General features: G+C 45.9%; 1 protein-coding gene and 2 long non-coding RNA genes across 7 annotated transcripts; 2 read left to right on the forward strand and 1 right to left on the reverse strand.

Moving 5' to 3' along the window:
- Positions 1-3,117: 3,117 nt before the first annotated feature.
- Positions 3,118-6,571, forward strand: LOC121683434. The gene is made up of 2 exons (XR_006022788.1): positions 3,118-3,241; positions 5,736-6,571. It is a non-coding gene; the product is annotated as an uncharacterized LOC121683434 (long non-coding RNA).
- LOC121683435 lies at positions 4,705-5,783 on the reverse strand. Its single transcript, XR_006022790.1, has 3 exons — positions 5,688-5,783; positions 5,530-5,554; positions 4,705-5,060 (listed from the first exon to the last, which is right to left on the reverse strand). It is a non-coding gene; the product is annotated as an uncharacterized LOC121683435 (long non-coding RNA).
- An 11,478-nt stretch (positions 6,572-18,049) lies between the features above and the next one.
- LOC121684091 lies at positions 18,050-26,520 on the forward strand. Of its 5 annotated transcripts, none has more exons than XM_042064023.1 (5): positions 18,050-18,344; positions 21,597-21,673; positions 21,746-21,845; positions 22,031-22,115; positions 22,403-26,520. In XM_042064023.1, the coding sequence occupies exon 5, from the start codon at positions 22,464-22,466 to the stop codon at positions 26,298-26,300; it is 3,837 nt and encodes a 1,278-aa protein (XP_041919957.1). In that variant the 5' UTR covers positions 18,050-18,344; positions 21,597-21,673; positions 21,746-21,845; positions 22,031-22,115; positions 22,403-22,463; the 3' UTR covers positions 26,301-26,520. The 5 variants fall into 5 exon arrangements, with proteins under 5 accessions (XP_041919957.1, XP_041919959.1, XP_041919955.1 ...); XM_042064025.1 differs by lacking the exon at positions 21,746-21,845 and having other exon boundaries at positions 22,403-22,554; positions 22,651-26,520; XM_042064022.1 differs by lacking the exons at positions 18,050-18,344; positions 21,746-21,845 and adding exons at positions 18,923-19,205; positions 19,338-19,401.
- Positions 26,521-72,089: the final 45,569 nt, after the last annotated feature.

A 72,089-nucleotide genomic window follows, 5' to 3' on the forward strand; every position in this document is an offset into this window, starting at 1 on the left:
CTAATGTAAAACGGAGTTATTTCTGCAGCTTGGTATTCTGCTGAGGAAACTGCACATTGTGAATTGAGCGGATGAGAAGAGGTGGCATGTTAAGTGGAGTGACCTGTCAGATGGAAGGCTAACGCTAGATCCCGTATCTCTTATATCTCTGGCAAGCACAGCTTTTGGTCTAACTGTGTGTACACACCGGCAGAGGCGCCTAAATCCAACCTGACTGCCCTGCAGGTTTGGCTTGAGATGGTAGTCCTCTATGTTCAGTTGTATCAGGCTCGGACTGGTAACAACCGGGCAAATGCCAGGGGCGATTCTAGACCTACAGCTTTGCTGGGGCACAGGCCCCCAACTCCCAATACATTAAAAAAAAAAAATTAATTAACTGTGCGCGCAATATAAAATAAATCGCTAGCCTGATTTGGACCATCACATATCTCCCCTAGGTCACAGACGTCCTCCTCCATACTCTGAATAGTTTTACGTCTAGCCCCCATCATGTCCTCATCTGTTTCTTGCCTGTCTCTCTCCTCCTCCTCCTCCCCCTGCCTGGTACTGGACTGCCCAGCCTGTGCTCTTTCTCCCCTCTCTTCTCCCTCTCTTCGACCTTCTCCTCCTCCTCCTCCTCCTCCAGCACTCTCTCCCTCAATTGTTGTAGCAGCCACTATCCAGCAACATCCAAACACATAGGCATAAGTAGGCCTATACTCACTGCATGAATTTAATAGGCTTTCCTACTAACACAAGGGAAGCTTATTTTTAGTCAAAATTGAGATATACTTCCCTCCCAGGCAAGGGTCCTATAGACATCCTGGCAATACTGCAGTTCTTTGGGAGCAAGATCACCCATATGGCCAACGCCTCCGAGATGCCCATCCGAGTGTACTACAGCGAGGGTAGTATGGAAGATATTGTGATCCAGAGCTCTGACCACGAGAAGCTGATTTTCAATGCCAATGCTCAGGCTGACCACATACCCATCCGGCCAAAAAAATACTTCAGACTCGGGGAAAAAAAGGGCCCTTTTATGTCAGCATCTTTGTGGAGACCTGCAGCAGAGATGGTGAATGTGCAAAGAAAATCATAGAAAATTTGACAATCCCTAACAACAGATCCTTTATTGTGACGAAACACCATGACTTCAAGTGGCAGAAATATGGGGGAAACATTTGGGAGGACGAGAAAGGCTTCAGACATGACTAGAGTCTCAGCACAAAAAGTACAAGGGACCAAATTTGGACTTGATAGGAAATGCTAAATGTATTTTAACTTTAAAATGTAAAAGAAAGAGTACAGCATGAATAATAAACTACAAATGACTGAATGAATAACACTGATGGATTATTAAAGTAGGACGCAATACATTGGACTCCTGTTTTCATTCATTTTCATGTTTGAAAAATTCCTAAAATGTTGAGAGAAACATATTAATGTATATATTTATATACATTATATACGTATATATCTTTATATACTAAATATTATTTGTTTTACTATAAATAGGCTTGGTTTTTGGCTGTGTGAAATCCCCAACCCATATTAGGAATTACAATATTTCCTGCATATATTTAAAATTATATATCAAGAGCCATACAAGACTTTTAGCACTTTTACATCCCTCTCCCTAATATGCTACAGACCTTTTATTTATTTTCTTATTTCATCACACATCAAAACACACACACACACAAATCTGACTTTCTCCAACTTTTGCACATCTCCATAGATCTTTTTATTTATTTTCTTTTTATTCTCCATAGATCTTTTGATTTCTCCTCCATCTACCCATGTCCTTAATTGCCTTTCTGCACATTATTTCATCAGGAAGCTTCTCCAACACACATCCCCAACATACAGCACACTGCCCCTCCCCCCCAATACACAGCACATTGTCTCATGAGGAAGCTTCTCCAACACACATATTGCACACTGCCCTCTCCCCACATACACAGCACACTATCCCCCTGTCTCCCCTGTCATCCCCCCAACACACACACCAAGACCCACCAAGACCCCTGGCAGTTGGGTTAGCCCCTTGAGCCGTGGATCTGCCCAAGGTTTCTTCCTTGGTAAGGGAGTTTTTCCTTGCCCCTGTTGCTCTTGGGTGCTCCTTGTTGGTGCCCCCCCCCCAATCCCAATCCTCCCCCACCTTTCTTATGCAGCCCTTGCCACTTAATCTACTAAACCCCTCTTCTACTGCACTTTGTACCCCCCCCCCCCATAAATGCACAAATAGGCTGACACCAGACATAATTTCACTGCATTTCTTACTTCCAGTAACTATATGCATGTGACAATAAACTTCCTTGTATCCCTGTATCCTTGTATCCATGTCTTCATATCATGTGAATCATACAATACTGTGAGAAGCTTTCCCCTTTACACAGCAGCCACATTGTGTTCTTATGCAGAATATATTTCATTGGGAAAACACGTACACACTCTGCATGCAGACTGTGTGTAGTACCACTGTTAAAAGTGTGACAGTGAGTGATGATATGCAGCAGAGTTGCTGTTGAGTAGTCTAGTGTGGCTGGACATTTGCTTGTTTGTCTTTTGTGGGTGTAGGGGACTGAGGGCAGCATCCTGAGGGGCTCCAGTGTTGGTGATGATGACTGGTGTTAACAGAGCTATTTCTGCAGCCTGGTCTTCTGTTGAGGAAACTGCACATTGTGAATTGAGCGGATGAGAAGGTGGCATGTTAAGTGGAGTGTCCTGTCAGTAAATTAATGTTATAGACTTTATTTTCAAGAGATTATCAAATGTATTCATTATATATTTCCTGTTACATGGCTAAATGTAAATGTTAAATCTATGAAGTTGAGGATACGCTTTTATAGATTTAAGCATTCTTCCTAGAGATTATGTTGAGAAATATGTAACTTGGGCAGTAGGAAACCAGGTAGGCCCGATATGGACATGCTCAGCGTGAGAAGACGTGCTGAAGGTGGGCTGAGCTCAACGTTGCACTCCGCCCCACATTGATCTGCAAGCTGCAGCCAGGGGTACTTGAAGCCAGGGGCTTCTCCAAAACGTGACGCCGATGTCACAACACTGCTTGCCACCGGGAGGCGCTGGCTCTCGATATGAATGATGACTTCCGTTCGTCAGGAGTTCACGTTCACGTTTAGATTAAACATAGCTCGGTTTCGGTTTGCGAGCTGAACTTGTTGCTCCTTTAGCTTTTTTAGCTCAGCAAGTTGCCTACTCTTCATCTGAAATATTTTGAAAAGTTTGCCTTTTGTCTTTGGTAAGTAATTCATTCAACATTTCTTTGAAAACATTTTTGTCTTGAAGTTAACGGTTCAAGTTGTAAGTTAACGGTGTTACCAAAACAGCTTTAACACAAATCGTTTTTAACGAAGACTTTGGCTTCTCTAATTCCAAATGTTATGTTAGATTTGTAATTGAAGTTTCATTAGCCTGGGAATACCCATACAAAAAAAGTGGTTTCATTGCTGCCCTAATGAATCTGAATCTGACCATGGCTCATCGAAATATTTTAAGATAACGTTAAGATGTGTTTCAGAGATAAGATGAATATGCAACATGTTTCAAGATTCTCAAAGGGCCTAAAGGGGAAAAGCTTTGTTTTTTGCATAGAAGGATTTACAAAATAGACAGCCCTTTTTCAAAAGATGCAATAGGCCTAGTGGTTATGTGAACCTAAGCTATGACCCCTACAATTGGAGGAAATATTTCCAGTTTTTATTCAGGAAATGTAGTAGTTTGGACACAAAAAAACGGCATTGTATGGCATAGCACAGCGTACTGTACTTTACTGCAGAAATGCAGCATTTTGGACATGCAATTACTACTGTAGTATAACTACAGTACAACTGCGGTTATTTTTTGTAAATCAGTGGTGTAAGTCCCAGAGGTGAGACATTTTAAAATGGGTGGTCTTTTGTGAAGTAGTGTAGGCTACATTAATATATCAAGCAACTATAAATATTCATACACTCATAGGCCCTAGATATCTACCACACAGAAGAAATTGCACTGTCACACAATTAGTCTTTTAATTTGTGTGTGTGAGTGTGTGTGGGGGGGGGGGGGGGGGGGGGGGGGGGGATGGGAGAGAGCTTGATGTTACGCCCTAAACACACTCATGACTGATTAAGAATGATAAGAACAACCCTTTTGAACAATGCTCCTGCTGTTTTTATTACACCGTCAAGATAGTGAGTTTGGACTCACTCCTCCCTAAACATATTTAAACTATCTTGTTTCAGAGTGTGTGTTTCAGATCACTAATAGAGCCCTAAGACTGGGTTTTGGCTACATATTGAGGTATGCCATTTAATCAGTGCTATGTTTGGTATGGAAACCTGTGAGAAAGTTATCAAATAAACCATTTGTTGGTAAGAAGATGGTTAGTTGATTAAAGACTCATTTGTGACCCTGCAAGGAGAAATCGCTTTGGTAAAATGTACGTTATTGTGCTCACATGAACGGCCATAAACTGCAAGGCCATAAACTGCAAGGCCATAAACTGCAAGGCGAAACCAGTCGTTGGGTCACATTTTGCCAAGAAATGGTAGAATGGATATGGACATGTAGTTGTAGTTTCAAACATATTTGAAAAAGTTGGTTGGCAGAAAAAAGCTGTCGAAGTAGTCCAATGTGAAAGAGTAGATAGAAATGTTTTTGAAGATTTTCATTGTCAAGGTAACATCTGACCATGTTGAGTTTGCAATCTGGTCGCCACTAGCCCACCTTGACCCTTCCCCACTGGCCCACCTTGACCCCTATGTAGCCCCCTTGGACCCTTCCCCACTGGCCCACCTTGACCCCTATGTAGCCTGGTCACTGGCCCACCTTGACCCCTATGCAGCCTGGCCACTGGCCCACCTTGACCCCTATGTAGCCTGGCCACTGGCCCACCTTGACCCCTATGTAGCCTTGACCCCTATGCAGCCTGGCCACTGGCCCACCTTGACCCCTATGCAGCCTGGCCACTGGCCCACCTTGACCCCTATGTAGCCTGGCCACTGGGCCACCTTGACCCCTATGCAGCCTGGCCACTGGCCCACCTCGACCCCTATGTAGCCTGGCCACTGGGCCACCTTGACCCCTATGTAGCCTGGCCACTGGCCCACCCTGACCCCTATGCGGCCTGGCCACTGGCCCACCTTGACCCCTATGCAGCCTGGCCACTGGCCCACCTTGACCCCTATGTAGCCTGGCCACTGGGCCACCTTGACCCCTATGTAGCCTGGCCACTGGTCCACCCTGACCCCTATGTAGCCTGGCCACTGGGCAACTGATAAGACCCCTATGCAGCCTGGCCACTGGGCAACTGATAAGACCCCTATGTAGCCTGGCCACTGGGCCACTGATAAGACCCCTATGTAGCCTGGCCACTGGGCAACTGATAAGACCCCTATGTAGCCTGGCCACTGATAAGACCCCTATGTAGCCTGGCCACTGGGCCACTGATAAGACCCCTATGCAGCCTGGCCACTGATAAGACCCCTATGCAGCCTGGCCACTGGCCACTGGGCCACTGATAAGACCCCTATGCGGCCTGGCCACTGATAAGACCCCTTCCCTACGCCGTCTTTGTCATTCCCATAGCATTGCTATTGTTTGTTTGACATTTTATTGATTCAATATGAAAACAAATTGATTCAATTTAATTCACAAAAAAAGGTGCCCTTTTTGGCAATTCATTGTAAGTTCTGCAGTTGTACATTGGGAATTTGCACATCATCACTGCCTCTTTCACATTTGCCCCACAGGTCTTTCACTCTGAAATCAACAATGTGGAGCAAATTGGGGAAGACCATCCTTCACGGAAGCACCATCACCCACGTGGCCAACGCCTCCGGTGCTCCCATCCGGTTGTACTACAGCACGGATAACATGAGGCTGACTGAAGCGGTGGTGACGCTTTCAAACAGGGGGGATGGCAGTGCTAAGTTGAAGTTTGAACCCGATTCCCGTGTCGGCTATGAATGGATTCCTAAAGACAATTTCGCAAAACTTGACATGGTTGGGCCAATTTACGTCAGCGTCTATGTGGAGAACGACAGCTCCAGGGATGAATATGTGAAGAAAATAGTTGAAAATAAAGAAATCCAAACCAACAGGTCCTTTATTGTGACCAGAGACTACACCTTTAAGTGGCAGAAATATGGGGCAAACATTTGGGTGGATGAGCAGGGCAACAATCACAGGCCACGCTGAAAAGAAAAGAGTGCAGTCAGTGTTCAGCGTTCTTTTGAGCGCACACACTGAATGGACTGGTGGATGCGCATGAGGTCAGAGAGTCTGGCGCTGAGTGGAGATACGGTGAACTCAGAGACTTCACAAATCATTGTAGACAATGGCGTGTCGATTTATATATTTTATAATATGTTTGTTTTTATTAAGGATTTTGAACTTAAAATCAAGTGAACAATCACCAAGTCCTCCGACTATAAACACACATTTAAAATGTATAAACTCATTTAATCTATGTAAAAACGAGTTTAAAATGTATAAACTCATGGAATCTATGTTAACCCTGTTGTGCTACAGTGCCCTCCTAATATACATACCGGTATTAAGCAAATAAAGATACTGGCAGGTGAAATACAGGATACGTGTGCTGGTAAGAAATAAAATTGTAGTGTAAATCTGATGATATAACCCAAAGAAAGCCAAAGAGTGATGCATGCTGGGAAGGAGAGAGGGAGCGCTGAACTCCAGCCAGGTAAGCCTTAGCTCCACCCTACAAAACAGAGAGAGACTGACAAACACGGAAAGGCAGGCAAACACTAGGGCTGTAACAGGTGCAGAGGCGGACAGAGTACACAGCTTCATTACTTGAGTAAAAGTACAGATACGCTTTGCTAAATTTTACTCAAGTACAAGTAAAAGTACAACAGTCAGATGTCTACTTAAGTAAAAGTACTGAAGTACTTGCTTTTAAAACGTTAATACCTTGGAGAATGTAAAAGGAATTGAAAGTAAAATCAGGTCATTTTCATCTTTTTACCATGTTGCCAGGAATGGGTAGTATTTCTAATACATGTATTTAAAATACGTATTTCAAATACAAAACACTATTTTGTAATTGAAACACTTGAAGCGAAAACTATCATTAACTTGAAATAGTCTTGCCAGACTATTGAAATAATCTGGCGAGGTGGGGCCACGGGTTGGCACAATTCCCGGGATGGACCTGCTGCGTCTTCATCCATTGTTTCGTCCATGGCTTCCTCTCTTATCTAAATCTGACCATGGAGTTGACTTTGGCGGAAAATCAGTGGCGGCTGCACAATCCAATCACGTTTGAGAGGGAAACAACAAATTGAGGGTTTCCGAGATTTTTCTTTTTTCTTTTTTTTTAGAAGAAGTAACGGGTACTCACGGTTATGGATAGAAATGTAGTGGAGTAAAGAGTACAATATTTGCCCCTCAAATGTACTTGAGTAAAGTCATGAGTACTCCCCAAAAATGATACTCAAGTAAAGTACAGATCCCTCAAAACTGTACTCAAGTACTGTACTCAAGTAAATGTTCTCCGTTACTGTCCGGCTCTGAACAGGTGTATTAAATTAGTTTGGCGGTTGGGAGGGAGGGATGGTTGGCAATATCAACAACGTCTTTCTCCCTCACCAGGACTGAGGACAACTTTAACATTTATTTAAAGATGGCCCCAGCTGTGGCGTAACTGGCTGGGGCACCTGCACTATACGCCGGCGACCAGGGTTCGATTCCCGCCCCGTGGTCCTTTCCGGATCCCACCCCTGCTCTCTCTCCCATTCACTTTCTGTCATTCTCCATTATCCTATCTGATTAAAGGCATAAAAAGGCCAAACATATACTTAAAAAAAAAACATTGAGGTAACTGTACAAAATGCACCACTGCTACCATTTTTTTTATTGTAAACTCGAATACAACTATACAGGCACAGTCAGTCATAGTACATACTAAACACAAGCAAACCAAATGTTACAGCACCTGTACCACCCCCAGATGAGTCCGACCCAGGGATCATTTCCCAATTCCAGTCTCTCCTCTCTCCCAACATGCTTCCTGTCACTCTCTCGACTGTCCTGTCAGATCAAAGCCCCCCCCCCCCCCCCCCAATGTAATAACAATATTTAATGACTAAATTATTAATTTTTTGTTAAACCTTCCTCCTATCTCACTCATGTTATCACAACGTACAAACGAGCCTAGTGTGCTTAACACAGCTCTCCCTTCAGCACTCTTGATAGTGCAGTTGTTCAGCCTTCACATTGCCCTTTGCACTATTATTAAAGTGGATTTTACGGCTGTGCCACAGTGGATGGTTACATCAGGTTGTTGCAGCAGGTTGTTGTCTTGGCACCAGGTTGCCACCTCTGCTCTGTAAGCAGACTCATCATCACTCGTGATACAGCTGATTATGGTGGTTTCATCAGCAAACTTAATGATGGTGTCTGAGGTGTGAGTTGCCATACAGTCATGAGTGTACAACGAGTACAGCAGGGTATGGCATGTCCAAAATTATTCATCCTTTTTAAGTAATCAATGGAAACATCTTTATTTGCATTCACAGCTCTCAAAAGGATTCGTATAATACCTACCAAGCCTCTCATGTCTCCATGATTCTAGAATGCACCTTTTTAACAGCAATCAGGGTTCTGAGTCAGGAACGATTATTTGCCATCACTCTGGCCTTGTGCTCACTTTATTTACAGATTGAGGTCTGGACTCTGGCTGGGCTACTCTAAAATGTTGATATTGTTCTTGGTTAACCATTTATTGCCTTGTTTGGCTGTATGTTTTGGATCATTGTGTGGTTTAATGACATCGTACTAGTGGAAAGAAAAACATTCAATACAAAACATAAAGTCCTCTCTCATTGCCAGCACACAGCGTTATCAAAAACTGGGTACACCTTCATGGAGAGGCTTGGTAGGTATTACCATTTTAAAGCTTTGATGGCAAATAAACATGTTTCCATTGATTATTTAAAGGGACCCCAGGCAACGTTTTTGTGTTAATTAGGCTACTCATCTTCGTAAGTCGGTATATGGTTAAATGACTCATTACAGGGCAAATGAAGACTCTCTCGCCCGCCCCTACTGCCTGTAGGAAGAATAGCTCTGTCCTGTTCATCCTCTCCTGCTTCTCACGCTCTGTCCTGTTCATCCTGTCCTGCTTGTCACGCTCTGTCCTGTTCATCCTGTCCTGCTTGTCACGCTCTGTCCTGTTCATCCTCTCCTGCTCGTCACACTCTGTCCTGTTCATCCTCTCCTGCTTGTAATTTCAGCTAAGCATTCAATAATGAACATTGAATATTATATTATAATACATTAGCCTTTAATAAATGTGCAGTGAGCAGAATTTAGGCATGGCTGCATGTGACATATTTTACAGATCAAAATGATAAGCCTAACAGCAATTTTGAGTTAAGGCTATATGTTTGTTGTTAAGCCTATTGAATAACTTTATGATACAGAAGACAAACCATTTTGTGGAATGATGCATCATCATGAAGTTTGCAACGATGTGCCTTCAAAACAGTCTCTGGTAGGCAGCATAAGTGACATCTCGCTCTGCCTGTCACTTCTTGTCTGTAGCTGTGTGCCATTCTGAAACGTCCTTAAATTCAGGACCATTTATCGCTCGTTTTAATTTGGGACCTTGCAGTCGGAATTTGTTTATTCAAAGTCTCAAGTCCAAAATGGCCTAGGCTATTCCAATTGTCAGTTTATTGCACATCATTTTTCTGTTGTTTTGAATAGACACTGCATACCCGTCCTTGTTGGCGTGTTGTTGCAAAATCTGCGGAATCATTTTATGCAAGCAAACTGCATACAGGGAGCCTTAAAGTGGCAGGCAGCTTAAAGCAGACCCAATGGGGCATCAAAACGGAAACTGAAAGTAACTCCCCACTGCCCCATGGGTCTGCTTTAAGCTGCCTGTCCATAACTTGGCCCATGGGTCTGCTTTAAGCTGCCTGTCCATAACTTGCCCCATGGGTCTGCTTTAAGCTGCCTGTCCATAACTTGGCCCATGGGTCTGCTTTAAGCTGCCTGTCCATAACTTGGCCCATGGGTCTGCTTTAAGCTGCCTGTCCATAACTTGGCCCATGGGTCTGCTTTAAGCTGCCTGTCCATAACTTGGCCCATGGGTCTGCTTTAAGCTGCCTGTCCATAACTTGGCCCATGGGTCTGCTTTAAGCTGCCTGTCCATAACTTGGCCCATGGGTCTGCTTTAAGCTGCCTGTCCATAACTTGGCCCATGGGTCTGCTTTAAGCTGCCTGTTCATAACTTGGCCCATGGATCTGCTTTAAGCTGCCTGTCCATAACTTGGCCCATGGGTCTGCTTTAAGCTGCCTGTCCATAACTTGGCCCATGGGTCTGCTTTAAGCTGCCTGTCCATAACTTGGCCCATGGGTCTGCTTTAAGCTGCCTGTCCATAACTTGGCCCATGGGTCTGCTTTAAGCTGCCTGTCCATAACTTGGCCCATGGGTCTGCTTTAAGCTGCCTGTCCATAACTTGGCCCATGGGTCTGCTTTAAGCTGCCTGTCCATAACTTGGCCCATGGATCTGCTTTAAGCTGCCTGTCCATAACTTGGCCCATGTTGTCCCAAATTGCCTCATTCTTTTTCCTATGGGCTGCATGTGATCAGCTTGAGCAACAGGACTATGAGTCAATTTACACTGAACTTACACTTTAATTGTTGATGTCGGACATGATAATAAATCATCCAAATATGTAGCATTTTTCAATACTACGGCTGCCAAAACTCTGCTACCCCCTCAGTCTCTGGTCCCACACACTGGGGGTAGTAGAGCGGAGAGAGCCAATTTGTGTTGCTTTTACTGATATATTTAACGATACATGTATTAGGCCTAGGCCTACTAATCCAAACAACGTCAAACTTGGCACTGCACATAGTCTAGTGAGTGTTTGGGAATGAAAGTTTAAGTTGCTCACATTTATTTCGTTTAGACTTTTTATGGTCTTAATGTAACATTTTACAAAGCAGTTAACATTATTTTACCTATGGATATAACATCAAGCTGGTGAAAGATTAGTACCTGCAGTAAAAAGCATGTCTGATAAACATTCTCAGGTTTATTTCGGCTTAAGAAGAAATAGGAATCACATTTCACCTGAAAATCATCCTACCATGAATACACAAGCCACAATGCTGTGAAACCATAAGCTATCTATTGTGGTTTTCAGAAGTGGAGTAATGAATGTGCCTTGCAACAGAGATTGCTGCGCCATCTGGTGGACAAACTACGTAATGCCAATACTGGAAATCAGAATGTGAGTGTGTGCGTGTGTGTATATGCGTGCATGCGTGTGCGCATGTGTGTGTGTGTGTGAGATAGAGAGTGTGTGTAAGACTCCTCTCTTCACCCTCTACCAATAACCCTTCGCTCAACACCACCATCTACAGGCCGATAAGTGTACAGTCACTAAGTGTACACATAAATTCATTTATTTTACTCCATCTTTACGCTTCTCTCATCCTCTCAAAGGAACTCTGGATCTCATTCATAGTGACCATTGGGTCCTTGGTTACCTGTCTGACCAAGGCCATCTGTCTCGGATTACTCAGTTTGGCTGAGCGGCCAGATCTAGGAAGACTGTTTGTTGTTCCAATCTTTTCCGTTTGAGAATGACAGAGGCTACCGTGCTCTTGGGCACTTACAATGCTGCAGAAAATGTTCTTGTATCCTTCCCCAGATCTGTGCCCTAACACAACCCTGTCTCGCAGGTCTACGGACAATTCTCTCGACCCTTGTGGCTTGGTTTTAACTCTGACATACACCATCAACTGTGAGCCCTTATATAAAGGGATGTGTGCCTCTCCTATAAATTCCAGTGAATTAATTTAGGCACAGGTGGACTCCAATCAAGTTGTAGAAGCATTTCAAGGACCATTGATAGAAGTAGGAGGCACCAGAGCTCAATTGCAAGCGTCATAACAAAGGGTCTGAATACTTATGTAAATGGAATATATTTCAGTCTTTAATTTTTTGTAAATGTACGAAACACTCCAAACACCTGCTTTTTTGTGGAGTGTTGGAGTGTTGTGTGTAGATTGATGAGAGAAAAATATATGATTTAATCCATTTGAAGATGAATCTGAAAAATAACAAAATGTGGAAAACTTGAAAGGGTCTGAAAACTTTCCGGTTGCACTGTATGCAGTGTATTAACAGAATAAGAAATTATTATAAGAAAACCATATCAGATATGTACAGTATGTACAGCTATGTGCAGGAGGTTTGGACTTCACTATGTCAAACAAAAACTTAATGTTCAAATTGTGGATTGATCATGTCTTACATTTCTCCAGTCTGCTATTTGACTGGTTATACAGATATCCAGCAGATATTCCATCAGTATGAGGTTATTGGAAATTGAGCAAGGCTCTATTAAAGGACGGAAACTGATTTCCGATCCTGTTTTCTGATCTAAATGAGGGATGTAAACAAAAATGTGGGGGTTCTCAAAGTATAAAACAAGATACATTGTCTGTAGAATGGCTCAGACGGAGTTTTATTTAACATTGCACAACATCGCTAGCCAACTAACCAACAGGGGTTTCATGCTCACGTGACTATGTGGCTAATTGGGCCAATCAAAGCTCATCAATGCAATGCAGATACAACATCCTACATTGTCATTAACGGCTTCTACACACAGTTGTGTTCCGTCAACGCATGCCAGTGGGTGTTCCCGACGGTATCTATGCAAATGACTAAGTATAACCGTAATTTGATTGGTTGGTGCCGTCCGTCAATTGGCCTGATTGGCCGGTGCCGTCTGTCGGTGCAGCAACAGCTGAACTTCTTAACGCAAGCGACAGGAGAAACGTGACGCAACTGACTCCAAAATTCAGTTCGGCAACGGATGACGTGAGCCCATGTAAAGTGAATGGGATGAGTCTCCAGCACTGCAACGCACGCAACTGTGTGTAGAAGCCGTTACGGTACTGATCCACTAGCACGACACGACATACGCATGGTGTCTCAAGTGTTTTTCCACAAATGGACCACAATTTTAGGCATGTACTTAACAGTATACAACACGTTAATAGCATATACAAGCTATGCAAGCCATTTCGAAATCTTGTTTTATTTAAAACGGAATGGAGTGGAGTGCGACACGACAGAATGTCGTGAAGTGCTAGTGGATCAGCACTGTATGAGATGTAAAATGATTAAAACCTTCAGAAACCAAAGAGACAAAGCTAGAAACACAGGGGTAAGATTTCTGACATCTCAGTCATTTAAGGTTACAACATGACCCCAAGAAGTCTGTGAGCACCTCAGCCATGGTCTTACTTTTTCAGCAGCCTCCAATACCTGTTTCACAGCTTCTGTCTACGTTGACCGACAGGTGCAAACGGACCACATGTTAACTCATTGAGTGCCAAAAACGTAATATTACGTTTTTAGCTTTTTTTTTAAATTACGAAACTAGACACTCTAAACACACCTTATATGTGATTTTGGGAACTCTGTGATGAATGGAAATGAAATATATGACGATGGAAAACTCATGAAAACGCACAATCTGGACATTTTATCTGGACATTTTATCATAACTCGGTTGCCGCTTTGGGTCGAATCAGTGACGCATGCACCAGGCCATTTTCGTGGGTCTATCACTAGGTGGCAGTCTCGCCAGGTCTCGCTGATCACTTCCCGGAAAGTTTACACAAGTAAGTAACAGGCAACACTTCATATTTCATGAAAGACATTATATCTCCATTTCTAGAATAAAACAGCGATTTTGATGAAAACTAGCCACTGTTTAGCTTGGGATTTCTCAGGAACAGAGGCGTGTAGAAATACACGGTTTGCACCCACCGAGAGCTTAAAGTCTCACCTTTTAAACGAGCCATTGTATGTGTTTATAGCTATAACACAGAATATGCTGTGGCCAACAATGGTCTAGATTGCTGGCACTCTAGGACAAAACTCCCGAAAACAGCTTGGCATTCAATGAGTTAAAGGATAATTCTGGTACAGTATTTAGCACTTTGAGTTCCTTTTCTGGTTTGTTTTGGATTAACTAGAGTGGTAGACACCGAAATTTTGACAATTGGTCCTGTCTCGACTTTTCTGACAAACATGTCCTTAAAACAACCCTTAACGTTCGTTTTCAAAACTGTGCAACTCGTTGATTATTAAAATGGAATGTGTATTTACACCCCTGGTACAAATAGCCTTGGCCATACAGCTGAGCTATTCATACCCTGTGACATAACAACAAAAAGACGTTGCTCACGTGCACAAAAATCATGGCGGACATTCGTTTTTCGTCAGCAGAAAGTGAAGAATTCTGAAAGGTTTCGGCACTATATCTGTTCAGATTAAGTTTTAGATTGAAAAGTTGTGTTTTATTTTTATAATCTTGGTTCAGTGAACACATACAACCGTCAGTTTGTTAGCTAACTGAAATTTCGTGAATATGACGTTCAGGACTATAAACTATAAGTTTACCTGCAAACACCTGCAAACACCATTTGGCAGAGTGAGTGTGCATGTGTACCAATGTCTCTGGAGAGAAGGCGCGCAATTTGAACAAGAAATCGGTTCTCAAACGGAAGTTTTGATTGCAACAATTAGCTAGTTCATGCACCAGGGTGTAAATAGCTTGCAGTACTATAAACACCAGGGTACGAATAGCATCGACTTCTAACTGTACATTGATGAAAACAGCATACCTTATTCAGAGTGTCTATTACACAGCTGAGCTATTTACACCCTGTTACGCAACAACAAAAAAACATGTTGCTTGTTTAAAAAAAAAAACAAAAAAAAAAAAAAATATTACATTGTGTGATCAATATGCCAGAATAAATGCACAGGGGTGCAAATAGCATACACTGATATTTGTACCAGAACGGATACTAATAGAACACATTGCTGTGTGCACTGGGGTACGAATAGCATACATTGATATTTGTACCAGACAGGGTACTGATGGGACACATTGTTGTGTGCACCGGGGTACGAGTAGCATACATTGATATTTGTACCAGACGGGGTACTAATAGGACACATTGCTGTGTGCACCGGGGTACGAACAGAATTCACTTCTTATTGCACCAGGGTACGAATAGCATACACTGCTAATTGTACCAGGCGTGCAAATAGCCTTACCCTTATTAAAAACAAATATATTGGCGCAATGTATGATTTCCAGTGTTATTTGCTATAGTGGAAATATTTTTTCAGATATCAAACAACCGCGTATGAACTTCCGCTCAATATTTGAGCCTGAAGCATAGACAGTAAAAGAAGGTCTTGCGAAAAGACTACAACCAAATGTAAATAGCCCTGTTTTCATTTCTCGTGGCGCAGTACGCAATATCAACGTGCAATGAGTCTTCCAACAGAAATCAATGGGATTTTACGAAATGCCAAATAAAACATGACAAAAACTGTATTTCGCTACGCTAATTGTTTTGGAACGTCAACGAACACCACTAACCACTCAGTGAGTTGCACAGTATTGAAAACGAACGTTAAGGGAGAATTATAGAATATGATTAACCTAAAGTGTGTCGAAACATGATACCGAGTGTGAACGTATCTCATAGCTTGTCTCGGCTTGTCCCCTGCACTCAGAAATCTGGCGCTAGTTAGCCGATGCTACCAACAGTTTTTCGATGCATCTTCCTAGCCATGCAAATAAATCACTGTTTTACACCATTTACGAGGCTCAAAGTAGCTCCACACTTCATTAGTAGACTTCCGAGGGCCTTGACATTTAAAACGAGACATTGAGAACTTCGAAAAACCACTGGTAGTTTATTTACAAGACGATTTATACAGATAGTACCTTGAGGAAGTTTACCGGTCACGGAATGACCAGGCCGGCCGCAAATGCAGGACTTGACTTTTAATCAAGAAACAAAACTTGCACAAGGGCAATAACAAACACACAGAAGATAATCCAAAAAAAAGAAGCTACTTGAAGCTACATCTATCAAGTGTGAACATGCTTAACAAAATATGGGAACAAAACATGGCAACTAAACGTGCATTACGAATATAATCAGTGGGAGCCCTGTGCTTGTTTCCCTGCAACAACAAGGTTCCATCTGGGGGTGATGGAAGACAGTGACACCCTCAATGTGTTTGAAATGTTTGTGTTTGAAAACGATTGCGCAATTTGGTCTTAGTTGCAGTCATTGCCGAAAACCCGGCCTCGCATAGATACGTGGTGGGAAATGGTAGCAACGTTTTCAGCGCTTTTACGGCTATCTCAGGATATTCTGTTTTGGTTTTGATCCAACAACCCGCCAGTGAGGTTTCCTCATACACACTCTTAAGGCCATCATTTGCAATTTTGATCAACTGCTCTTTCTCCTGCGCTGACAAGTTAGGACTATTCGGGATATTGACAAATGGGTTGCGGACCCACTCATTGGTTTGGCGTGGATCTTTGGAGGATGGGAATTAACGCTCAAACTCATTTGAAAGCGCAACAAGGTGATCGCGCACCAGCTGCGAGAGAAAGGGCCCTGCCTCAGTCTCTCCCAAAACCCCCACTACTGTTTGGAACATATATGGTCCACTCGTCGTCCCCACAAATCAAGCTTGGCTTTAAATGCAGCGACTTTATCTGCCAGTTTAAAGACAGTCGTCATTCTCCCCTGGAGTGACAGGTTGAGGTCATTAAGCAACCCGAATATGTCACACAGGTAAGTGAGTTTTGACACCCAGTCCTCATCACTAAAATGTGCAGCTAACGGTGACTTTTTTTCTGTAAGAAATCTCTGCAGCGGCTCTCGCAACTCAAATACTCTGGCCAGTGACCTGCTAAAGATACTTGTTTTTTGTTGCTCATTCTAGCAGTTTAGCTAACTTCGTGTGACACTACCGTTCGCCAAAAACTGATCAAGTGAAGTGAGCTGACTTGAGGCTGCGCAGCGCTGAAGGCAATATGTAAAGTGTTGAAGGCGGGACAGACAGACGTAAGAAAATAGACCTTGCAAAACTACTGGTTATGTTAAGATAAAAAATCTGTTAAGGATGCCTCTAAAGGTGTCATCCATGATGCTGGAAAAAAAATCTGTGATCTGTTGAGAGAAACATGATAACAATTTCAGAGAGAGAGGGAGAAAGAGAGACTAGTCAGACCCCACAATTTTACAGCTTTTAAAGGTTGTATCAGCGATTTCAGGCCCAAAAAAGGCCCAAACATAAATGATCACATTCATCCAATCTTTCCTAACGATCCGCTAGCTGCTACCAACAAGGGTTGGCAACCCCTCAAAAGTAAAACAAAGTGTTTCAGCTAATAACCGATGAGATGCGCATTTAGGAGCGTTTTAATTGCACGGGAGGGGGAGGGAGTAGCGAGATAGCTCTCTGTTTTGTTTGAACATCAACAGAAGTGACGTATCCCCGCTATGGCTGATACAACCTTTAAATTATATGATTTATAATTGTATTACCTACCCATTGGCATTGAGATGAGTAAAACTGAGCACTCAATGTAGTGCACTGAAATAAAAAGAATAAGAGAATAAATGTGTGTTTTTGCAGGACAAACAGCACCTGTTACTTTCCAACAGGTTCAAGATATGGCCAATAGGTGGCGGTGGCACACTTTTTACAGTTGTCTCTTTGACTACTAGACGTTAACGACTCATAGCATGGATTCCAGACTCCCTACTTCGTCAGTAAATTCTAGTGAAAAGTTGTTGATGTTTGTGTTCAACAAAGCTATCAAATACACCCTGACCTCCCATACTGAAGCAGCATTGTAGATTGACTGGAACTGTTTATGCATGGCTCACTTGGCCACTCTTCTTCTCATCCACAGAGCCAGGACTATGTTCTTGCTTTCTTGAAGAAGTTGCCTTCAAGGATGGATTGTTTTCATTGTGAGATTACGATAAATCATAAAAAGATTAATTGTGTCTGTATACTTTTTTTAGTCAACTTTACCAGGGGTGCCCATAATTGTGGAGGGCACCGTATACTTACCCCTCCAACAGAGATGATGCAGATGCAGCAAGGAGGCTAAGAACCTGCTAGATAAAAATAAAGGAGAATGTAGTATGTATAAGTATGTGTGTGTATATGTGAAATGGCGGCATCTATGGACATCACAGGCATGGCCTCTGACAGCAGGCTACAATTATGATCAGGAAGCATCTAGAAACATGAGTCATTTGGGTGGTGTTCAAATCCTAAAGGATCTTCTGTGTCTCAGTCTCAACCAGGAAAGGACAAATGCAGCTAGAACCTCACGTTCTTACTTTCTGTATATCTTAAAATCTTTATTGATTTTATTGTTTTTTATACAGGAAGTACAGGAAAGAAGACAAGATTTTAAACTTAAATACTTTGAAAAGTGTGCCTTTGTCTCTGTTGGTAAGTATAATTTTACATCTCTTAGTCTGTTAAAAGTGAGTGTTTCTGTCCTGAATATGCAGTGTTACTGAAACAGCTTAAAACCATTATCAAAGTTTTCAAAGTAACCTTTGGCTTAACTGAACAAATTTCACAATTTTTCATGTCAGATTTTTCAGTGGATGGTTTTATTGTTGGCCTGTTGTTCTTAACATGAATCTGAAAGGTCTTGGCTCATTATGACCACAGAAACAAACAGACATATCCATAAATAAACATAACAACTTAAAGATGTCAGATATTAGGTGAAATATTAAGACTGTGGAAGGACAAGTGACAAGTGTGCCAATTGTTAAACCAGAAAACCCGGAATGCTTTCTATCCACATTTCTCTCTCTACTCTCCAAACCAAGCCGTACAGTATTATTGCTAGCTAGTGTGATCAGGTCAGGATCACGACTAATTGCAATCACCTGGGCGTGCGGGCTGGGGGTCATGGGTACGTAACTTCCTTCCCGACAAACACAAAAGAAGCTCTCCCAAATTGTTTGGTACGCAAGTTGCTTGTCGCTGGTTGGTATAAACCGCGCACTTCATGCTGGGTTTTGGTTGCGAACAACTCCCTCGCTGTGGTCTGGGTAGTTGGAATGTTTCATGTACTCCTTACACTTTTAATGTGAGTTGTTGCCACTGCCGTAGACCACGAACGTTTGTCTGACATGTAGGTAATAGCATAAAGTGAGAGTTTGTGTTTAGCCACGTAGTTTGAACACGGGGCAGGTGGTTGTAGTGTCGTAACGTTTGGCTCATCTTGCTATAGACCGTCATCTCCTTCCTACTCCTGTTTCCCTGTGACTACCAATGCGAATGCTGAACGTGGAGGTAGGCCTCTTACAATAGTAACATTGCAATAGCTATGGTCAAACACTCAACTAATGTGAGCAGACTAAGTTAGCTATACGGGCCAAACAACAGCATGCAGCGTCTGTAATTTTCGCTCGCTTGTTTTTATAGCTGACACACTTCCCCCCTCTGCTCCTGTTCCCCTGGGCTAGCTCGCATTGTGGAAAAGGCCGAGGTAGGCATTGGTTATTGTTCTAACAGTGTAACGGTCCTATTTTAAATATGTATCTGGTACAATGCTTTCTTTTTTTACATGTCGCTTGACTTATGAACAATTAAACTTCATAAAAACTGTTGTGTATTGTTATGAAATGCGACATAACCATGGACCAGGGTGTTAAATGTTTCTCTCTGTTGTAGATCACAGCTGGCTGTCTATCACAGTTTGACCACTGTTTTCCCCCATTCGAGTTTCTTTTGGTATTAGTCAGTGTTAAACTAACAGCACGTCAAAGTTGGATGTACGGTACGCTTGTTTGTGTTGGTTTATTTTCTTTGTGTTGTATGCTTGTCTGAGTGTGATACACTGGTGCATTTACACTGTTTGCCAGGGTCTGTTACTCCACAAGGTGTAGTGCTGTTGCCATCCCTGAGCTCATATTAGCAGCCAGTTAGCGATTTCAGACTGTTACTCCGAGGCTATTGAGACTTATCCCTCCCCCCGGCAGTATTAGTTTTTAATGGGTTCTTGTAACCACTGACTTGGCTTATCCACACGGGAGACTGTTACTCCTGGGGCATAGGGGTCTATCTATGCCCCAGGTGGTATTAGTTCATATTGAGTTCTTTGTGACTCCCAACCTAGTTTCTCCACACAGTAGACTGTTACTCTTGGGCCATAGGGGTCTATGTCCCAGGTAGTATTAGTTTATTATAGCTTCTGCTATTCATTGTAGCTGTATCGGTAGCACTCCACTGGTGCTGAATAGCTGTTTGTCTTGTTTTTGTTTTGTCTTGTATTGTTTCCTTTATTGAATGCCCCCTCCTTCCCCCTGTTTGCTAGTATGGCCTGCTAGGTCTATCAGGTAACACAGTTAAGGTACTCTAGGACTGCCGCCTTCCCCTAGTTTGCGGTGAGGGCGCATTCTAGTGGTTGAGCGTGTACTGAACACCTATTTATACTCGTGTGGGTTGTATTTAGAAAGCTTGAGTGTTACACTTGTGTTTGTGTGTGTGTATGGCCATAGATCACTTTTGGGGCTGGGCAGCCATCCGAGGGTTACTGTACCTGTGTTAATTCAGGCCGTGTAGCAGCCACCAATCCACTGGGCATTTAATTTATGGTTATGTGTATTACATTTAGTCTTCTTTGATTATTTTGTGTTGTGTATTGTGATTTTGTTTTTATCGGATTTACCTACTGTACACCCCTGCCATCCGTTTTAAACAAAGAAAAGAAATAATAAATATAACATTGTTTATACTACTGCCTCTGTCCTCATCCATTTAGTTGGATAAACCTGAGGACCCTGTCACACTAGTTTCACAGACACTCTGGCACTTGTCCGTTTTAAACAAAGAAAAGAAATAATAAATATAACATTGTTTATACTACTGCCTCTGTCCTCATCCATTTAGTTGGATAAACCTGAGGACCCTGTCACACTAGTTTCAGACACTCTGGCACTTGCCCTACCTACCACACCCTTTTGGGCGCTGGCTCTGGCTCTTTCAAAGTTTTAATGGGATGTGAAGTGAACAGTTAGTTCTACTTTAGTAAAGAAAAACCCACACAAATAAGGCCAAATGTCTGAATGGAATAGTTTTCAGGAAAATGCAATGGCAAATAATGAAAACAGCAAATCATTTTCAGAACTTCTGACAGAAGAGTTTGACTAGTAGGCGACATACAATCTTGTCAAGTGGAACAAAATCCCTGAGTTTATATTCAAATTTGACCAGCATGCATGAGCGATCTCACAGTGTAAAAATAGGTATGTTTGGACTGCTCAGATGCATAGAGATGATCAGGTATCCTAGAATTTGCTGTTGTGTTTGGTGGACTTGAATACTGCTGGATATGTACCACCTTTGGGGGCCTGCCATTTTGTGAAAATGCATGTATCCAGGATGTGCCAAGTGCCGTTAGCAGAGGGCCAGTTCATTTGCAAGCTGAAATGATATACGTATTTATTTGCATAGGTCAGGCAAATGAGATCTGATCACAAATGGCTGTGTGAAGACATATTCTCATGACAGGTGTACACAGGCGAACTTGTAATCGGATCATCCAAACCACATGTTAATGCCCAACTTGGACTGGACACACAGCCAGTGCTGTTTCAGGCAGTGCATGAATTACGTCCTAGGGAAACTCCTCCAACAATTCAGGCATAATCTGATATTTATTCATATTCCTCCTTGGTGTAGTTACACAAAATGGCATTCTAAACGGAAGTTTGAGAGCGTGACGAAATTTACTACGTCTACAGCGTCACTCCAATCAGGTAATTTATTCCCAGCCTTCCTGTTCTTGCTTTCAACGCACCACCTCCCCTCATGCCTCCCATCTTGGTTAGGAATAGCATTGGGGTGTACGCATGGATCCTGCTTGACTCCTGTCTGCGTAGTAGACTCCTGCATGATCCCTGCAAAACAATTAATGACCCTGGCTATAGAGTAGAGACCTTGCCAAACATGCTTTTCACTTGCTTCTCTTTTAGCAAACTTGTGAATGCTTTATAATACCTAAATTAAATAGTATGATAATAATATGAGTAATATGACATTAATGGTATATGAGATATGACAGTAATATGACATTAATAGTAAAGTATGATTACTCATTACATCTGTCCTCTCAGCATGAGCTCACAGCGCAAGGTTACCGCTAAAGATGACATTGAACATGAGGATACAGGACAAAGCTTCAGCCTAAAAGCTTGAGAGGTATGTGAGTTACACGGAAATCTAGGTATGTATAGTCCATATATGTTTAAAATGAAATGGCTACTCAGATTGTTTTTCTATTGGCACAAAAATATTATGTTCACAAAAATGTCTAGGCAAAAACGTACACTTTTAGTATATGCAGAATACAATAATCCTGAACTCTCTGTAACAGAATGAATGTTGTATGACGATGACATTTTTGTGGAAAGGTTAGAAACTGTATTTGTTTAAAATGTTTTTTAATCATGTGTAAACAGTGTTTGTTTGCGCATGTGTGTTTTTAGATTATCACAGAGGACCGTGATCACATTTCAGTTCCCTAAGAGGCCAGCTTACCTCTGAAGTATGGAAGCAGGAGATGGTCAACCTCGTCAGGTTCCTGCCCTGAAACGTGCAAATGAAATAGCAATCGATCGTCCCATTCAAAGAAAAAGAAAAAAGTTTGACAAATCTAATGGTTCAAATAGCAACACCATTGAGCCCACTGTGTGTGATTTAAGCACATCAGAGAGTATCTTAGATGATGATGCAACCCACAGTCAGATCCTTGACGACCGAGCAATCGAGCTTATTGAACCAAAAGTTATTAAACGAGAAAAGTTCAACAGTACAGAGGTCAGACAAAAGTTTGATTTTAAAGATCTTTTGAAAATTAGTGACTATGCTGACATTTACCGTGGTGTATTTGACAAAATTAAGAATCTGTTTCAAAGAGCACTTAAGCATGCCAAGCCTAAGGATTTTTGTTTCGTTAAGCTTTATGACAGCACTAGTGATAAGGAAGTATGTGAAAGGTTCTGTGTTGGTGACAGTGTTGAGGATCTGATATCTAATATGTTAGAGAAACTTGTGCAGAGTAATTCTGAGATGAAAGTTGAATCTAAAATGGAAATGGTTGTGCAGATTGTTGAAAATCTCTCTGGAGGGGGTGGTCAGCATAGACGACTCTCCACTCTGCGTAAGAATGAAGTCATACGAAAGAAATTGAGACATTTATTTGTCCCACCGGTCACAGATAATAATGTCTGTTTCTCCATCAGTTTAGCATTTCTTTTGAATCCCAGTCTTCCCATGGATGAGGCTAAAAAAGTAGGGAAACAGTTACATCAGTCTGTGGGGAAGTCAGAAAATGAGAGAGTGGCCCTTTCTGACATTGTAAAATTTGAACAAGTAACCAAAAGCAAAATTGTTGTGTTTTGGAGAACTCTTGATGGTCACCAACATTACTCATCAGAAACAGAGCCGTGCCCTGAGAAAACGTATTACCTTTACCTTCATGAGGGGCACTATTATGGTATTAAGAACATCAAGGGATTTTTGGGCATGTCCTATGTATGCATCTTTTGTCACAAGGGTTACAACAGACAAAATGGACACAAGTGTGAACACACCTGCAATGTCTGCCTTCATCCTAAATGCCAAAAAGGGAGGACTGTAAAATGTCAAGATTGTCTTCGTATTTGTAGATCTAAATCCTGCTACCAACAGCATAAAGTTGTTACGAAACGTCAAAAAGGAAATTTCAGCTGGTGTGACCTTACCAAATACTGCCCTGAGTGCAATCGTGAGTACACCATCACCCAACCAAATGCAAAAAAGAAAAAAACGCAACACAAATGCTTAACCAAGAAGTGTGACCACTGCAGAAAACCACTTACAAAGAATCACCAATGTTTCATTCAGCCAGAGCAGGTACAGGAGCCAAGTGAAAAGCTGATATTTTACGATTTCGAAACAACACAAGAGAATGGTTTCCATGAGGCTAATTATGTTTGTGCCATGGACTACGGTGGTGAATGTTGGACATCACATGGAGAATCTTGTGTGGCTGATTTTTTTGATCATTTCAGGCAAGAGAAGTACAGAGGTTACACTTTCATTGCTCATAATGCCAGAGGTTTTGATGCCTACTTGCTCATTAAGTACTTAGTCGAAGAACTTATCACACCCAAACTCATTGTCCAGGGTAGCAAAGTGATGTGTTTTGAGGATAAACACTTTTCTCAACGGTACATTGACAGCTTGAATTTCTTGCCAATGAAGTTGAGCGTTCTGCCCTCAGCTTTGGGCTTTGATCAGGAAAAAAAGGGACACTTTCCACATTTCTTTAACACAACAAAGAACCAGAATTACAGAGGTCCTTACCCTGAACCTCATTATTATGGGGCTGATTCTTTCATGCCAAAAGAAAGGGAAGAATTTTTTGAGTGGTACAATTCTGTGAAAAATGGTGTGTTTGACTTCAGGAAAGAGATTGCTGAGTACTGCAAAAATGATGTTGTCATTTTGAAGGAAGCTTGCTTGCGATTCAGGAAAGAGCTTATTGCCACTGTTGAAGTGGACCCTTTTAGAAGTGTTACAATAGCAGGGATGTGTATGGCAATTTATCGGAGCCGTTTCCTTACTAAAGACACTATAGCTTTAACCTACCCGAACTGCTACATCCAACCACAAAAGGCACATTCTAAAGAGTCCTTGGAGTGGTTGGAGTATGTGTCTGCCACTGAGGGCATTCATATTCAGCATGCACTGAATGCTGGCGAACATAAAGTGGGTGACCACATGGTAGATGGTTTCTCATCGTCATCAAAAGGATGTGTTGGTTTTGAGTTTCTTGGATGTTATCATCATGCATGCTTGACTTGCTACAAGCCAGAAGAAATGCACCAAACAAGAAAAATTAAATGTAAGGATGTCAACAAAGAGTGCTTGCAGAAGCTCGAAAATCTTAAACGCAACGATAATTTCACATTGAGGTCCATATGGGAACATGATTGGATTAATCAAAAAAAGAATGATTCAAAAGTGAAGGAATTTATGAGCAAATACAAGGCCCCAGAGCGTCTGAACCCCCGTGAAGCTCTATATGGGGGTCGAACTAATGCTCTGTGTTTGTATTACAAAACACAAGAAAATGAGAAGATACATTACTATGATTTCACATCTCTGTATCCCTTTGTGAATAAGACAAAAGTATATCCAACTGGCCATCCAACCATCATTTTTGATGACTTCCAGTCAGTGGAAAAGTACTTTGGGCTCATCAGAGCGAAAGTCTTCCCACCACATGGTCTTTTCCATCCTGTGTTACCTTACAGGGCAGCAGGAAAACTCATGTTCCCATTGTGTAGGACTTGTTGTGAGACAGAGAGTAAACAGATGGACTGTCAGCACTCAGATGATGAGAGAGCCTTGACTGGTGTGTGGACTAGTGTTGAGATGGTCAAGGCTATGGAGAAAGGTTACAAAGTTGCTAGGTTGTTTGAGGTGTGGCATTTTGAAAAAAGGTCTGAGACTCTCTTCTCTGAGTATGTCAACACCTTTCTTAAGGGGAAACAGGAGGCTAGTGGTTATCCTGAATCGATAGAAACTGATGCTGAGAAAGAGAGGTACATACAAGACTATGAAGAACATGAAAAAATTAAGTTGAATCAAGACAATATCAAAGTCAACAAAGCAAAGCGTTCCCTTTGCAAGTTGGCGCTCAACTCACTTTGGGGTAAATTTGCACAGCGTGCAAATCCATCAAACTCAACACTGATCAGTGAACCAAAACAATTCATAGATTATGTTTTCTCCCCCAAGTATGACGTCTCAAATTTGATGTTTTTGAACGATGACGTAGCTCTTGTGCAATGGAAGTACAAAGATGATAGTTCTTCAAGGAATACCAATGAGAACATTTTCATTGCAGCTTTTACTACTGCCTATGCCAGACTTGAACTTTATGATGTCATGGATAAACTACAGGAAAGGGCATTATACCATGACACAGACTCTGTTATTTTTGTTAGTGGTCCTAAAGACTGGGTACCTGAGACAGGAGATTTTCTTGGGCAATTGACTAATGAGCTCAGCCAGGGTGATCACATTGTTGAATATGTTTCAGGAGGGCCAAAACTGTATGGGTATCGCACAGTCCAAAATAAGATATGCATGAAAGTTAAAGGCATTACTCTGAACCATACAAATCAGCAGTCTGTAAGTCTTAAATCTCTCACTGACCTGGTTGAAAACTATGTTGATAAGAACCCCTCTGAGATTCCTACCACTGCTAACCAAATTACCAGGGTAAAGAAAGGGTTCCATCTCAAAAACAAAGTGGTGAACAAACAGCTTAGAGTAGTTTACAATAAACGGGTTTTATGTGAAAATGGCCGCACTCTGCCTTATGGTTACTAAAGAGTACAAGTAGAGAGCCAATGAAATGTGGTTATGTAGGCTAACAAGTAAAATAATCTATGCGATGTAAATATGTAAACAATGCTGTGTTTTATGACTGATTTGCTTGCTCTTTATTGTCATATTATTGCATTATTTGTTGTAGTATTATACAATATGAATATAACAGTTTGTGTGTGCTTCAACAGTCTTTCATTGTGATTAAATGTCATTGATAATTGATTGGCTAATTTGTGTTTCTGGTAGAATGTTGCATTATTTAAGCAACAAGCAAATCTGGGATCAGGCTCCATGTTATTGTCATTGTTCAGCATGTACTGTATTCAACATGTATACAGATGTTACAGATGTACATATATTACATGTGTAGTGTTAACCACGGAGGTGAAGTGGACAGTTGGAAATGAGAGTGCATACAGTGGGCATCGCTTTCAAATGGCCACTTCAGTCGCGCATTACAAGGTGTGAAGCTGCGTGAAGCTTTAGTACCACTTTCAGCCACTGTGCGACGCTCTGCCACTGTACATCGCTCTGCCTGCCGCCCCTACTGAAAAAGCAGGAGACTTGCCGAGAGTAATCCCAGCCTACAAATTCAATAACAAAATAAATCATGCATAATTAAACATTACCTCGATTTAGGCTACTTGGGTATGTCTTAAGGCTTGACTACACGGTGGTAACGGAAATCGAAATCGAAATTTGCTGTCTACATTATTGTCAGTGTTGGGGGTAACGCAGCTACGCAAATCAAAACAGTGGTGTGATAATTGAGCCAGTAGAGAAATAACTGTTCAGAATTAATCTGTAGCCTTGGGTAGGCTTCTGCAGAAAACAATGTTGTTGCCGATTTAATACTATCTGGCGACGTTTTTAACAGGCTACGCAATAGAGGCTTAGACAACTATGACCCACGTTTTGGTTTCGTAAATTAATTTGCCCTACTTCTTGACTGCAATTGACTGCTTGACATGTCATTTTTATTTTTCTGTACAATAAACAAATACATCTGCTTTATGCCGCAGAATTACATTCATATTTGGCTGACTTCTGCAGACGCTCAAAAAAACACTGCCAGGCCATCCTTAAAAATATTTTCGTTTGCCGTAACCCGACCGACCCTGTCAATTTAGAACCGACCCAAATATTTATTTTTTTCCCCTTTTAGTCTGACCGACTTGCCGGTTGTAAACTTAAGTTAAGACTGACCGATTTTTTTTACTCTAAACAATCAATACAAATAAAATACTATTTATTTTAGTAGGCCTAAGTATTGTGAATATAAATTGCCTACATACAAACGTAGGCTCTCTTAAATAAAACCCTGTGGCGTCATCTCTACACCATTGGTTTACGCATGTCACACTATAGGCCTACGCTTTGTTTCATTCACACAAACATCTCGACTCAACGCTTATTACTTGGCACGAAGCTCTGGAAGAACTGTGCCAAGAACTGTGCCCAGAGTACACAACTGTTTCACCAGCACATTTAAATGACTTGACTAAAACCGTGCATAACTGGAGGTACACCTGTTATCTGAGCAGTCTGTATGTCCTCATTTTGCGAATGCGAGGACGATATGAGTCTGTTGCATAGATGTCCGAGTCACGCATAATGTTTGAAAACCACTGGCTCGTAATCACAATAATTTAACACACGACAGTTGGATACTTCATCATGTTCCCATGCCTACATTTTGGTGAGTAGCATAGAGATCGTTAAAACAATAAAGTAGCCTAGGCTATGGCTTCGTTTGGGACATCGAAAACTTATATTTTTAATAGGGTAGACTACCGTCGGAGATGCTGACTTGCAAAGGCCTCGGGATAACACGTTATATCCACTATCATCAGTCAATGCCTCCTTGATCAAAGTGGGGATTGAAAGAAAAAGTTTGAGAACCACTGGCTTAACAAGTTACCTGCAGTCCAGAACACACAGAATATTGCAACAGAAAGTTGCCTTTATAATCAACTACTATTTGTTCCAACAGCATTCAAACAAAGCCTTTATAAAAGTGAAAAAATATATATTCCATAAGAAGTAAAATAAAATACTGTTACTGTAGTAACTGTATCCCAAGCTTCAGCTCCCCACGTCTGTGACAGGCAGACGTGACACCGCTAAATTCTCAGCTTGTTTATACCCCACACTGAACACGTAAGACCGCTAGGCCCATCACTGTGGGGTGCGGTAGCCTAGCCTACTCTCTGGGATTTAAGTCAAGCAATATAACCATACAAATGTTTCAAAATGAGTAATTTCGGCTTTGTCTGAACTGGCCATTGTAGGCTACGTAAAAAATAAACAAGTAGGCCTATTCCCTATCCAATGATATCGACAAATGTTTGTTTTCCAAAGTAAGAATTTCACTTTACCATGCACCTTCGACAATGAATAGCTCATTACACTTATGTTACTGTTGAACGTAGGCCTAACTGGTATCAGCCTTTCAGACCTAGGCTACTCTTAGTAAGGGAAAATGACAACTCCTGAACAGATTCTGGAGCTGAGCACTCTAGAATCTTTGACTAACAGTCTAAGACTGAGTGAGTCTTCGTTGCTATGGATGACGTTATTACTCATGCACGAGCTTGACTGAAGTGACCACCTTGACTGGCTGATGATTGTAACGCGGGAATGATTCCAAACACCTCCCTTACGATGAGTGGCAGGTGACAGGTCTGAGAATGAGTGCGCTACACAAGGATGGAAGGTGATGAATAACTGAATAAAAAGGCCTAGCCTAAATGAATCAAGAGTAAGGCAAAACAAATAGCCTAGTAGCCTAATGAAACATACGGATTGATGTAGTATCTTTGTAACATTATTAAATTAATCTGTTGCTATGCCTATGCCTACGTTTTCAAAAGAGAACATTTTAATTTGATTCACAATAATGTTACATTTAATTTACATGTTGACAATGAGTAGCCAAGTTTTGGTTGTTGTTGGTGGCGTTATTGCATGTTAGTTATGCCTACAATGCAAAATTGCTTCCTCACGATTGGAAGCTCCTGTAGCCGCATAGGATTTCAAAACAGGCGAAATGCCACAAAACCGGTTTGTGAATAGGTCTGTGAGTTAGGAGTCCTCTTGACTTCTTTTAAGCTGTCACAGCTGCTGGGAAGGTGTGATTTGTTGGGGACAGGGCCGGATTAACTGGGCACAAATGTCTGATGACCCCCCCCCCACCTGCCCCCCAGTCACCGTGAATCGGGAGAAACACGGAAAAAGTTGGCATGCATTGTTTCGGTCCCCGTGCACAGGGATTATTTGTCATATTATTAATCACATATGATTATTTGTGAAATTGTGCAAACAGGCGCAACACATTTGAAAAGGAAGGACTGGTAGCATGCAAGCTCACGGGAAAGATTGATTTAAGAACGTTATCACAGTGTGTGGCTGTGGCGCAAAGCAGCGCGGGCGGAAGACAGCGACAATTGGCAGGGGAGGGTCATGTCTTTTTTAACAATTCTGTCGGAGGGTCATTGAACAATTTCTAGCAGGCAAGGGAGGGTCATGCAACTTTTGACTGAAGCACTCAAAATTCCTCCGGTGGCCCCTTCAATAAATAACGAACAGTCCCTAGATTGCTGCTGGGCTATATGTCTTGGTTCATGTCTGTTAACAACTCGATCGATCATTGCCGTCAAATGCGTAGCCTATCTCGCGGTTGCATGAGTGAGTTCCATGAGTGGGAAAATTCAGGGGAGCATATCAACACTGCTACACTTGCCCCTGTGAAGTGCAGGTCTGATTCTATGCCAAATGGATACCAATATTGCACTGCATCATCAATATTGCACTGCATCATCACATCTCCAGGTGTTATTCATGAGGATGTACCTCTATGCTTTGGACAACAGCACATCTTGATGGGGGACTGTAGGTGAGGTAATGCAGAGGTACATCAGATGAAGACAGATTAATATCAGATAGAAAAATGGATGACTGAAAAACATCTTTGTTTATACTTGGGGCAGGGTCTAAGTGCATGACTCAAATTAAAACTCGATGGCTGGTGAGGATGTCTGCCCCCCCCCCCCCCCCCCATAACTAACTTTAATGTCATTGCAGCTTAAGGCTAAGTTGCATTACTTTGGCAGTTAAAGCAATGTTGATCCTCCACTGTTACTTATCCTTTTATAAAGAACTAAAATCATTAGCAGGCAACTTGTCAACATCATCCAATCAGAAGTTCATGAACCAGTCAAAATCCATTTCAAGACCATGTGAAAACTATAACGGTGCTTTGTAGATCATTTACATTTTTGTCTATCATTACAATTCTGGAAAATAATTATTGATTTCAGTGTACTCCAGTAAGTAGGTAAGGCAATGCCAGTTCTTAACCTCATTTTTTCAGAGGTTATAAATTCAGTTTAATAGCTTTACGACTGAAGAATATAAATTTCATCATGACATGCTCATAGCCTATTATTCAATAGTAAGAATTTAAAACAGTCAGAGCTTGACACCTGATGGGCTTGTAGTGAACACAACAGAAATGAAAAGGATGTTATTAATATTTCCTCTCTTAGCAGATCATTTCATCTTAAAGGTGTCATTCATGATGCTGGCAAAAAATCTGTGGTCCGTTGAGAAAAACATGATAAGAATTTCAGAGAGAGAGAGAGAAAGAGAGAGTACAATCCATGTAGTTGCTGCATAATGAAATTGAAAATTGATGACAGCAGATTTGTAGTAGCTGACCAGAGGTTCATACAGCCTCAGAATCCTGGTCACACAACGTTCAAGGCTTAGCCAACGAACCGAGATATGCAGGAGGACCTCCATGTACTCCGCTTCATGAAGGTCAAAAAACTCTGTTTCAGACATTTAATTCCATATGATATTTTCTACAGCTCAACATTTCAATATTGCAGTTATTAGTATCAAACATGCATACCTGTCAGGTATCCTTTCCATTCCGATCCAACCGATGTCCACTACCATATCCTCCAAATCAAAACTGGACACATGCAATACATTAATCAAATCATAACACATTCAGTCAATGCACGTTATTAGGATACAAATAAAAAGTTACATATAAAAAATATAAATCAGGCCTTAACTCAAAAATCCCACTCCTGCAGCTTTGGCGGTCTTATGTGCCACATGACAAGGGCAACCATCAGAGTGCGAATTACCCCACCATAATTGGGGGGTACTGCTCCTTCACTTCTTCTGACCATCATGGTCTATTACCATATCAATCCCCACCGTGATCGCCAAGTGCAATGTGTTGTGCAACACACGGTCTAAACATGCGACAAACTGATAATCAGTAGGCTACAGAATATCTCATCGTTCTTATACTGTATATCCAAAGAGAACTGTTTTGATCAACTCTGCCCTCTGCCCTCATCGTGTCGTCTCCCTGCGGCCTGCTCACGGCTTTTATCCTGTGCCTCTCCTGTCTGCTGGGTACCCCTTTCCTTAACACATATGAACAGTGTATAAAACCTAACTGCACCTACACTTTTAATGTAATTGTTTGTAGATCTTAGTGTTAATATTTCCTGCTGACTCTTTTAGCACCAAAAAAGTCCCTGATGTCTGCGTGCCCTTTCCTTTTCCTCATAGCGTCTCTTTGAATAAAATAAAATAGTTTCATTAAGATAGTATCAGGGTTCTCAGATGAAACTACATTTATCAAACTAAAAATATGAAATATAATGTAAAAACAATACCAACCAATTAAAAACAAATTCAAATACTAGCAGATATTTAGCCTAGGCTACTTGGGTCTTTTTATGTTTCCACAGGTTTCACTGATATTATGTAGGCTTAGCTACATCAGACCCTCTTGTGCATACCGGTAATATAAAAACATAGGATCTGTGCCAAACTAATTTCAAAAGGGCACAATAATTTATTCAAGATATAATAAGAATGGACACCTAGGCTATGGAGTTCATCTTCTTGGAAATGACAATCGATTTTACCTCACCACAATGTAGGCTAAAGGTTTATTTAAATAGAGAATTACCTTGCTAACTAACCTTGGTAACTAACCAAGGTCCACTTTACTAGCCTCAGTGGGTAAGTAAGTAGCAGGTAAGTAGCCAGTAATTCAATGTGAAGAGGTGACATGAGCTATGAAAGAACAAACACGTTTATAAATGAAGGTTGTAAAATAACACATTTTCAACAAGCTAGACGTCAGTTAGCAACTTACATTTACCAATGCACGTCAGCAGCAAACCGAATTTTGCCTACTGGAGGAATTTACCTAGCGTTTTGTCATTCAATGTTGACACTTGCTCAGTTGCTTCTAGCGCCACGGTGGTTAAAAATGGCACGGTCCACAATAGGGGTTTCTGAAATCGCTTTACATTAAAATGTTCCTACAGAGAAAATAGGAGTTGACTTGTATTGTAACTGTAATGATATTTTTTCACAATATCAGAAAAAATATCTGCCCCCCCCCAAAACTGATATTTCTGTCTCTTTGGGGGGTACTGGGTCTTCATTGGGGGGTATAGTACCCCCCAGTACCCCCTGTAATTCGAACTATGGCAACCATGAATATAGGTGTTGGGATGCTTCTGGAGGCAATGGAATTATGTGATCCAGGGTTCACAGCTGCATTGTCGACTGAGAGACCAATGCAGTTCTCCCAAGGGATGCCGTGCTCCTCTAAGGTGGAGTTAATTTTGGTGAAGATCTCACTTTCTGTCCCACATCTCGTCCCACTTGTTGTGCACATACTTAAAAACTGGTGGACAACTTTGCTGCCCATGAAGACTCGGACAGTAAGCAGGTTCATCTTTTCCACTCCCATGATAACGAGTTAGAATCAGATAAATAGATAGATAGATAGATAGATACTTTATTGATCCTCCAGGGGAAATTCAAGATCATACCGATGTTCATGTTGTTAGATATTTAAAAAATACACAAAGCAAATGTTTTGAAGAGAAGAAAAATCTGAAATACCAGTGTCATTCGACCCATCTGTAACACGGGTATACGGGCCTTTTCTCATCTCCTCAAGCTCCTGTGTGAAATATGGTGTGAGGGCTTTATTGACAATGCAGGATGACTTAGTCCTGGCACATTTGTACTCCTGCGCTGTCTTCGAATCTCCGAGACATTCTTTTATGAGAGGCCCCAGGTGGTCCGCAAAGGCAAGGGGGAGGATGTGAACTACCACCAACCCTTTTCTGTCATTTTTACCTCAGCCCTTCTGGTCTGTCAGAAATTAAAAATGATTAGTTCTCCCTAAAGACCATAGTTTATTTCAAATAGACACCTGCGATAATAGGGCACAGGTAAAAAACACATTCAGCGACTAAGATCTCAAATTAAGAAAACTGGACTCTACTACACTGAAATACAAACCACAAATTAGTCGAAACTACTGTATCCATGACTTTACTGTGATCAAATAGAACACAAAACTCTTGACTGAACCTTGACAGGGCCATTACACATACTGTATCACACCATAACCTCTTGTGCAGACATCCCCCAAACGGAGGGAACAGGCATTGCGTATTGGGATATTGTTGCTGTGGACTGGAGAGCCCATTGCTTCTCTTGGTGGCCTTTGCTTTTTTTTATGTGCCGCACTACATCTGCCACACATGAGCTTTCAATAAAGCAGACTGCACACCAGTAGTGCGTGATGAGGCTCCCTCTGGTAATAAATGGCCATGAAGAGGTCCACTCATTTTTGAACATGCATCAATATGTTGCTGATCCAGCCAGAGCACTACTCTTCTGGACTCTTCTGGCCCTGCTGTTGGAGGGGCTCTCCTCTGTCTGTCCCTCTATGTCTTCTTCCATCTGCCCAGTTGGTCGTTCTATTTGTCCTGTCTGTTGCTCCTCTGTCTGTTGTACTGTCATTTCTATCAGCTCTCCAGCTGCTTATGACAGCTGAGTTTACATTCACCACACTAAATCATGTTCACAAGGACAAACACAAACAAATAATTTCTTCCAAGATTAAAATTTCAGAGAGTGAGTAGGCTACTCAATTGGACGATATTTCATTGTTACATACCTAGTCTCAGCTCAGATTCTCTTCTTTATCAGACTTCTCAAAGTAGTTTTTGGTTTCTCCCACTGTCTTGGCGGTCTTCTCTGTATCTCTTCTTTTGTCTACTACGGTGTGCAGGTGAAGCGCAGCGCATAGGGTTCAGTGGCACTCATCAGCGGCATCTACCATTGTGGAGTTTGAAAAGGAACGGACGAGTCTCGGTCCAAGATCGGAAATTTATTTTGCATGAGAAATTGGATGTGTGGCGTGAGTGCTTGTGAAAACAGGCAAAACCATGTGTCACACGGCAAAAGCAGCTCTGAGTAGGTCATTTGTAAGCCCCAGAGGAAAGAACCGTGGTCCTCGCCGGTCCCTCCTGTGCACCAAACCAACTTTACTGTAAGCGTGCCTGCTGTGTAGGTGGCTTGCAAAGACGCGTGCTGTAGTAGACCATAATGCTGTGGCGTTAAGAAAGCAGCACTGAATTTGCCTTATTCACCCAGCGGCCAGAACTAGGCTAAATGGTACACTTGCCATTACACCTTAGTCCAGCAGATGGTGGAGACTCAAAAAAACTCTGATTCTACCTCTACAGTAGGTCATCCGTAAGCCCCAGAAGAGTGAACTTGGGTCCTCGCCGGTCTGTCCTGCGTCCCAGCCCAGCAGCACTGTAAACGTGCCTGCGCGGTAGGTCGCTTGCAAAACCACCCGCTGTAGCATCCACTTGAGTGCGCGCACCAAAACGTGTCGGCAGAGGAGGAGTGCCATTGGATAGCAGTCGACAGCAGGTGATGTAGGTCCTACAAATTCTATGTCTCTCACGTTAATATATATTAAATACTGCTGTGGACCTTTTAGTATTTCTCTTTCTGTGGCAGTGGCGTGATACTTCAATGCTTGAGAGTTGTTGACAATCTGAATTGTCAAATCTACTTAATTGCCTTGGTACAGGTGGTGTGGGAGAGGGTGACTGGCCTACAACATTCTGTGTCTGTCACATTAATATATGAAATCCTGCATATGACCATTTAGTATTTCTCTTTCTGTGGCAGTGGTGTGATACTTCAATGCTCTGGAAAGAACAGAAAACCAACAACACCCATGTCCTGAGACACTCAAGCTTTATTTTCATCATGTTTTTATTTAAGTACAGTTTGGGGGCTTTCTGTCTTTAATTTGACAGGCCCGTGAAAGACTGAGAAGAAGTGAGCGGGGACAGAGAGACGGGTACTTAGACCCGTGGATGGTCGGCATGCTGGGGCGTGTGCCACAGCTCTGCTTGCTTCTCATCATTTCGGACATTGCAGTAGCCCAGTGCGGCAAACAGTTTGGCTCTCTATGTGTCTGCGTCCAGGTGGAAGGACCTTGCCCAGTGGATCTTGCCGCTTTGTTGCCGTCTGAAGTCAGAAGAATGATGGGACGCCATCCCGGAGAAGTCAGACATCCAGCAGTTGCTCTTGGCCCGTGTCTCTTCTTCCAGACGACACTAGTCTCATGGCAAAGCCCACAGCTGAAAGGAGAGGGTGAACTTGGGTCCTTGGGTCCTCGCCGGTCTGCCCTGCGTCCCAGCCCAGCAGCACTGTAAACGTGCCTGCGCTGTAGGTGGCTTGCAAAACCACCCGCTGTAGCATCCACTTGAGTGCGCGCACCAAAACGTCTCGGCAGAGGAGGAGTGCCATTGGATAGCAATCGACGGCAGGTGATGTAGGTCCTACAAAATCTATGTCTCTCACGTTGATATATATTAAATTTTTCTGGGCGTGATACTTCAATGCTTGAGAGTTGTTGACAATCTGAATTGTCAAATCTACTTAATTGCCTTGGTACAGGTGGTGTGGGAGAGGGTGACTGGCCTACAACAATCTGTGTCTGTCACGTTAATATATGAAATCCTGCATAGGACCATGTAGTATTTCTCTTTCTGTGGCAGTGGTGTGATACTTCAATGCTCTGGAAAGAACAGAAAACCAACAACACCCATGTCCTGAGACACTCAAGCTTTATTTTCATCATGTTTTTATTTAAGTACAGTTTGGGGGCTTTCTGTCTTTAATTTGACAGGCCCGTGAAAGACTGAGAAGAAGTGAGCGGGGACAGAGAGACGGGTACTTAGACCCGTGGATGGTCGGCATGCTGGGGCGTGTGCCACAGCTCTGCTTGCTTCTCATCATTTCGGACATTGCAGTAGCCCAGTGCGGCAAACAGTTTGGCTCTCTATGTGTCTGCGTCCAGGTGGAAGGACCTTGCCCAGTGGATCTTGCCGCTTTGTTGCCGTCTGAAGTCAGAAGAATGATGGGACGCCATCCCGGAGAAGTCAGACATCCAGCAGTTGCTCTTGGCCCGTGTCTCTTCTTCCAGACGACACTAGTCTCATGGCAAAGCCCACAGCTGAAAGGAGAGGGTGAACTTGGGTCCTTGGGTCCTCGCCGGTCTGCCCTGCGTCCCAGCCCAGCAGCACTGTAAACGTGCCTGCGCTGTAGGTGGCTTGCAAAACCACCCGCTGTAGCATCCACTTGAGTGCGCGCACCAAAACGTCTCGGCAGAGGAGGAGTGCCATTGGATAGCAATCGACGGCAGGTGATGTAGGTCCTACAAAATCTATGTCTCTCACGTTGATATATATTAAATTTTTCTGGGCGTGATACTTCAATGCTTGAGAGTTGTTGACAATCTGAATTGTCAAATCTACTTAATTGCCTTGGTACAGGTGGTGTGGGAGAGGGTGACTGGCCTACAACAATCTGTGTCTGTCACGTTAATATATGAAATCCTGCATAGGACCATGTAGTATTTCTCTTTCTGTGGCAGTGGTGTGATACTTCAATGCTCTGGAAAGAACAGAAAACCAACAACACCCATGTCCTGAGACACTCAAGCTTTATTTTCATCATGTTTTTATTTAAGTACAGTTTGGGGGCTTTCTGTCTTTAATTTGACAGGCCCGTGAAAGACTGAGAAGAAGTGAGCGGGGACAGAGAGACGGGTACTTAGACCCGTGGATGGTCGGCATGCTGGGGCGTGTGCCACAGCTCTGCTTGCTTCTCATCATTTCGGACATTGCAGTAGCCCAGTGCGGCAAACAGGTTGGCTCTCTATGTGTCTGCGTCCAGGTGGAAGGACCTTGCCCAGTGGATCTTGCCGCTTTGTTGCCGTCTGAAGTCAGAAGAATGATGGGACGCCATCCCGGAGAAGTCAGACATCCAGCAGTTGCTCTTGGCCCGTGTCTCTTCTTCCAGACGACACTAGTCTCATGGCAAAGCCCACAGCTGAAAGGAGAGGGTGAACTTGGGTCCTTGGGTCCTCGCCGGTCTGCCCTGCGTCCCAGCCCAGCAGCACTGTAAACGTGCCTGCGCTGTAGGTGGCTTGCAAAACCACCCGCTGTAGCATCCACTTGAGTGCGCGCACCAAAACGTCTCGGCAGAGGAGGAGTGCCATTGGATAGCAATCGACGGCAGGTGATGTAGGTCCTACAAAATCTATGTCTCTCACGTTGATATATATTAAATTTTTCTGGGCGTGATACTTCAATGCTTGAGAGTTGTTGACAATCTGAATTGTCAAATCTACTTAATTGCCTTGGTACAGGTGGTGTGGGAGAGGGTGACTGGCCTACAACAATCTGTGTCTGTCACGTTAATATATGAAATCCTGCATAGGACCATGTAGTATTTCTCTTTCTGTGGCAGTGGTGTGATACTTCAATGCTCTGGAAAGAACAGAAAACCAACAACACCCATGTCCTGAGACACTCAAGCTTTATTTTCATCATGTTTTTATTTAAGTACAGTTTGGGGGCTTTCTGTCTTTAATTTGACAGGCCCGTGAAAGACTGAGAAGAAGTGAGCGGGGACAGAGAGACGGGTACTTAGACCCGTGGATGGTCGGCATGCTGGGGCGTGTGCCACAGCTCTGCTTGCTTCTCATCATTTCGGACATTGCAGTAGCCCAGTGCGGCAAACAGGTTGGCTCTCTATGTGTCTGCGTCCAGGTGGAAGGACCTTGCCCAGTGGATCTTGCCGCTTTGTTGCCGTCTGAAGTCAGAAGAATGATGGGACGCCATCCCGGAGAAGTCAGACATCCAGCAGTTGCTCTTGGCCCGTGTCTCTTCTTCCAGACGACACTAGTCTCATGGCAAAGCCCACAGCTGAAAGGAGAGGGTGAACTTGGGTCCTTGGGTCCTCGCCGGTCTGCCCTGCGTCCCAGCCCAGCAGCACTGTAAACGTGCCTGCGCTGTAGGTGGCTTGCAAAACCACCCGCTGTAGCATCCACTTGAGTGCGCGCACCAAAACGTCTCGGCAGAGGAGGAGTGCCATTGGATAGCAATCGACGGCAGGTGATGTAGGTCCTACAAAATCTATGTCTCTCACGTTGATATATATTAAATTTTTCTGGGCGTGATACTTCAATGCTTGAGAGTTGTTGACAATCTGAATTGTCAAATCTACTTAATTGCCTTGGTACAGGTGGTGTGGGAGAGGGTGACTGGCCTACAACAATCTGTGTCTGTCACGTTAATATATGAAATCCTGCATAGGACCATGTAGTATTTCTCTTTCTGTGGCAGTGGTGTGATACTTCAATGCTCTGGAAAGAACAGAAAACCAACAACACCCATGTCCTGAGACACTCAAGCTTTATTTTCATCATGTTTTTATTTAAGTACAGTTTGGGGGCTTTCTGTCTTTAATTTGACAGGCCCGTGAAAGACTGAGAAGAAGTGAGCGGGGACAGAGAGACGGGTACTTAGACCCGTGGATGGTCGGCATGCTGGGGCGTGTGCCACAGCTCTGCTTGCTTCTCATCATTTCGGACATTGCAGTAGCCCAGTGCGGCAAACAGGTTGGCTCTCTATGTGTCTGCGTCCAGGTGGAAGGACCTTGCCCAGTGGATCTTGCCGCTTTGTTGCCGTCTGAAGTCAGAAGAATGATGGGACGCCATCCCGGAGAAGTCAGACATCCAGCAGTTGCTCTTGGCCCGTGTCTCTTCTTCCAGACGACACTAGTCTCATGGCAAAGCCCACAGCTGAAAGGAGAGGGTGAACTTGGGTCCTTGGGTCCTCGCCGGTCTGCCCTGCGTCCCAGCCCAGCAGCACTGTAAACGTGCCTGCGCTGTAGGTGGCTTGCAAAACCACCCGCTGTAGCATCCACTTGAGTGCGCGCACCAAAACGTCTCGGCAGAGGAGGAGTGCCATTGGATAGCAATCGACGGCAGGTGATGTAGGTCCTACAAAATCTATGTCTCTCACGTTGATATATATTAAATTTTTCTGGGCGTGATACTTCAATGCTTGAGAGTTGTTGACAATCTGAATTGTCAAATCTACTTAATTGCCTTGGTACAGGTGGTGTGGGAGAGGGTGACTGGCCTACAACAATCTGTGTCTGTCACGTTAATATATGAAATCCTGCATAGGACCATGTAGTATTTCTCTTTCTGTGGCAGTGGTGTGATACTTCAATGCTCTGGAAAGAACAGAAAACCAACAACACCCATGTCCTGAGACACTCAAGCTTTATTTTCATCATGTTTTTATTTAAGTACAGTTTGGGGGCTTTCTGTCTTTAATTTGACAGGCCCGTGAAAGACTGAGAAGAAGTGAGCGGGGACAGAGAGACGGGTACTTAGACCCGTGGATGGTCGGCATGCTGGGGCGTGTGCCACAGCTCTGCTTGCTTCTCATCATTTCGGACATTGCAGTAGCCCAGTGCGGCAAACAGTTTGGCTCTCTATGTGTCTGCGTCCAGGTGGAAGGACCTTGCCCAGTGGATCTTGCCGCTTTGTTGCCGTCTGAAGTCAGAAGAATGATGGGACGCCATCCCGGAGAAGTCAGACATCCAGCAGTTGCTCTTGGCCCGTGTCTCTTCTTCCAGACGACACTAGTCTCATGGCAAAGCCCACAGCTGAAAGGAGAGGGTGAACTTGGGTCCTTGGGTCCTCGCCGGTCTGCCCTGCGTCCCAGCCCAGCAGCACTGTAAACGTGCCTGCGCTGTAGGTGGCTTGCAAAACCACCCGCTGTAGCATCCACTTGAGTGCGCGCACCAAAACGTCTCGGCAGAGGAGGAGTGCCATTGGATAGCAATCGACGGCAGGTGATGTAGGTCCTACAAAATCTATGTCTCTCACGTTGATATATATTAAATTTTTCTGGGCGTGATACTTCAATGCTTGAGAGTTGTTGACAATCTGAATTGTCAAATCTACTTAATTGCCTTGGTACAGGTGGTGTGGGAGAGGGTGACTGGCCTACAACAATCTGTGTCTGTCACGTTAATATATGAAATCCTGCATAGGACCATGTAGTATTTCTCTTTCTGTGGCAGTGGTGTGATACTTCAATGCTCTGGAAAGAACAGAAAACCAACAACACCCATGTCCTGAGACACTCAAGCTTTATTTTCATCATGTTTTTATTTAAGTACAGTTTGGGGGCTTTCTGTCTTTAATTTGACAGGCCCGTGAAAGACTGAGAAGAAGTGAGCGGGGACAGAGAGACGGGTACTTAGACCCGTGGATGGTCGGCATGCTGGGGCGTGTGCCACAGCTCTGCTTGCTTCTCATCATTTCGGACATTGCAGTAGCCCAGTGCGGCAAACAGGTTGGCTCTCTATGTGTCTGCGTCCAGGTGGAAGGACCTTGCCCAGTGGATCTTGCCGCTTTGTTGCCGTCTGAAGTCAGAAGAATGATGGGACGCCATCCCGGAGAAGTCAGACATCCAGCAGTTGCTCTTGGCCCGTGTCTCTTCTTCCAGACGACACTAGTCTCATGGCAAAGCCCACAGCTGAAAGGAGAGGGTGAACTTGGGTCCTTGGGTCCTCGCCGGTCTGCCCTGCGTCCCAGCCCAGCAGCACTGTAAACGTGCCTGCGCTGTAGGTGGCTTGCAAAACCACCCGCTGTAGCATCCACTTGAGTGCGCGCACCAAAACGTCTCGGCAGAGGAGGAGTGCCATTGGATAGCAATCGACGGCAGGTGATGTAGGTCCTACAAAATCTATGTCTCTCACGTTGATATATATTAAATTTTTCTGGGCGTGATACTTCAATGCTTGAGAGTTGTTGACAATCTGAATTGTCAAATCTACTTAATTGCCTTGGTACAGGTGGTGTGGGAGAGGGTGACTGGCCTACAACAATCTGTGTCTGTCACGTTAATATATGAAATCCTGCATAGGACCATGTAGTATTTCTCTTTCTGTGGCAGTGGTGTGATACTTCAATGCTCTGGAAAGAACAGAAAACCAACAACACCCATGTCCTGAGACACTCAAGCTTTATTTTCATCATGTTTTTATTTAAGTACAGTTTGGGGGCTTTCTGTCTTTAATTTGACAGGCCCGTGAAAGACTGAGAAGAAGTGAGCGGGGACAGAGAGACGGGTACTTAGACCCGTGGATGGTCGGCATGCTGGGGCGTGTGCCACAGCTCTGCTTGCTTCTCATCATTTCGGACATTGCAGTAGCCCAGTGCGGCAAACAGTTTGGCTCTCTATGTGTCTGCGTCCAGGTGGAAGGACCTTGCCCAGTGGATCTTGCCGCTTTGTTGCCGTCTGAAGTCAGAAGAATGATGGGACGCCATCCCGGAGAAGTCAGACATCCAGCAGTTGCTCTTGGCCCGTGTCTCTTCTTCCAGACGACACTAGTCTCATGGCAAAGCCCACAGCTGAAAGGAGAGGGTGAACTTGGGTCCTTGGGTCCTCGCCGGTCTGCCCTGCGTCCCAGCCCAGCAGCACTGTAAACGTGCCTGCGCTGTAGGTGGCTTGCAAAACCACCCGCTGTAGCATCCACTTGAGTGCGCGCACCAAAACGTCTCGGCAGAGGAGGAGTGCCATTGGATAGCAATCGACGGCAGGTGATGTAGGTCCTACAAAATCTATGTCTCTCACGTTGATATATATTAAATTTTTCTGGGCGTGATACTTCAATGCTTGAGAGTTGTTGACAATCTGAATTGTCAAATCTACTTAATTGCCTTGGTACAGGTGGTGTGGGAGAGGGTGACTGGCCTACAACAATCTGTGTCTGTCACGTTAATATATGAAATCCTGCATAGGACCATGTAGTATTTCTCTTTCTGTGGCAGTGGTGTGATACTTCAATGCTCTGGAAAGAACAGAAAACCAACAACACCCATGTCCTGAGACACTCAAGCTTTATTTTCATCATGTTTTTATTTAAGTACAGTTTGGGGGCTTTCTGTCTTTAATTTGACAGGCCCGTGAAAGACTGAGAAGAAGTGAGCGGGGACAGAGAGACGGGTACTTAGACCCGTGGATGGTCGGCATGCTGGGGCATGTGCCACAGCTCTGCTTGCTTCTCATCATTTCGGACATTGCAGTAGCCCAGTGCGGCAAACAGGTTGGCTCTCTATGTGTCTGCGTCCAGGTGGAAGGACCTTGCCCAGTGGATCTTGCCGCTTTGTTGCCGTCTGAAGTCAGAAGAATGATGGGACGCCATCCCGGAGAAGTCAGACATCCAGCAGTTGCTCTTGGCCCGTGTCTCTTCTTCCAGACGACACTAGTCTCATGGCAAAGCCCACAGCTGAAAGGAGAGGGTGAACTTGGGTCCTTGGGTCCTCGCCGGTCTGCCCTGCGTCCCAGCCCAGCAGCACTGTAAACGTGCCTGCGCTGTAGGTGGCTTGCAAAACCACCCGCTGTAGCATCCACTTGAGTGCGCGCACCAAAACGTCTCGGCAGAGGAGGAGTGCCATTGGATAGCAATCGACGGCAGGTGATGTAGGTCCTACAAAATCTATGTCTCTCACGTTGATATATATTAAATTTTTCTGGGCGTGATACTTCAATGCTTGAGAGTTGTTGACAATCTGAATTGTCAAATCTACTTAATTGCCTTGGTACAGGTGGTGTGGGAGAGGGTGACTGGCCTACAACAATCTGTGTCTGTCACGTTAATATATGAAATCCTGCATAGGACCATGTAGTATTTCTCTTTCTGTGGCAGTGGTGTGATACTTCAATGCTCTGGAAAGAACAGAAAACCAACAACACCCATGTCCTGAGACACTCAAGCTTTATTTTCATCATGTTTTTATTTAAGTACAGTTTGGGGGCTTTCTGTCTTTAATTTGACAGGCCCGTGAAAGACTGAGAAGAAGTGAGCGGGGACAGAGAGACGGGTACTTAGACCCGTGGATGGTCGGCATGCTGGGGCGTGTGCCACAGCTCTGCTTGCTTCTCATCATTTCGGACATTGCAGTAGCCCAGTGCGGCAAACAGGTTGGCTCTCTATGTGTCTGCGTCCAGGTGGAAGGACCTTGCCCAGTGGATCTTGCCGCTTTGTTGCCGTCTGAAGTCAGAAGAATGATGGGACGCCATCCCGGAGAAGTCAGACATCCAGCAGTTGCTCTTGGCCCGTGTCTCTTCTTCCAGACGACACTAGTCTCATGGCAAAGCCCACAGCTGAAAGGAGAGGGTGAACTTGGGTCCTTGGGTCCTCGCCGGTCTGCCCTGCGTCCCAGCCCAGCAGCACTGTAAACGTGCCTGCGCTGTAGGTGGCTTGCAAAACCACCCGCTGTAGCATCCACTTGAGTGCGCGCACCAAAACGTCTCGGCAGAGGAGGAGTGCCATTGGATAGCAATCGACGGCAGGTGATGTAGGTCCTACAAAATCTATGTCTCTCACGTTGATATATATTAAATTTTTCTGGGCGTGATACTTCAATGCTTGAGAGTTGTTGACAATCTGAATTGTCAAATCTACTTAATTGCCTTGGTACAGGTGGTGTGGGAGAGGGTGACTGGCCTACAACAATCTGTGTCTGTCACGTTAATATATGAAATCCTGCATAGGACCATGTAGTATTTCTCTTTCTGTGGCAGTGGTGTGATACTTCAATGCTCTGGAAAGAACAGAAAACCAACAACACCCATGTCCTGAGACACTCAAGCTTTATTTTCATCATGTTTTTATTTAAGTACAGTTTGGGGGCTTTCTGTCTTTAATTTGACAGGCCCGTGAAAGACTGAGAAGAAGTGAGCGGGGACAGAGAGACGGGTACTTAGACCCGTGGATGGTCGGCATGCTGGGGCGTGTGCCACAGCTCTGCTTGCTTCTCATCATTTCGGACATTGCAGTAGCCCAGTGCGGCAAACAGGTTGGCTCTCTATGTGTCTGCGTCCAGGTGGAAGGACCTTGCCCAGTGGATCTTGCCGCTTTGTTGCCGTCTGAAGTCAGAAGAATGATGGGACGCCATCCCGGAGAAGTCAGACATCCAGCAGTTGCTCTTGGCCCGTGTCTCTTCTTCCAGACGACACTAGTCTCATGGCAAAGCCCACAGCTGAAAGGAGAGGGTGAACTTGGGTCCTTGGGTCCTCGCCGGTCTGCCCTGCGTCCCAGCCCAGCAGCACTGTAAACGTGCCTGCGCTGTAGGTGGCTTGCAAAACCACCCGCTGTAGCATCCACTTGAGTGCGCGCACCAAAACGTCTCGGCAGAGGAGGAGTGCCATTGGATAGCAATCGACGGCAGGTGATGTAGGTCCTACAAAATCTATGTCTCTCACGTTGATATATATTAAATTTTTCTGGGCGTGATACTTCAATGCTTGAGAGTTGTTGACAATCTGAATTGTCAAATCTACTTAATTGCCTTGGTACAGGTGGTGTGGGAGAGGGTGACTGGCCTACAACAATCTGTGTCTGTCACGTTAATATATGAAATCCTGCATAGGACCATGTAGTATTTCTCTTTCTGTGGCAGTGGTGTGATACTTCAATGCTCTGGAAAGAACAGAAAACCAACAACACCCATGTCCTGAGACACTCAAGCTTTATTTTCATCATGTTTTTATTTAAGTACAGTTTGGGGGCTTTCTGTCTTTAATTTGACAGGCCCGTGAAAGACTGAGAAGAAGTGAGCGGGGACAGAGAGACGGGTACTTAGACCCGTGGATGGTCGGCATGCTGGGGCGTGTGCCACAGCTCTGCTTGCTTCTCATCATTTCGGACATTGCAGTAGCCCAGTGCGGCAAACAGGTTGGCTCTCTATGTGTCTGCGTCCAGGTGGAAGGACCTTGCCCAGTGGATCTTGCCGCTTTGTTGCCGTCTGAAGTCAGAAGAATGATGGGACGCCATCCCGGAGAAGTCAGACATCCAGCAGTTGCTCTTGGCCCGTGTCTCTTCTTCCAGACGACACTAGTCTCATGGCAAAGCCCACAGCTGAAAGGAGAGGGTGAACTTGGGTCCTTGGGTCCTCGCCGGTCTGCCCTGCGTCCCAGCCCAGCAGCACTGTAAACGTGCCTGCGCTGTAGGTGGCTTGCAAAACCACCCGCTGTAGCATCCACTTGAGTGCGCGCACCAAAACGTCTCGGCAGAGGAGGAGTGCCATTGGATAGCAATCGACGGCAGGTGATGTAGGTCCTACAAAATCTATGTCTCTCACGTTGATATATATTAAATTTTTCTGGGCGTGATACTTCAATGCTTGAGAGTTGTTGACAATCTGAATTGTCAAATCTACTTAATTGCCTTGGTACAGGTGGTGTGGGAGAGGGTGACTGGCCTACAACAATCTGTGTCTGTCACGTTAATATATGAAATCCTGCATAGGACCATGTAGTATTTCTCTTTCTGTGGCAGTGGTGTGATACTTCAATGCTCTGGAAAGAACAGAAAACCAACAACACCCATGTCCTGAGACACTCAAGCTTTATTTTCATCATGTTTTTATTTAAGTACAGTTTGGGGGCTTTCTGTCTTTAATTTGACAGGCCCGTGAAAGACTGAGAAGAAGTGAGCGGGGACAGAGAGACGGGTACTTAGACCCGTGGATGGTCGGCATGCTGGGGCGTGTGCCACAGCTCTGCTTGCTTCTCATCATTTCGGACATTGCAGTAGCCCAGTGCGGCAAACAGGTTGGCTCTCTATGTGTCTGCGTCCAGGTGGAAGGACCTTGCCCAGTGGATCTTGCCGCTTTGTTGCCGTCTGAAGTCAGAAGAATGATGGGACGCCATCCCGGAGAAGTCAGACATCCAGCAGTTGCTCTTGGCCCGTGTCTCTTCTTCCAGACGACACTAGTCTCATGGCAAAGCCCACAGCTGAAAGGAGAGGGTGAACTTGGGTCCTTGGGTCCTCGCCGGTCTGCCCTGCGTCCCAGCCCAGCAGCACTGTAAACGTGCCTGCGCTGTAGGTGGCTTGCAAAACCACCCGCTGTAGCATCCACTTGAGTGCGCGCACCAAAACGTCTCGGCAGAGGAGGAGTGCCATTGGATAGCAATCGACGGCAGGTGATGTAGGTCCTACAAAATCTATGTCTCTCACGTTGATATATATTAAATTTTTCTGGGCGTGATACTTCAATGCTTGAGAGTTGTTGACAATCTGAATTGTCAAATCTACTTAATTGCCTTGGTACAGGTGGTGTGGGAGAGGGTGACTGGCCTACAACAATCTGTGTCTGTCACGTTAATATATGAAATCCTGCATAGGACCATGTAGTATTTCTCTTTCTGTGGCAGTGGTGTGATACTTCAATGCTCTGGAAAGAACAGAAAACCAACAACACCCATGTCCTGAGACACTCAAGCTTTATTTTCATCATGTTTTTATTTAAGTACAGTTTGGGGGCTTTCTGTCTTTAATTTGACAGGCCCGTGAAAGACTGAGAAGAAGTGAGCGGGGACAGAGAGACGGGTACTTAGACCCGTGGATGGTCGGCATGCTGGGGCGTGTGCCACAGCTCTGCTTGCTTCTCATCATTTCGGACATTGCAGTAGCCCAGTGCGGCAAACAGGTTGGCTCTCTATGTGTCTGCGTCCAGGTGGAAGGACCTTGCCCAGTGGATCTTGCCGCTTTGTTGCCGTCTGAAGTCAGAAGAATGATGGGACGCCATCCCGGAGAAGTCAGACATCCAGCAGTTGCTCTTGGCCCGTGTCTCTTCTTCCAGACGACACTAGTCTCATGGCAAAGCCCACAGCTGAAAGGAGAGGGTGAACTTGGGTCCTTGGGTCCTCGCCGGTCTGCCCTGCGTCCCAGCCCAGCAGCACTGTAAACGTGCCTGCGCTGTAGGTGGCTTGCAAAACCACCCGCTGTAGCATCCACTTGAGTGCGCGCACCAAAACGTCTCGGCAGAGGAGGAGTGCCATTGGATAGCAATCGACGGCAGGTGATGTAGGTCCTACAAAATCTATGTCTCTCACGTTGATATATATTAAATTTTTCTGGGCGTGATACTTCAATGCTTGAGAGTTGTTGACAATCTGAATTGTCAAATCTACTTAATTGCCTTGGTACAGGTGGTGTGGGAGAGGGTGACTGGCCTACAACAATCTGTGTCTGTCACGTTAATATATGAAATCCTGCATAGGACCATGTAGTATTTCTCTTTCTGTGGCAGTGGTGTGATACTTCAATGCTCTGGAAAGAACAGAAAACCAACAACACCCATGTCCTGAGACACTCAAGCTTTATTTTCATCATGTTTTTATTTAAGTACAGTTTGGGGGCTTTCTGTCTTTAATTTGACAGGCCCGTGAAAGACTGAGAAGAAGTGAGCGGGGACAGAGAGACGGGTACTTAGACCCGTGGATGGTCGGCATGCTGGGGCGTGTGCCACAGCTCTGCTTGCTTCTCATCATTTCGGACATTGCAGTAGCCCAGTGCGGCAAACAGGTTGGCTCTCTATGTGTCTGCGTCCAGGTGGAAGGACCTTGCCCAGTGGATCTTGCCGCTTTGTTGCCGTCTGAAGTCAGAAGAATGATGGGACGCCATCCCGGAGAAGTCAGACATCCAGCAGTTGCTCTTGGCCCGTGTCTCTTCTTCCAGACGACACTAGTCTCATGGCAAAGCCCACAGCTGAAAGGAGAGGGTGAACTTGGGTCCTTGGGTCCTCGCCGGTCTGCCCTGCGTCCCAGCCCAGCAGCACTGTAAACGTGCCTGCGCTGTAGGTGGCTTGCAAAACCACCCGCTGTAGCATCCACTTGAGTGCGCGCACCAAAACGTCTCGGCAGAGGAGGAGTGCCATTGGATAGCAATCGACGGCAGGTGATGTAGGTCCTACAAAATCTATGTCTCTCACGTTGATATATATTAAATTTTTCTGGGCGTGATACTTCAATGCTTGAGAGTTGTTGACAATCTGAATTGTCAAATCTACTTAATTGCCTTGGTACAGGTGGTGTGGGAGAGGGTGACTGGCCTACAACAATCTGTGTCTGTCACGTTAATATATGAAATCCTGCATAGGACCATGTAGTATTTCTCTTTCTGTGGCAGTGGTGTGATACTTCAATGCTCTGGAAAGAACAGAAAACCAACAACACCCATGTCCTGAGACACTCAAGCTTTATTTTCATCATGTTTTTATTTAAGTACAGTTTGGGGGCTTTCTGTCTTTAATTTGACAGGCCCGTGAAAGACTGAGAAGAAGTGAGCGGGGACAGAGAGACGGGTACTTAGACCCGTGGATGGTCGGCATGCTGGGGCGTGTGCCACAGCTCTGCTTGCTTCTCATCATTTCGGACATTGCAGTAGCCCAGTGCGGCAAACAGGTTGGCTCTCTATGTGTCTGCGTCCAGGTGGAAGGACCTTGCCCAGTGGATCTTGCCGCTTTGTTGCCGTCTGAAGTCAGAAGAATGATGGGACGCCATCCCGGAGAAGTCAGACATCCAGCAGTTGCTCTTGGCCCGTGTCTCTTCTTCCAGACGACACTAGTCTCATGGCAAAGCCCACAGCTGAAAGGAGAGGGTGAACTTGGGTCCTTGGGTCCTCGCCGGTCTGCCCTGTGTCCCAGCCCAGCAGCACTGTAAACGTGCCTGCGCTGTAGGTGGCTTGCAAAACCACCCGCTGTAGCATCCACTTGAGTGCGCGCACCAAAACGTCTCGGCAGAGGAGGAGTGCCATTGGATAGCAATCGACGGCAGGTGATGTAGGTCCTACAAAATCTATGTCTCTCACGTTGATATATATTAAATTTTTCTGGGCGTGATACTTCAATGCTTGAGAGTTGTTGACAATCTGAATTGTCAAATCTACTTAATTGCCTTGGTACAGGTGGTGTGGGAGAGGGTGACTGGCCTACAACAATCTGTGTCTGTCACGTTAATATATGAAATCCTGCATAGGACCATGTAGTATTTCTCTTTCTGTGGCAGTGGTGTGATACTTCAATGCTCTGGAAAGAACAGAAAACCAACAACACCCATGTCCTGAGACACTCAAGCTTTATTTTCATCATGTTTTTATTTAAGTACAGTTTGGGGGCTTTCTGTCTTTAATTTGACAGGCCCGTGAAAGACTGAGAAGAAGTGAGCGGGGACAGAGAGACGGGTACTTAGACCCGTGGATGGTCGGCATGCTGGGGCGTGTGCCACAGCTCTGCTTGCTTCTCATCATTTCGGACATTGCAGTAGCCCAGTGCGGCAAACAGGTTGGCTCTCTATGTGTCTGCGTCCAGGTGGAAGGACCTTGCCCAGTGGATCTTGCCGCTTTGTTGCCGTCTGAAGTCAGAAGAATGATGGGACGCCATCCCGGAGAAGTCAGACATCCAGCAGTTGCTCTTGGCCCGTGTCTCTTCTTCCAGACGACACTAGTCTCATGGCAAAGCCCACAGCTGAAAGGAGAGGGTGAACTTGGGTCCTTGGGTCCTCGCCGGTCTGCCCTGCGTCCCAGCCCAGCAGCACTGTAAACGTGCCTGCGCTGTAGGTGGCTTGCAAAACCACCCGCTGTAGCATCCACTTGAGTGCGCGCACCAAAACGTCTCGGCAGAGGAGGAGTGCCATTGGATAGCAATCGACGGCAGGTGATGTAGGTCCTACAAAATCTATGTCTCTCACGTTGATATATATTAAATTTTTCTGGGCGTGATACTTCAATGCTTGAGAGTTGTTGACAATCTGAATTGTCAAATCTACTTAATTGCCTTGGTACAGGTGGTGTGGGAGAGGGTGACTGGCCTACAACAATCTGTGTCTGTCACGTTAATATATGAAATCCTGCATAGGACCATGTAGTATTTCTCTTTCTGTGGCAGTGGTGTGATACTTCAATGCTCTGGAAAGAACAGAAAACCAACAACACCCATGTCCTGAGACACTCAAGCTTTATTTTCATCATGTTTTTATTTAAGTACAGTTTGGGGGCTTTCTGTCTTTAATTTGACAGGCCCGTGAAAGACTGAGAAGAAGTGAGCGGGGACAGAGAGACGGGTACTTAGACCCGTGGATGGTCGGCATGCTGGGGCGTGTGCCACAGCTCTGCTTGCTTCTCATCATTTCGGACATTGCAGTAGCCCAGTGCGGCAAACAGGTTGGCTCTCTATGTGTCTGCGTCCAGGTGGAAGGACCTTGCCCAGTGGATCTTGCCGCTTTGTTGCCGTCTGAAGTCAGAAGAATGATGGGACGCCATCCCGGAGAAGTCAGACATCCAGCAGTTGCTCTTGGCCCGTGTCTCTTCTTCCAGACGACACTAGTCTCATGGCAAAGCCCACAGCTGAAAGGAGAGGGTGAACTTGGGTCCTTGGGTCCTCGCCGGTCTGCCCTGCGTCCCAGCCCAGCAGCACTGTAAACGTGCCTGCGCTGTAGGTGGCTTGCAAAACCACCCGCTGTAGCATCCACTTGAGTGCGCGCACCAAAACGTCTCGGCAGAGGAGGAGTGCCATTGGATAGCAATCGACGGCAGGTGATGTAGGTCCTACAAAATCTATGTCTCTCACGTTGATATATATTAAATTTTTCTGGGCGTGATACTTCAATGCTTGAGAGTTGTTGACAATCTGAATTGTCAAATCTACTTAATTGCCTTGGTACAGGTGGTGTGGGAGAGGGTGACTGGCCTACAACAATCTGTGTCTGTCACGTTAATATATGAAATCCTGCATAGGACCATGTAGTATTTCTCTTTCTGTGGCAGTGGTGTGATACTTCAATGCTCTGGAAAGAACAGAAAACCAACAACACCCATGTCCTGAGACACTCAAGCTTTATTTTCATCATGTTTTTATTTAAGTACAGTTTGGGGGCTTTCTGTCTTTAATTTGACAGGCCCGTGAAAGACTGAGAAGAAGTGAGCGGGGACAGAGAGACGGGTACTTAGACCCGTGGATGGTCGGCATGCTGGGGCGTGTGCCACAGCTCTGCTTGCTTCTCATCATTTCGGACATTGCAGTAGCCCAGTGCGGCAAACAGGTTGGCTCTCTATGTGTCTGCGTCCAGGTGGAAGGACCTTGCCCAGTGGATCTTGCCGCTTTGTTGCCGTCTGAAGTCAGAAGAATGATGGGACGCCATCCCGGAGAAGTCAGACATCCAGCAGTTGCTCTTGGCCCGTGTCTCTTCTTCCAGACGACACTAGTCTCATGGCAAAGCCCACAGCTGAAAGGAGAGGGTGAACTTGGGTCCTTGGGTCCTCGCCGGTCTGCCCTGCGTCCCAGCCCAGCAGCACTGTAAACGTGCCTGCGCTGTAGGTGGCTTGCAAAACCACCCGCTGTAGCATCCACTTGAGTGCGCGCACCAAAACGTCTCGGCAGAGGAGGAGTGCCATTGGATAGCAATCGACGGCAGGTGATGTAGGTCCTACAAAATCTATGTCTCTCACGTTGATATATATTAAATTTTTCTGGGCGTGATACTTCAATGCTTGAGAGTTGTTGACAATCTGAATTGTCAAATCTACTTAATTGCCTTGGTACAGGTGGTGTGGGAGAGGGTGACTGGCCTACAACAATCTGTGTCTGTCACGTTAATATATGAAATCCTGCATAGGACCATGTAGTATTTCTCTTTCTGTGGCAGTGGTGTGATACTTCAATGCTCTGGAAAGAACAGAAAACCAACAACACCCATGTCCTGAGACACTCAAGCTTTATTTTCATCATGTTTTTATTTAAGTACAGTTTGGGGGCTTTCTGTCTTTAATTTGACAGGCCCGTGAAAGACTGAGAAGAAGTGAGCGGGGACAGAGAGACGGGTACTTAGACCCGTGGATGGTCGGCATGCTGGGGCGTGTGCCACAGCTCTGCTTGCTTCTCATCATTTCGGACATTGCAGTAGCCCAGTGCGGCAAACAGTTTGGCTCTCTATGTGTCTGCGTCCAGGTGGAAGGACCTTGCCCAGTGGATCTTGCCGCTTTGTTGCCGTCTGAAGTCAGAAGAATGATGGGACGCCATCCCGGAGAAGTCAGACATCCAGCAGTTGCTCTTGGCCCGTGTCTCTTCTTCCAGACGACACTAGTCTCATGGCAAAGCCCACAGCTGAAAGGAGAGGGTGAACTTGGGTCCTTGGGTCCTCGCCGGTCTGCCCTGCGTCCCAGCCCAGCAGCACTGTAAACGTGCCTGCGCTGTAGGTGGCTTGCAAAACCACCCGCTGTAGCATCCACTTGAGTGCGCGCACCAAAACGTCTCGGCAGAGGAGGAGTGCCATTGGATAGCAATCGACGGCAGGTGATGTAGGTCCTACAAAATCTATGTCTCTCACGTTGATATATATTAAATTTTTCTGGGCGTGATACTTCAATGCTTGAGAGTTGTTGACAATCTGAATTGTCAAATCTACTTAATTGCCTTGGTACAGGTGGTGTGGGAGAGGGTGACTGGCCTACAACAATCTGTGTCTGTCACGTTAATATATGAAATCCTGCATAGGACCATGTAGTATTTCTCTTTCTGTGGCGGTGGTGTGATACTTCAATGCTCTGGAAAGAACAGAAAACCAACAACACCCATGTCCTGAGACACTCAAGCTTTATTTTCATCATGTTTTTATTTAAGTACAGTTTGGGGGCTTTCTGTCTTTAATTTGACAGGCCCGTGAAAGACTGAGAAGAAGTGAGCGGGGACAGAGAGACGGGTACTTAGACCCGTGGATGGTCGGCATGCTGGGGCGTGTGCCACAGCTCTGCTTGCTTCTCATCATTTCGGACATTGCAGTAGCCCAGTGCGGCAAACAGGTTGGCTCTCTATGTGTCTGCGTCCAGGTGGAAGGACCTTGCCCAGTGGATCTTGCCGCTTTGTTGCCGTCTGAAGTCAGAAGAATGATGGGACGCCATCCCGGAGAAGTCAGACATCCAGCAGTTGCTCTTGGCCCGTGTCTCTTCTTCCAGACGACACTAGTCTCATGGCAAAGCCCACAGCTGAAAGGAGAGGGTGAACTTGGGTCCTTGGGTCCTCGCCGGTCTGCCCTGCGTCCCAGCCCAGCAGCACTGTAAACGTGCCTGCGCTGTAGGTGGCTTGCAAAACCACCCGCTGTAGCATCCACTTGAGTGCGCGCACCAAAACGTCTCGGCAGAGGAGGAGTGCCATTGGATAGCAATCGACGGCAGGTGATGTAGGTCCTACAAAATCTATGTCTCTCACGTTGATATATATTAAATTTTTCTGGGCGTGATACTTCAATGCTTGAGAGTTGTTGACAATCTGAATTGTCAAATCTACTTAATTGCCTTGGTACAGGTGGTGTGGGAGAGGGTGACTGGCCTACAACAATCTGTGTCTGTCACGTTAATATATGAAATCCTGCATAGGACCATGTAGTATTTCTCTTTCTGTGGCGGTGGTGTGATACTTCAATGCTCTGGAAAGAACAGAAAACCAACAACACCCATGTCCTGAGACACTCAAGCTTTATTTTCATCATGTTTTTATTTAAGTACAGTTTGGGGGCTTTCTGTCTTTAATTTGACAGGCCCGTGAAAGACTGAGAAGAAGTGAGCGGGGACAGAGAGACGGGTACTTAGACCCGTGGATGGTCGGCATGCTGGGGCGTGTGCCACAGCTCTGCTTGCTTCTCATCATTTCGGACATTGCAGTAGCCCAGTGCGGCAAACAGGTTGGCTCTCTATGTGTCTGCGTCCAGGTGGAAGGACCTTGCCCAGTGGATCTTGCCGCTTTGTTGCCGTCTGAAGTCAGAAGAATGATGGGACGCCATCCCGGAGAAGTCAGACATCCAGCAGTTGCTCTTGGCCCGTGTCTCTTCTTCCAGACGACACTAGTCTCATGGCAAAGCCCACAGCTGAAAGGAGAGGGTGAACTTGGGTCCTTGGGTCCTCGCCGGTCTGCCCTGCGTCCCAGCCCAGCAGCACTGTAAACGTGCCTGCGCTGTAGGTGGCTTGCAAAACCACCCGCTGTAGCATCCACTTGAGTGCGCGCACCAAAACGTCTCGGCAGAGGAGGAGTGCCATTGGATAGCAATCGACGGCAGGTGATGTAGGTCCTACAAAATCTATGTCTCTCACGTTGATATATATTAAATTTTTCTGGGCGTGATACTTCAATGCTTGAGAGTTGTTGACAATCTGAATTGTCAAATCTACTTAATTGCCTTGGTACAGGTGGTGTGGGAGAGGGTGACTGGCCTACAACAATCTGTGTCTGTCACGTTAATATATGAAATCCTGCATAGGACCATGTAGTATTTCTCTTTCTGTGGCGGTGGTGTGATACTTCAATGCTCTGGAAAGAACAGAAAACCAACAACACCCATGTCCTGAGACACTCAAGCTTTATTTTCATCATGTTTTTATTTAAGTACAGTTTGGGGGCTTTCTGTCTTTAATTTGACAGGCCCGTGAAAGACTGAGAAGAAGTGAGCGGGGACAGAGAGACGGGTACTTAGACCCGTGGATGGTCGGCATGCTGGGGCGTGTGCCACAGCTCTGCTTGCTTCTCATCATTTCGGACATTGCAGTAGCCCAGTGCGGCAAACAGGTTGGCTCTCTATGTGTCTGCGTCCAGGTGGAAGGACCTTGCCCAGTGGATCTTGCCGCTTTGTTGCCGTCTGAAGTCAGAAGAATGATGGGACGCCATCCCGGAGAAGTCAGACATCCAGCAGTTGCTCTTGGCCCGTGTCTCTTCTTCCAGACGACACTAGTCTCATGGCAAAGCCCACAGCTGAAAGGAGAGGGTGAACTTGGGTCCTTGGGTCCTCGCCGGTCTGCCCTGCGTCCCAGCCCAGCAGCACTGTAAACGTGCCTGCGCTGTAGGTGGCTTGCAAAACCACCCGCTGTAGCATCCACTTGAGTGCGCGCACCAAAACGTCTCGGCAGAGGAGGAGTGCCATTGGATAGCAATCGACGGCAGGTGATGTAGGTCCTACAAAATCTATGTCTCTCACGTTGATATATATTAAATTTTTCTGGGCGTGATACTTCAATGCTTGAGAGTTGTTGACAATCTGAATTGTCAAATCTACTTAATTGCCTTGGTACAGGTGGTGTGGGAGAGGGTGACTGGCCTACAACAATCTGTGTCTGTCACGTTAATATATGAAATCCTGCATAGGACCATGTAGTATTTCTCTTTCTGTGGCAGTGGTGTGATACTTCAATGCTCTGGAAAGAACAGAAAACCAACAACACCCATGTCCTGAGACACTCAAGCTTTATTTTCATCATGTTTTTATTTAAGTACAGTTTGGGGGCTTTCTGTCTTTAATTTGACAGGCCCGTGAAAGACTGAGAAGAAGTGAGCGGGGACAGAGAGACGGGTACTTAGACCCGTGGATGGTCGGCATGCTGGGGCGTGTGCCACAGCTCTGCTTGCTTCTCATCATTTCGGACATTGCAGTAGCCCAGTGCGGCAAACAGTTTGGCTCTCTATGTGTCTGCGTCCAGGTGGAAGGACCTTGCCCAGTGGATCTTGCCGCTTTGTTGCCGTCTGAAGTCAGAAGAATGATGGGACGCCATCCCGGAGAAGTCAGAAATCCAGCAGTTGCTCTTGGCCCGTGTCTCTTCTTCCAGACGACACTAGTCTCATGGCAAAGCCCACAGCTGAAAGGAGAGGGTGAACTTGGGTCCTTGGGTCCTCGCCGGTCTGCCCTGCGTCCCAGCCCAGCAGCACTGTAAACGTGCCTGCGCTGTAGGTGGCTTGCAAAACCACCCGCTGTAGCATCCACTTGAGTGCGCGCACCAAAACGTCTCGGCAGAGGAGGAGTGCCATTGGATAGCAATCGACGGCAGGTGATGTAGGTCCTACAAAATCTATGTCTCTCACGTTGATATATATTAAATTTTTCTGGGCGTGATACTTCAATGCTTGAGAGTTGTTGACAATCTGAATTGTCAAATCTACTTAATTGCCTTGGTACAGGTGGTGTGGGAGAGGGTGACTGGCCTACAACAATCTGTGTCTGTCACGTTAATATATGAAATCCTGCATAGGACCATGTAGTATTTCTCTTTCTGTGGCAGTGGTGTGATACTTCAATGCTCTGGAAAGAACAGAAAACCAACAACACCCATGTCCTGAGACACTCAAGCTTTATTTTCATCATGTTTTTATTTAAGTACAGTTTGGGGGCTTTCTGTCTTTAATTTGACAGGCCCGTGAAAGACTGAGAAGAAGTGAGCGGGGACAGAGAGACGGGTACTTAGACCCGTGGATGGTCGGCATGCTGGGGCGTGTGCCACAGCTCTGCTTGCTTCTCATCATTTCGGACATTGCAGTAGCCCAGTGCGGCAAACAGGTTGGCTCTCTATGTGTCTGCGTCCAGGTGGAAGGACCTTGCCCAGTGGATCTTGCCGCTTTGTTGCCGTCTGAAGTCAGAAGAATGATGGGACGCCATCCCGGAGAAGTCAGACATCCAGCAGTTGCTCTTGGCCCGTGTCTCTTCTTCCAGACGACACTAGTCTCATGGCAAAGCCCACAGCTGAAAGGAGAGGGTGAACTTGGGTCCTTGGGTCCTCGCCGGTCTGCCCTGCGTCCCAGCCCAGCAGCACTGTAAACGTGCCTGCGCTGTAGGTGGCTTGCAAAACCACCCGCTGTAGCATCCACTTGAGTGCGCGCACCAAAACGTCTCGGCAGAGGAGGAGTGCCATTGGATAGCAATCGACGGCAGGTGATGTAGGTCCTACAAAATCTATGTCTCTCACGTTGATATATATTAAATTTTTCTGGGCGTGATACTTCAATGCTTGAGAGTTGTTGACAATCTGAATTGTCAAATCTACTTAATTGCCTTGGTACAGGTGGTGTGGGAGAGGGTGACTGGCCTACAACAATCTGTGTCTGTCACGTTAATATATGAAATCCTGCATAGGACCATGTAGTATTTCTCTTTCTGTGGCGGTGGTGTGATACTTCAATGGTTCACAGTTGTTGGAAATCCGAATTGTCGAATCCACTGAATTGCCTTGAGCTTCTGTGTTCAGTGTATCTTCACACTGGATTCATGATGGTTAGAGAGTGAATGTGCATGTTGTAAATGGGAGAGAAGATAGTATGTAGAAAGTGTCAAGACAAGTGATTGACCAATGAGAGCGCAGATCAAGCATTTGATGAATGGCTCCCGGGTCCCTCCCACACTGACGTGGTGTGATACTTCAATGCTCTGGAAAGAACAGAAAACCAACAACACCCATGTCCTGAGACACTCAAGCTTTATTTTCATCATGTTTTTATTTAAGTACAGTTTGGGGGCTTTCTGTCTTTAATTTGACAGGCCCGTGAAAGACTGAGAAGAAGTGAGCGGGGACAGAGAGACGGGTACTTAGACCCGTGGATGGTCGGCATGCTGGGGCGTGTGCCACAGCTCTGCTTGCTTCTCATCATTTCGGACATTGCAGTAGCCCAGTGCGGCAAACAGGTTGGCTCTCTATGTGTCTGCGTCCAGGTGGAAGGACCTTGCCCAGTGGATCTTGCCGCTTTGTTGCCGTCTGAAGTCAGAAGAATGATGGGACGCCATCCCGGAGAAGTCAGACATCCAGCAGTTGCTCTTGGCCCGTGTCTCTTCTTCCAGACGACACTAGTCTCATGGCAAAGCCCACAGCTGAAAGGAGAGGGTGAACTTGGGTCCTTGGGTCCTCGCCGGTCTGCCCTGCGTCCCAGCCCAGCAGCACTGTAAACGTGCCTGCGCTGTAGGTGGCTTGCAAAACCACCCGCTGTAGCATCCACTTGAGTGCGCGCACCAAAACGTCTCGGCAGAGGAGGAGTGCCATTGGATAGCAATCGACGGCAGGTGATGTAGGTCCTACAAAATCTATGTCTCTCACGTTGATATATATTAAATTTTTCTGGGCGTGATACTTCAATGCTTGAGAGTTGTTGACAATCTGAATTGTCAAATCTACTTAATTGCCTTGGTACAGGTGGTGTGGGAGAGGGTGACTGGCCTACAACAATCTGTGTCTGTCACGTTAATATATGAAATCCTGCATAGGACCATGTAGTATTTCTCTTTCTGTGGCGGTGGTGTGATACTTCAATGGTTCACAGTTGTTGGAAATCCGAATTGTCGAATCCACTGAATTGCCTTGAGCTTCTGTGTTCAGTGTATCTTCACACTGGATTCATGATGGTTAGAGAGTGAATGTGCATGTTGTAAATGGGAGAGAAGATAGTATGTAGAAAGTGTCAAGACAAGTGATTGACCAATGAGAGCGCAGATCAAGCATTTGATGAATGGCTCCCGGGTCCCTCCCACACTGACGTGGTGTGATACTTCAATGCTCTGGAAAGAACAGAAAACCAACAACACCCATGTCCTGAGACACTCAAGCTTTATTTTCATCATGTTTTTATTTAAGTACAGTTTGGGGGCTTTCTGTCTTTAATTTGACAGGCCCGTGAAAGACTGAGAAGAAGTGAGCGGGGACAGAGAGACGGGTACTTAGACCCGTGGATGGTCGGCATGCTGGGGCGTGTGCCACAGCTCTGCTTGCTTCTCATCATTTCGGACATTGCAGTAGCCCAGTGCGGCAAACAGGTTGGCTCTCTATGTGTCTGCGTCCAGGTGGAAGGACCTTGCCCAGTGGATCTTGCCGCTTTGTTGCCGTCTGAAGTCAGAAGAATGATGGGACGCCATCCCGGAGAAGTCAGACATCCAGCAGTTGCTCTTGGCCCGTGTCTCTTCTTCCAGACGACACTAGTCTCATGGCAAAGCCCACAGCTGAAAGGAGAGGGTGAACTTGGGTCCTTGGGTCCTCGCCGGTCTGCCCTGCGTCCCAGCCCAGCAGCACTGTAAACGTGCCTGCGCTGTAGGTGGCTTGCAAAACCACCCGCTGTAGCATCCACTTGAGTGCGCGCACCAAAACGTCTCGGCAGAGGAGGAGTGCCATTGGATAGCAATCGACGGCAGGTGATGTAGGTCCTACAAAATCTATGTCTCTCACGTTGATATATATTAAATTTTTCTGGGCGTGATACTTCAATGCTTGAGAGTTGTTGACAATCTGAATTGTCAAATCTACTTAATTGCCTTGGTACAGGTGGTGTGGGAGAGGGTGACTGGCCTACAACAATCTGTGTCTGTCACGTTAATATATGAAATCCTGCATAGGACCATGTAGTATTTCTCTTTCTGTGGCGGTGGTGTGATACTTCAATGGTTCACAGTTGTTGGAAATCCGAATTGTCGAATCCACTGAATTGCCTTGAGCTTCTGTGTTCAGTGTATCTTCACACTGGATTCATGATGGTTAGAGAGTGAATGTGCATGTTGTAAATGGGAGAGAAGATAGTATGTAGAAAGTGTCAAGACAAGTGATTGACCAATGAGAGCGCAGATCAAGCATTTGATGAATGGCTCCCGGGTCCCTCCCACACTGACGTGGTGTGATACTTCAATGCTCTGGAAAGAACAGAAAACCAACAACACCCATGTCCTGAGACACTCAAGCTTTATTTTCATCATGTTTTTAATTTAAGTACAGTTTGGGGGCTTTCTGTCTTTAATTTGACAGGCCCGTGAAAGACTGAGAAGAAGTGAGCGGGGACAGAGAGACGGGTACTTAGACCCGTGGATGGTCGGCATGCTGGGGCGTGTGCCACAGCTCTGCTTGCTTCTCATCATTTCGGACATTGCAGTAGCCCAGTGCGGCAAACAGGTTGGCTCTCTATGTGTCTGCGTCCAGGTGGAAGGACCTTGCCCAGTGGATCTTGCCGCTTTGTTGCCGTCTGAAGTCAGAAGAATGATGGGACGCCATCCCGGAGAAGTCAGACATCCAGCAGTTGCTCTTGGCCCGTGTCTCTTCTTCCAGACGACACTAGTCTCATGGCAAAGCCCACAGCTGAAAGGAGAGGGTGAACTTGGGTCCTTGGGTCCTCGCCGGTCTGCCCTGCGTCCCAGCCCAGCAGCACTGTAAACGTGCCTGCGCTGTAGGTGGCTTGCAAAACCACCCGCTGTAGCATCCACTTGAGTGCGCGCACCAAAACGTCTCGGCAGAGGAGGAGTGCCATTGGATAGCAATCGACGGCAGGTGATGTAGGTCCTACAAAATCTATGTCTCTCACGTTGATATATATTAAATTTTTCTGGGCGTGATACTTCAATGCTTGAGAGTTGTTGACAATCTGAATTGTCAAATCTACTTAATTGCCTTGGTACAGGTGGTGTGGGAGAGGGTGACTGGCCTACAACAATCTGTGTCTGTCACGTTAATATATGAAATCCTGCATAGGACCATGTAGTATTTCTCTTTCTGTGGCGGTGGTGTGATACTTCAATGGTTCACAGTTGTTGGAAATCCGAATTGTCGAATCCACTGAATTGCCTTGAGCTTCTGTGTTCAGTGTATCTTCACACTGGATTCATGATGGTTAGAGAGTGAATGTGCATGTTGTAAATGGGAGAGAAGATAGTATGTAGAAAGTGTCAAGACAAGTGATTGACCAATGAGAGCGCAGATCAAGCATTTGATGAATGGCTCCCGGGTCCCTCCCACACTGACGTGGTGTGATACTTCAATGCTCTGGAAAGAACAGAAAACCAACAACACCCATGTCCTGAGACACTCAAGCTTTATTTTCATCATGTTTTTATTTAAGTACAGTTTGGGGGCTTTCTGTCTTTAATTTGACAGGCCCGTGAAAGACTGAGAAGAAGTGAGCGGGGACAGAGAGACGGGTACTTAGACCCGTGGATGGTCGGCATGCTGGGGCGTGTGCCACAGCTCTGCTTGCTTCTCATCATTTCGGACATTGCAGTAGCCCAGTGCGGCAAACAGGTTGGCTCTCTATGTGTCTGCGTCCAGGTGGAAGGACCTTGCCCAGTGGATCTTGCCGCTTTGTTGCCGTCTGAAGTCAGAAGAATGATGGGACGCCATCCCGGAGAAGTCAGACATCCAGCAGTTGCTCTTGGCCCGTGTCTCTTCTTCCAGACGACACTAGTCTCATGGCAAAGCCCACAGCTGAAAGGAGAGGGTGAACTTGGGTCCTTGGGTCCTCGCCGGTCTGCCCTGCGTCCCAGCCCAGCAGCACTGTAAACGTGCCTGCGCTGTAGGTGGCTTGCAAAACCACCCGCTGTAGCATCCACTTGAGTGCGCGCACCAAAACGTCTCGGCAGAGGAGGAGTGCCATTGGATAGCAATCGACGGCAGGTGATGTAGGTCCTACAAAATCTATGTCTCTCACGTTGATATATATTAAATTTTTCTGGGCGTGATACTTCAATGCTTGAGAGTTGTTGACAATCTGAATTGTCAAATCTACTTAATTGCCTTGGTACAGGTGGTGTGGGAGAGGGTGACTGGCCTACAACAATCTGTGTCTGTCACGTTAATATATGAAATCCTGCATAGGACCATGTAGTATTTCTCTTTCTGTGGCGGTGGTGTGATACTTCAATGGTTCACAGTTGTTGGAAATCCGAATTGTCGAATCCACTGAATTGCCTTGAGCTTCTGTGTTCAGTGTATCTTCACACTGGATTCATGATGGTTAGAGAGTGAATGTGCATGTTGTAAATGGGAGAGAAGATAGTATGTAGAAAGTGTCAAGACAAGTGATTGACCAATGAGAGCGCAGATCAAGCATTTGATGAATGGCTCCCGGGTCCCTCCCACACTGACGTGGTGTGATACTTCAATGCTCTGGAAAGAACAGAAAACCAACAACACCCATGTCCTGAGACACTCAAGCTTTATTTTCATCATGTTTTTATTTAAGTACAGTTTGGGGGCTTTCTGTCTTTAATTTGACAGGCCCGTGAAAGACTGAGAAGAAGTGAGCGGGGACAGAGAGACGGGTACTTAGACCCGTGGATGGTCGGCATGCTGGGGCGTGTGCCACAGCTCTGCTTGCTTCTCATCATTTCGGACATTGCAGTAGCCCAGTGCGGCAAACAGGTTGGCTCTCTATGTGTCTGCGTCCAGGTGGAAGGACCTTGCCCAGTGGATCTTGCCGCTTTGTTGCCGTCTGAAGTCAGAAGAATGATGGGACGCCATCCCGGAGAAGTCAGACATCCAGCAGTTGCTCTTGGCCCGTGTCTCTTCTTCCAGACGACACTAGTCTCATGGCAAAGCCCACAGCTGAAAGGAGAGGGTGAACTTGGGTCCTTGGGTCCTCGCCGGTCTGCCCTGCGTCCCAGCCCAGCAGCACTGTAAACGTGCCTGCGCTGTAGGTGGCTTGCAAAACCACCCGCTGTAGCATCCACTTGAGTGCGCGCACCAAAACGTCTCGGCAGAGGAGGAGTGCCATTGGATAGCAATCGACGGCAGGTGATGTAGGTCCTACAAAATCTATGTCTCTCACGTTGATATATATTAAATTTTTCTGGGCGTGATACTTCAATGCTTGAGAGTTGTTGACAATCTGAATTGTCAAATCTACTTAATTGCCTTGGTACAGGTGGTGTGGGAGAGGGTGACTGGCCTACAACAATCTGTGTCTGTCACGTTAATATATGAAATCCTGCATAGGACCATGTAGTATTTCTCTTTCTGTGGCGGTGGTGTGATACTTCAATGGTTCACAGTTGTTGGAAATCCGAATTGTCGAATCCACTGAATTGCCTTGAGCTTCTGTGTTCAGTGTATCTTCACACTGGATTCATGATGGTTAGAGAGTGAATGTGCATGTTGTAAATGGGAGAGAAGATAGTATGTAGAAAGTGTCAAGACAAGTGATTGACCAATGAGAGCGCAGATCAAGCATTTGATGAATGGCTCCCGGGTCCCTCCCACACTGACGTGGTGTGATACTTCAATGCTCTGGAAAGAACAGAAAACCAACAACACCCATGTCCTGAGACACTCAAGCTTTATTTTCATCATGTTTTTATTTAAGTACAGTTTGGGGGCTTTCTGTCTTTAATTTGACAGGCCCGTGAAAGACTGAGAAGAAGTGAGCGGGGACAGAGAGACGGGTACTTAGACCCGTGGATGGTCGGCATGCTGGGGCGTGTGCCACAGCTCTGCTTGCTTCTCATCATTTCGGACATTGCAGTAGCCCAGTGCGGCAAACAGGTTGGCTCTCTATGTGTCTGCGTCCAGGTGGAAGGACCTTGCCCAGTGGATCTTGCCGCTTTGTTGCCGTCTGAAGTCAGAAGAATGATGGGACGCCATCCCGGAGAAGTCAGACATCCAGCAGTTGCTCTTGGCCCGTGTCTCTTCTTCCAGACGACACTAGTCTCATGGCAAAGCCCACAGCTGAAAGGAGAGGGTGAACTTGGGTCCTTGGGTCCTCGCCGGTCTGCCCTGCGTCCCAGCCCAGCAGCACTGTAAACGTGCCTGCGCTGTAGGTGGCTTGCAAAACCACCCGCTGTAGCATCCACTTGAGTGCGCGCACCAAAACGTCTCGGCAGAGGAGGAGTGCCATTGGATAGCAATCGACGGCAGGTGATGTAGGTCCTACAAAATCTATGTCTCTCACGTTGATATATATTAAATTTTTCTGGGCGTGATACTTCAATGCTTGAGAGTTGTTGACAATCTGAATTGTCAAATCTACTTAATTGCCTTGGTACAGGTGGTGTGGGAGAGGGTGACTGGCCTACAACAATCTGTGTCTGTCACGTTAATATATGAAATCCTGCATAGGACCATGTAGTATTTCTCTTTCTGTGGCGGTGGTGTGATACTTCAATGGTTCACAGTTGTTGGAAATCCGAATTGTCGAATCCACTGAATTGCCTTGAGCTTCTGTGTTCAGTGTATCTTCACACTGGATTCATGATGGTTAGAGAGTGAATGTGCATGTTGTAAATGGGAGAGAAGATAGTATGTAGAAAGTGTCAAGACAAGTGATTGACCAATGAGAGCGCAGATCAAGCATTTGATGAATGGCTCCCGGGTCCCTCCCACACTGACGTGGTGTGATACTTCAATGCTCTGGAAAGAACAGAAAACCAACAACACCCATGTCCTGAGACACTCAAGCTTTATTTTCATCATGTTTTTATTTAAGTACAGTTTGGGGGCTTTCTGTCTTTAATTTGACAGGCCCGTGAAAGACTGAGAAGAAGTGAGCGGGGACAGAGAGACGGGTACTTAGACCCGTGGATGGTCGGCATGCTGGGGCGTGTGCCACAGCTCTGCTTGCTTCTCATCATTTCGGACATTGCAGTAGCCCAGTGCGGCAAACAGGTTGGCTCTCTATGTGTCTGCGTCCAGGTGGAAGGACCTTGCCCAGTGGATCTTGCCGCTTTGTTGCCGTCTGAAGTCAGAAGAATGATGGGACGCCATCCCGGAGAAGTCAGACATCCAGCAGTTGCTCTTGGCCCGTGTCTCTTCTTCCAGACGACACTAGTCTCATGGCAAAGCCCACAGCTGAAAGGAGAGGGTGAACTTGGGTCCTTGGGTCCTCGCCGGTCTGCCCTGCGTCCCAGCCCAGCAGCACTGTAAACGTGCCTGCGCTGTAGGTGGCTTGCAAAACCACCCGCTGTAGCATCCACTTGAGTGCGCGCACCAAAACGTCTCGGCAGAGGAGGAGTGCCATTGGATAGCAATCGACGGCAGGTGATGTAGGTCCTACAAAATCTATGTCTCTCACGTTGATATATATTAAATTTTTCTGGGCGTGATACTTCAATGCTTGAGAGTTGTTGACAATCTGAATTGTCAAATCTACTTAATTGCCTTGGTACAGGTGGTGTGGGAGAGGGTGACTGGCCTACAACAATCTGTGTCTGTCACGTTAATATATGAAATCCTGCATAGGACCATGTAGTATTTCTCTTTCTGTGGCGGTGGTGTGATACTTCAATGCTCTGGAAAGAACAGAAAACCAACAACACCCATGTCCTGAGACACTCAAGCTTTATTTTCATCATGTTTTTATTTAAGTACAGTTTGGGGGCTTTCTGTCTTTAATTTGACAGGCCCGTGAAAGACTGAGAAGAAGTGAGCGGGGACAGAGAGACGGGTACTTAGACCCGTGGATGGTCGGCATGCTGGGGCGTGTGCCACAGCTCTGCTTGCTTCTCATCATTTCGGACATTGCAGTAGCCCAGTGCGGCAAACAGGTTGGCTCTCTATGTGTCTGCGTCCAGGTGGAAGGACCTTGCCCAGTGGATCTTGCCGCTTTGTTGCCGTCTGAAGTCAGAAGAATGATGGGACGCCATCCCGGAGAAGTCAGACATCCAGCAGTTGCTCTTGGCCCGTGTCTCTTCTTCCAGACGACACTAGTCTCATGGCAAAGCCCACAGCTGAAAGGAGAGGGTGAACTTGGGTCCTTGGGTCCTCGCCGGTCTGCCCTGCGTCCCAGCCCAGCAGCACTGTAAACGTGCCTGCGCTGTAGGTGGCTTGCAAAACCACCCGCTGTAGCATCCACTTGAGTGCGCGCACCAAAACGTCTCGGCAGAGGAGGAGTGCCATTGGATAGCAATCGACGGCAGGTGATGTAGGTCCTACAAAATCTATGTCTCTCACGTTGATATATATTAAATTTTTCTGGGCGTGATACTTCAATGCTTGAGAGTTGTTGACAATCTGAATTGTCAAATCTACTTAATTGCCTTGGTACAGGTGGTGTGGGAGAGGGTGACTGGCCTACAACAATCTGTGTCTGTCACGTTAATATATGAAATCCTGCATAGGACCATGTAGTATTTCTCTTTCTGTGGCGGTGGTGTGATACTTCAATGGTTCACAGTTGTTGGAAATCCGAATTGTCGAATCCACTGAATTGCCTTGAGCTTCTGTGTTCAGTGTATCTTCACACTGGATTCATGATGGTTAGAGAGTGAATGTGCATGTTGTAAATGGGAGAGAAGATAGTATGTAGAAAGTGTCAAGACAAGTGATTGACCAATGAGAGCGCAGATCAAGCATTTGATGAATGGCTCCCGGGTCCCTCCCACACTGACGTGGTGTGATACTTCAATGCTCTGGAAAGAACAGAAAACCAACAACACCCATGTCCTGAGACACTCAAGCTTTATTTTCATCATGTTTTTATTTAAGTACAGTTTGGGGGCTTTCTGTCTTTAATTTGACAGGCCCGTGAAAGACTGAGAAGAAGTGAGCGGGGACAGAGAGACGGGTACTTAGACCCGTGGATGGTCGGCATGCTGGGGCGTGTGCCACAGCTCTGCTTGCTTCTCATCATTTCGGACATTGCAGTAGCCCAGTGCGGCAAACAGGTTGGCTCTCTATGTGTCTGCGTCCAGGTGGAAGGACCTTGCCCAGTGGATCTTGCCGCTTTGTTGCCGTCTGAAGTCAGAAGAATGATGGGACGCCATCCCGGAGAAGTCAGACATCCAGCAGTTGCTCTTGGCCCGTGTCTCTTCTTCCAGACGACACTAGTCTCATGGCAAAGCCCACAGCTGAAAGGAGAGGGTGAACTTGGGTCCTTGGGTCCTCGCCGGTCTGCCCTGCGTCCCAGCCCAGCAGCACTGTAAACGTGCCTGCGCTGTAGGTGGCTTGCAAAACCACCCGCTGTAGCATCCACTTGAGTGCGCGCACCAAAACGTCTCGGCAGAGGAGGAGTGCCATTGGATAGCAATCGACGGCAGGTGATGTAGGTCCTACAAAATCTATGTCTCTCACGTTGATATATATTAAATTTTTCTGGGCGTGATACTTCAATGCTTGAGAGTTGTTGACAATCTGAATTGTCAAATCTACTTAATTGCCTTGGTACAGGTGGTGTGGGAGAGGGTGACTGGCCTACAACAATCTGTGTCTGTCACGTTAATATATGAAATCCTGCATAGGACCATGTAGTATTTCTCTTTCTGTGGCGGTGGTGTGATACTTCAATGCTCTGGAAAGAACAGAAAACCAACAACACCCATGTCCTGAGACACTCAAGCTTTATTTTCATCATGTTTTTATTTAAGTACAGTTTGGGGGCTTTCTGTCTTTAATTTGACAGGCCCGTGAAAGACTGAGAAGAAGTGAGCGGGGACAGAGAGACGGGTACTTAGACCCGTGGATGGTCGGCATGCTGGGGCGTGTGCCACAGCTCTGCTTGCTTCTCATCATTTCGGACATTGCAGTAGCCCAGTGCGGCAAACAGGTTGGCTCTCTATGTGTCTGCGTCCAGGTGGAAGGACCTTGCCCAGTGGATCTTGCCGCTTTGTTGCCGTCTGAAGTCAGAAGAATGATGGGACGCCATCCCGGAGAAGTCAGACATCCAGCAGTTGCTCTTGGCCCGTGTCTCTTCTTCCAGACGACACTAGTCTCATGGCAAAGCCCACAGCTGAAAGGAGAGGGTGAACTTGGGTCCTTGGGTCCTCGCCGGTCTGCCCTGCGTCCCAGCCCAGCAGCACTGTAAACGTGCCTGCGCTGTAGGTGGCTTGCAAAACCACCCGCTGTAGCATCCACTTGAGTGCGCGCACCAAAACGTCTCGGCAGAGGAGGAGTGCCATTGGATAGCAATCGACGGCAGGTGATGTAGGTCCTACAAAATCTATGTCTCTCACGTTGATATATATTAAATTTTTCTGGGCGTGATACTTCAATGCTTGAGAGTTGTTGACAATCTGAATTGTCAAATCTACTTAATTGCCTTGGTACAGGTGGTGTGGGAGAGGGTGACTGGCCTACAACAATCTGTGTCTGTCACGTTAATATATGAAATCCTGCATAGGACCATGTAGTATTTCTCTTTCTGTGGCGGTGGTGTGATACTTCAATGGTTCACAGTTGTTGGAAATCCGAATTGTCGAATCCACTGAATTGCCTTGAGCTTCTGTGTTCAGTGTATCTTCACACTGGATTCATGATGGTTAGAGAGTGAATGTGCATGTTGTAAATGGGAGAGAAGATAGTATGTAGAAAGTGTCAAGACAAGTGATTGACCAATGAGAGCGCAGATCAAGCATTTGATGAATGGCTCCCGGGTCCCTCCCACACTGACGTGGTGTGATACTTCAATGCTCTGGAAAGAACAGAAAACCAACAACACCCATGTCCTGAGACACTCAAGCTTTATTTTCATCATGTTTTTATTTAAGTACAGTTTGGGGGCTTTCTGTCTTTAATTTGACAGGCCCGTGAAAGACTGAGAAGAAGTGAGCGGGGACAGAGAGACGGGTACTTAGACCCGTGGATGGTCGGCATGCTGGGGCGTGTGCCACAGCTCTGCTTGCTTCTCATCATTTCGGACATTGCAGTAGCCCAGTGCGGCAAACAGGTTGGCTCTCTATGTGTCTGCGTCCAGGTGGAAGGACCTTGCCCAGTGGATCTTGCCGCTTTGTTGCCGTCTGAAGTCAGAAGAATGATGGGACGCCATCCCGGAGAAGTCAGACATCCAGCAGTTGCTCTTGGCCCGTGTCTCTTCTTCCAGACGACACTAGTCTCATGGCAAAGCCCACAGCTGAAAGGAGAGGGTGAACTTGGGTCCTTGGGTCCTCGCCGGTCTGCCCTGCGTCCCAGCCCAGCAGCACTGTAAACGTGCCTGCGCTGTAGGTGGCTTGCAAAACCACCCGCTGTAGCATCCACTTGAGTGCGCGCACCAAAACGTCTCGGCAGAGGAGGAGTGCCATTGGATAGCAATCGACGGCAGGTGATGTAGGTCCTACAAAATCTATGTCTCTCACGTTGATATATATTAAATTTTTCTGGGCGTGATACTTCAATGCTTGAGAGTTGTTGACAATCTGAATTGTCAAATCTACTTAATTGCCTTGGTACAGGTGGTGTGGGAGAGGGTGACTGGCCTACAACAATCTGTGTCTGTCACGTTAATATATGAAATCCTGCATAGGACCATGTAGTATTTCTCTTTCTGTGGCGGTGGTGTGATACTTCAATGCTCTGGAAAGAACAGAAAACCAACAACACCCATGTCCTGAGACACTCAAGCTTTATTTTCATCATGTTTTTATTTAAGTACAGTTTGGGGGCTTTCTGTCTTTAATTTGACAGGCCCGTGAAAGACTGAGAAGAAGTGAGCGGGGACAGAGAGACGGGTACTTAGACCCGTGGATGGTCGGCATGCTGGGGCGTGTGCCACAGCTCTGCTTGCTTCTCATCATTTCGGACATTGCAGTAGCCCAGTGCGGCAAACAGGTTGGCTCTCTATGTGTCTGCGTCCAGGTGGAAGGACCTTGCCCAGTGGATCTTGCCGCTTTGTTGCCGTCTGAAGTCAGAAGAATGATGGGACGCCATCCCGGAGAAGTCAGACATCCAGCAGTTGCTCTTGGCCCGTGTCTCTTCTTCCAGACGACACTAGTCTCATGGCAAAGCCCACAGCTGAAAGGAGAGGGTGAACTTGGGTCCTTGGGTCCTCGCCGGTCTGCCCTGCGTCCCAGCCCAGCAGCACTGTAAACGTGCCTGCGCTGTAGGTGGCTTGCAAAACCACCCGCTGTAGCATCCACTTGAGTGCGCGCACCAAAACGTCTCGGCAGAGGAGGAGTGCCATTGGATAGCAATCGACGGCAGGTGATGTAGGTCCTACAAAATCTATGTCTCTCACGTTGATATATATTAAATTTTTCTGGGCGTGATACTTCAATGCTTGAGAGTTGTTGACAATCTGAATTGTCAAATCTACTTAATTGCCTTGGTACAGGTGGTGTGGGAGAGGGTGACTGGCCTACAACAATCTGTGTCTGTCACGTTAATATATGAAATCCTGCATAGGACCATGTAGTATTTCTCTTTCTGTGGCGGTGGTGTGATACTTCAATGCTCTGGAAAGAACAGAAAACCAACAACACCCATGTCCTGAGACACTCAAGCTTTATTTTCATCATGTTTTTATTTAAGTACAGTTTGGGGGCTTTCTGTCTTTAATTTGACAGGCCCGTGAAAGACTGAGAAGAAGTGAGCGGGGACAGAGAGACGGGTACTTAGACCCGTGGATGGTCGGCATGCTGGGGCGTGTGCCACAGCTCTGCTTGCTTCTCATCATTTCGGACATTGCAGTAGCCCAGTGCGGCAAACAGGTTGGCTCTCTATGTGTCTGCGTCCAGGTGGAAGGACCTTGCCCAGTGGATCTTGCCGCTTTGTTGCCGTCTGAAGTCAGAAGAATGATGGGACGCCATCCCGGAGAAGTCAGACATCCAGCAGTTGCTCTTGGCCCGTGTCTCTTCTTCCAGACGACACTAGTCTCATGGCAAAGCCCACAGCTGAAAGGAGAGGGTGAACTTGGGTCCTTGGGTCCTCGCCGGTCTGCCCTGCGTCCCAGCCCAGCAGCACTGTAAACGTGCCTGCGCTGTAGGTGGCTTGCAAAACCACCCGCTGTAGCATCCACTTGAGTGCGCGCACCAAAACGTCTCGGCAGAGGAGGAGTGCCATTGGATAGCAATCGACGGCAGGTGATGTAGGTCCTACAAAATCTATGTCTCTCACGTTGATATATATTAAATTTTTCTGGGCGTGATACTTCAATGCTTGAGAGTTGTTGACAATCTGAATTGTCAAATCTACTTAATTGCCTTGGTACAGGTGGTGTGGGAGAGGGTGACTGGCCTACAACAATCTGTGTCTGTCACGTTAATATATGAAATCCTGCATAGGACCATGTAGTATTTCTCTTTCTGTGGCGGTGGTGTGATACTTCAATGCTCTGGAAAGAACAGAAAACCAACAACACCCATGTCCTGAGACACTCAAGCTTTATTTTCATCATGTTTTTATTTAAGTACAGTTTGGGGGCTTTCTGTCTTTAATTTGACAGGCCCGTGAAAGACTGAGAAGAAGTGAGCGGGGACAGAGAGACGGGTACTTAGACCCGTGGATGGTCGGCATGCTGGGGCGTGTGCCACAGCTCTGCTTGCTTCTCATCATTTCGGACATTGCAGTAGCCCAGTGCGGCAAACAGGTTGGCTCTCTATGTGTCTGCGTCCAGGTGGAAGGACCTTGCCCAGTGGATCTTGCCGCTTTGTTGCCGTCTGAAGTCAGAAGAATGATGGGACGCCATCCCGGAGAAGTCAGACATCCAGCAGTTGCTCTTGGCCCGTGTCTCTTCTTCCAGACGACACTAGTCTCATGGCAAAGCCCACAGCTGAAAGGAGAGGGTGAACTTGGGTCCTTGGGTCCTCGCCGGTCTGCCCTGCGTCCCAGCCCAGCAGCACTGTAAACGTGCCTGCGCTGTAGGTGGCTTGCAAAACCACCCGCTGTAGCATCCACTTGAGTGCGCGCTTCTCATCATTTCGGACATTGCAGTAGCCCAGTGCGGCAAACAGGTTGGCTCTCTATGTGTCTGCGTCCAGGTGGAAGGACCTTGCCCAGTGGATCTTGCCGCTTTGTTGCCGTCTGAAGTCAGAAGAATGATGGGACGCCATCCCGGAGAAGTCAGACATCCAGCAGTTGCTCTTGGCCCGTGTCTCTTCTTCCAGACGACACTAGTCTCATGGCAAAGCCCACAGCTGAAAGGAGAGGGTGAACTTGGGTCCTTGGGTCCTCGCCGGTCTGCCCTGCGTCCCAGCCCAGCAGCACTGTAAACGTGCCTGCGCTGTAGGTGGCTTGCAAAACCACCCGCTGTAGCATCCACTTGAGTGCGCGCACCAAAACGTCTCGGCAGAGGAGGAGTGCCATTGGATAGCAATCGACGGCAGGTGATGTAGGTCCTACAAAATCTATGTCTCTCACGTTGATATATATTAAATTTTTCTGGGCGTGATACTTCAATGCTTGAGAGTTGTTGACAATCTGAATTGTCAAATCTACTTAATTGCCTTGGTACAGGTGGTGTGGGAGAGGGTGACTGGCCTACAACAATCTGTGTCTGTCACGTTAATATATGAAATCCTG

Source organism: Alosa sapidissima, chromosome 15, assembly GCF_018492685.1.
Source record: "Alosa sapidissima isolate fAloSap1 chromosome 15, fAloSap1.pri, whole genome shotgun sequence".
Lineage (NCBI taxonomy): Eukaryota > Metazoa > Chordata > Actinopteri > Clupeiformes > Clupeidae > Alosa > Alosa sapidissima.

What these genes read in the sequence shown, in the direction of transcription:
- LOC121684091 (XM_042064023.1), top strand. Translation starts at nt 22,464, where the DNA reads ATGGAAGCAGGAGATGGTCAACCTCGTCAGGTTCCTGCCCTGAAACGT.